General features: G+C 36.9%; 1 protein-coding gene and 1 long non-coding RNA gene across 13 annotated transcripts; one reads left to right on the top strand and one right to left on the bottom strand.

The window, feature by feature from the left end:
* Window positions 1-36,987: 36,987 nt before the first annotated feature.
* On the bottom strand, window positions 36,988-41,231 carry LOC145101849 (zinc ion-binding protein). 3 transcript variants are annotated; one of them, XM_079039129.1, is made up of 3 exons: window positions 41,017-41,231; window positions 40,310-40,546; window positions 36,988-37,620 (listed from the first exon to the last, which is right to left on the bottom strand). In XM_079039129.1, exons 1-3 carry the CDS (start codon window positions 41,151-41,153, stop codon window positions 37,584-37,586), a joined length of 411 nt encoding a protein of 136 aa, XP_078895255.1. In that variant the 5' UTR covers window positions 41,154-41,231; the 3' UTR covers window positions 36,988-37,583. The 3 variants fall into 3 exon arrangements, with proteins under 3 accessions (XP_078895255.1, XP_078895257.1, XP_078895258.1); XM_079039131.1 differs by having other exon boundaries at window positions 37,009-37,620; window positions 41,056-41,231; XM_079039132.1 differs by lacking the exon at window positions 36,988-37,620 and having other exon boundaries at window positions 40,213-40,546; window positions 41,056-41,231.
* Window positions 41,232-68,078: 26,847 nt separating this feature from the next.
* LOC145101847 (uncharacterized) lies at window positions 68,079-70,561 on the top strand. Of its 10 annotated transcripts, XR_013705894.1 has the most exons (5): window positions 68,079-68,365; window positions 68,442-68,829; window positions 69,198-70,065; window positions 70,168-70,237; window positions 70,327-70,561. It is a non-coding gene; the product is annotated as an uncharacterized LOC145101847 (long non-coding RNA). The 10 variants fall into 10 exon arrangements; XR_013705892.1 differs by having other exon boundaries at window positions 70,168-70,561; XR_013705893.1 differs by having other exon boundaries at window positions 69,198-70,237.
* The last annotated feature ends 1,528 nt before the right edge of the window (window positions 70,562-72,089 follow it).

The following is a 72,089-nucleotide window of genomic DNA, read 5'->3' as shown; positions in this document are numbered from 1 at the left end:
TGGAACTTGAAGAGTTTTTTAATTAAAACTACTTTAAACTCATAAGTTATGGAATTAAATAGTTTTGAATAGTTTCAAAACTTGCCCTCAAGTTTTGGAATTTGTAAAGTTTCCCTCATGAATACTTTAATTCCAAGTTAATCCCTTAGAATTTTAAAAGTTAAAATTCATCCCTTATACTTTATAATATTACAAGTTAATAATATATATATATATATATATATATATATATATATATATATAAAAGAGCAAGTCATTCTTACCATTAGTAGGCCTCATTCCCAAAGCCGGTCTATAAGGGGGGTATAAGATTACTGCCTATAAAATGTCAGTTTAATGGGTGTCCACTCTCACCCACCGCTTCCTTGACTGGTGGAGGGTTGTTAGCCGAAAAGGTAGGACAAGGACTATAATTCTCCCTTCATTAAAAGTATTAATGAAAAATACTAAGTAACTTAACTTTTATTAATTCTCAATCTTAGTTACTTAGGAAAATGTGAATTTGGTGCTAACCCATGAAGTTACACTTTGCACTTTGCTTAAGTCAGTTAGTGGAGCGTGTGTGGTTAACCGGCACACTAGCGTGATTTAACAAGGTAGGAAAAGGGTAACTTAATGTTTATCATAGTATCGGTGGAGCATGTGTGGTTAAATGGCACATCGATTGAGGGGTAAATATTAAGGGTACCAAGTATATTTTCATGGTTATTTACACCTTGTTTTGTGATCCTCGGCATCCCAGTCACAAAACTTGAAGGGAACACTTGAGATTAAAACATTCCTTTGAAAAGTTCAATGAATCTCAAAAGAATCTAGGAGTCTGAAAAACAATTAAAACCTAATAATACATTTCGTTTATCTTGGTGGAAATTGGTGAATCGTCATTCACCTACCTTCAAATATTTTATAGCTTGGATTACGACATCCCTCTTCCAAGTTATAAAATAGTTTGCTGGGTGCTAGCCTTAATATTTCATACTGGGTGTTATATTAAGAACTTTAAATCAACTATCTTGAATATCTCCCAAAAGATGTCTAACTCAGACATCTATGATCTTCCCAAATCTCTTGGAACTTCACACTTCCTCCACCTCCTCCAATTATTCTCCCTAACCCACAAGTTCAAGGTCACTCAAGCCCTATTGGCAAGGCAAGGTCTAGGTGTGATCACATCTTGGAGATAAAGTCACATATTGACAAGCCGGGAGAGTTGGGTGTCAAAGTCTTGAGAAAGTTGGTGGCTCAATTACTTTCTAAGTCACATAGTGAGTTCCTTTGGGACTCCTATGAAACAGACTATGACAAGACCTTTAATAATCTTATCTATTTGCTAAGATCAACTTCCTAAAACTTTATGGACATTGACAATGATGACACTGGAATAGAAAAAGCATTCTCTTCCCAATGGAAAGGGATCGGCCATAGTCAACTCGGTTGACCAAATGGTAAAGAGAAAAACTAAGTATGTGATAGTCCCGCGTAGCATTACCAAAGGGTCCATATGTTTATATTGCCCAAAGAAGGGGCATTAGTTGCGAAGCTGCCAATTTTACCTAAGGATGTTAAAGTCAATAAGTTTGACTCTACTTCAGGTAAACTCCACCATCTAACTCTGTTAAGTTTCTATTCTGAGATTCTTGTTACATGATGTGACTGGGTCACATTGTGACAACCCGAAATTTCCATTCTGAACAAACCATATCAAGCCATTAGATGTAGATCAGTTACAATGTAAAACTCAGATTTCGAGTATAAGTTTGGCAGTTTTTAGGATTTTACACTTAAGGAGATATTAGGAGAGTGGATGCACTAAGGTTTTGTGCAACACTGTTATTCCAAGACTCTAGGACATTAGAGTTCGTTCCAGGAATAAAAGTATTTTCTGCCAAAAATATTTCAGGACTAAAAATAGATTTTTGAACTAAATTCATTCATTATTCATAATTCCAACTACAGAAAAGCCGTTTTCTCTCTCACGGATCTGTGGGTTTTCATCCCAAATCGTGAGTTCACTTCTCTAGTTGTGTTATAATGCTTGTTTTTTGCTTATTAACATAGATTATATGTCAAATATATGAGATCCGGGAGTTTACCGCCCAAGAACATTCTTGGGGAGTAAACTCCAAAATGAAGCTTAAAGGCCATCTAGTCCCATTTCCTTGTTAGGCAACTATTTTAGGATAATATGTATGATCATTAGAGGCTAGAAAACAACCAAGAACACCCCTTAAAGGGAGTTTACGGCCAAGGAAATGCTCTTGGGCCGTAAACACTAAGTAAGGGCACCAAAGTGTGCCTAGGGTCCTCCATAGCCTTAAACAAATGCCTAGAAAGTATTCTACTTGTTTTAGGGACATGAAATCAACCTAGAAACACCCAAGTTTGGGAGTTCACGACCCAAGAATATCTTAGGCCATAAACTCCCTTGAACATGCCAAGAATGCTTTGAAACACCTCCTTAAGCTTAGACTTCAATTAGGACAAGTACCCTAAAGTGTTTAAAGCCAAGAAAACATCAGGAATTACATGGAAAAAGGAGTTTATGGCCAAGATAAACTCTTGGGACGTAAACACCTATAAAGGGGTCAAATGACACCCTAAACCCCTCCTTAAGCCAAGAGACAATTTGGGCATGTACCTAAATGAGTTATGGACTAGTTAAAACACTTAGAACCCCATGAGTGAGGGAGTTTACGACCCAAAAGGTTCCAGGGCCGTAAACTCCATAAAATGGTGCCAAATGTGCCATAAACTCTTCTAAAGCCAAGTAACAAAACCTAGATTTGTTCCTAGTTAATTTAGAGGTTAGAAAGAACCATATAAACCCTCCCAAGGGAGTTTACGGCCGTAAACTCCAAGGGAATATAGTCTATGGGTCGTAAACTCCCCAAAGGAGTTCATATGGTACTTGTATAGCCTTGAAACAATTCCCCACTAGAGTTGTGATAATTCTAAGCACCATTTAGAGCCTTGCTTGAGAGTTTACAGCCAGGAGTTTACTCCCCTGGGCCGTAAACTCCAATGAATATGGTCATTTGACCTTAAACTTCCATTAGGGGCACTGCACTCCATTGCTGCAACCCATTAGCCTCCTAGCACTTGACCAAAACTGTTTTCCTCGCGCTTAAATGTTATTACTTGTATAATTAGTGTTTTAATCACTAATTATTTATACACATATGTTTTCATATGTAATTAGGATCATTGTGTGTGTCTAAGTTTTCACTTGACACCAAGCACTTGTCCAATCCTTCCGTACGATAACAATCCGTTCAATTCCAGTCACTTACTGCAGGTGAGTTCATACCCCTTAACTAATGTTTTAAACTATTATTAAATGTTTTATGGGGGGGGGGGGATACAAGTAGAAACATGCTTGTTATTATATCAATGACATGTGATTAATAAGTAGAATTATGCTAGTTATTACATCAATCACATGTGATTAATATACAGCATTCAAATGATTTGGCTACTCATTAGCCGTTTTACCAAACAGTTTCCTTCAAATGATTTTTATAAACATTTTATATGTTTTAAACTCCTTATTACACTGTACATCCTACTCCGTACATTACCTTTCAAACTTATTTACAACTGTGTTTCAAACAAATGTTCCTTATACTTAAACTGTTTTATCAAACTTATGCCTTCAAATTGTTTTATAGATTGACATCAAGTCGATCTTTTCTTAAAATAATATTTATGTTTCAAATGTCTTACAAAACTTATTTATGCTTTTATATTATAAATTGCATGCCTCTATATGTATAGTTATATAAGAAATGTTTAAAAGACTTAGGAAGGCTATCCACCCTATTTCCTTTTCGCGCTTGAGATGTGGTCTGGTGGGATATCGGGTACTCGTCCGAAAGTCGTTTAAATATTAGTTATATATCATGTGTACCTATATAGTCATAAAAGGTCCTTCCAGTTCATCTCATGCCCTTGGGTAGCAAGGGTATATATCCATGTCCATACGTACCAGTTAGACTGCTAGTAAACTACCATATGGGTAGTTTAGGAAGATACTAGAACTATTACTAGAACACGATATCATACAAATGAGTCAGTTCATTCATGAGTCAATACCTTCTAGAACATTACAGTACATTACTATACTTGCTAGATAGAGAGAACACACATTACAGCTAGCACACGTAGAACATTATATACAACTATACTAGGAAGAGAACATATACAACTATACAAGGAAGAGAACATATACAACTATACTAGGAAGAGAACATATACAACTATACTAGAACGATTACATTACTATACTTGCTAGGTAGAGAGCACGTACATTACATCTAGAACAGTTCATTACATTACAGCTAGAACAGTTCATTATAGTACATATACAAGAATACGTTAATTATTGTGATTTAAATCGGAGCATGACTTAAATGTCATGGCTCGAGTTGTAGCCAGAATTCTCTTGGAGGGAGAGTGTGAGTTTGCGTATAGATCTATACTGGATTGACAATCCTACACCTTGCTGCTAGCTACAGCTGGACCTGCAGGTCTGCGGGTGCCAAACGTCATTCCGTTATTACGACCATTCATTATGTCGTTGTTACTAGTCGATAGTATGGTGCAATTTATCACATAATGCCTTAATATAAATCCGGTTTAAGGTAGTTAGTACGGCAGTAGTTCTTATAGCACTACACCATAGTACTATTTCATTTTCCCATTACATTCACTTCGTGAACATTCACATGACGCACAGTAATGTAGAGACTATATTTTTGGATAATGATAGTTATACTTGGGAAAATACATACTCTTACAAGAGACACACATTCAGAGTAGTTAAGTCTTGGTAGAAGATTACATTCAGAACAATTAGGTCTTGGTAGAAGACACCTTCATATTCTAGTAGGAATCATAAGGATTTCTAGGGTTTTTCAAACACTTACAGTTCATATACACTTTCGATACTTAAAATACATATACTTACGAATTCTTACATACAAATACTTACATACAAATTAAGAAACTAAATAATTATGATCTCACCAGCTTCAAAGCTGATACTCGCTTTCAAAATTACTTGTATCCTCAGGTCATCATAGACAGGTACCGATGCAAGGAGAAAGGAAGATGGAGCTTGTTCAAGACTTATCTTTCATTTTGATTTATGCTTTAGTGTTTATCAAAATTTGACAGAACGCATTTGTATAATAATTATATTATTAATGCAATGAATGATGTTGTTTCTTGTTTACTACTTTACATTGTTGTTGATATTATACATGACGTCCTCCGCTCCAGAACGTTTCCGCCGTTCTTGGTTTTGGGGTGTGACAGATTGGTATCAGAGCATTGTTTATAGTGAATTAAGTATATCAACCCATAAAAGATATACTAACTATAAATACATAAGGGATTAAAAATACTCTGACCAAGAGTTTATACATTAAATAGTAAAGTATTTAAGTAAGTATACATGCCTGCATTCATACTAAAATCAGTGTCACTAGGACAGTACAAAAGAATTACGATTGTTGGGCAACACAAGTGGGCTTAGAGACATATGGTCAAAACTGGGAAGATACAGCCTGATCACCTATATTATCCGAGGGTTGACTAGCATGTGCCTAAGTTTATGTGTGTGGTTGCAACAATGCTAAAATCTTACCAACCCTACCGCAATGAGAACAATAGAACATAACATTAAAATTAAAATACTATAGGAGTATTTGGTGTTACTATAAGTACTTTATACTTGGGAACTAAAACGGGATCTTCATTACTAAGTTGATAGTTGCTAAGTGGATACACTAAGGCTATATGTAATTAGGATGTTATAGACTTAGAATCTGTGATAATTTTGCCTTACCCCTATTCTGTGTGAATTTGGAATTAAGGTCACTTATTCGAAGGTCTATCCTGTTTAGATTACACATAGCTGGTATGCACTTCACAAATAGCAATGTAACTAATGAAGGTTTTCTAAATAATTATCTAGATAGTTCGTCTAATAATTATTCTCTTACCCTAAATTCTCGCATAGAAAACATAATTGGACTCCATCCCCTCGACAAACCAGTATCTTCTGAATGAAGTCATAGCTGGTTGGGTTGGAGAAGAACCAGATAATGATCATCCTATCCCCTTGAATTATCACCATGACGAAGACTTTTCGTATGATGCTAACTCTAAAACAGAGGTTGAAAACCTACCCCGAGGAGCTCCCTTTCCAATTCCTAACCCTCGTCCGGCTTTTTCGTGGCCCGACCCTGAGTGAGTGGAATGCTTGGAAACATGGTGCCAAGGACAAGATCATTTTATGCCATTTGATGGCGACCGAAGCTTTTATGACTTGAGCAATGGGGGCTCAGCAGATAGAGTCTTGCCAATCTTGGTCCGCAGAGCGGCCCGAAATGAGATTCAAGGCAGGACAGCCCTACATCAGATTACAGAAGTAGTCGCCTATGCTAGAATGCATACCCTCCACACCATTCATCTAGAAGATGCACACGAGAGATCAGAGAGAAACCATGAAACCCTACTGCAAGCACTGGCCGAATCATGAGCCGAAGTCATAGAGCTCCGAGTACGCCAGATGGTGTGTGAAAGACACCTACTTGACATGGAACGTCAATTGGTTGAACTAAGAGTTCACCAGAGGAATGACCGTCGCCAGTAGTAGACGCTTTACTTTATTTCCCTTATAAAAAGGAATCGTGTTTTTCTGTCTATGCCTGATGTGGCATTTGCTATGAAATTATCTTGTTCCGTAAGTACTTTAGCTAGGTCTTTATGCTGTCAGGAACTATCTTCTGTGGATATGATGTAAGACCTTTACAAGGTCATTTTCCAGAATCTTTACATCGTGAATATCAAAGATATTGACAGCCGGCTAACTTCTGTGTCATTCTTCATTCAAGTACTCTTATCATTCTTTCATTAGAGTCTATCTGAATCATGCTTTAGTCAAGTCATTGGACTATAGCAACTTAGATCCGGAGACATTTCCAAGTCTCTATCAGTGGTTGGATCTTGTTATTCACCAACCCACGATGCCTCAGCTCGAACGACGAACATTTTGAGAGCATTCTACGAACTTACTTCCACCCGTTACTAGGACTGCACCATAGGGATGTAGGTCAAACCTTCGCGAACATACTTTCATTATGTACTAGGATTGCATCATAGGGATGTAGGTCAAACTTTCGAAAACATTCTCTTACTCTTTACATGAATAATCTAAGTACATCAGGGTCAACCAGAATCGCTCACAAAAATCCTTATCTTTTGTGTTACAGAATCATGTCATCATCCGGAAGCAATCAGTCGAACAGGGAAACCTCCGCTTTTCCTATGGATGTCGCTACCTTTCAAACAGCAGTTAAAGTTGCTGTGGTGGCTGCCGTAACCGCGGTCCTTGCACACCGTAGCACTATCAGCACAGTCAATGCTACTGATGGAAATGAAGTTTCCAATCGGGGTATCCGTCCAGGAGGTCGCCAAACAGTAACAGTCACCGGCTCGCAAAGCCGAAAAACAGAAAATAAGAAACGAAAGCGTCAAGCCCGAAAAGAACGCAAGAGATCCCAAAAGCTGGCTATACAACAACAGCAAGTGGAAACCCCTGCCGTCCCCGTACAGAGCAGGCCATACGAGGGAAAACTCCCGAAGTGTGATAGGTGTAGTTTCCATCATCATGGGGCTTGCCATGAGATGCAGTGTTGCAATTGCCTAAACATAGGGCACCATGCTCATGACTGTGGAGCACCGGCGCGACCCATCACTCAAGTCCCTTTCATCGGGACTAACCCTGCACACAAGATTAGTTATAATGCCGAACGATATAAGAAGAAATTTTCAAAGTGGAGTAACGAGGAAGGCACTCGTGTCCACATAACATTGGCTAAACACTGAAATCCCGTCACCAGAGCTAGTACTAGCCAGTCATGCCACCAATGCGGTGAGATAGGGCACTTCAAGAAAGATTGTCGGATAGCAAAGAACTCTGGCGCAGACGGGAAGATTCTTAGGATCACAGCTGCAGGAGAGCCTGCCCCGGAACCACGTTAATGTAATTAAGGCGTTGCGTTGTAACAGACTTATAAACTATCTAGAACTAGTGCAACTAGAGTCTTACCTTTTGCGAGATCCTGTCTGTATAGGGAGTCTCGTGCTGCGTATACTTGTCTTTTGTAGTATATCTTATTCGCAGCAATCATCTTGTGGTAGATCTAAAGTACTGTAACTCTTGTTCATGGTTGCACGGTTTTGTTTTGTCTGTAAACGTCTTATGTTCAAATCTAATGTCTTTAAGATTCAGTATGATTCCGACATTATCATACGACTCGATTCAATTTGATCCTCACAAAAATAGCTTCATGCGTACATCTCTTTCTTCTAGATCACTTTTCCAGCGAAGCCGTCATATCAGAACACCGAAGTACCACTCGTGCAGTACGTCAAGTTTAATCCAAGGATTCATGCGATTGATCTATCACTGAGGAATGGTATACATAAGAGTGATATATAATCAAGCTTCTACAGGTTTAGAATTGATGATTCCGCTTTAATTTCTTCTTCCCCGATGGGATGTGAGCTCAAAGAAGAATCAGTTATTCGACTACCTTTTCAACCTTAATTATATGCGACTCGTATACCCGAAATTGTGATTGTGAAACCATGTATGAATTCTAATATGAACTTCAGGACGGAGAACTACTTAAGCCTACGAGTAATCACATCGCCATGTGAACAAACTTAGAACCCAGTACGACTCCCATAAACAGATCGCCCTATAGTTTAAACACCCACGGAGATACCAGAACAGTACAAACAACTTAGCGAACTACACAGAAATAGAATTAGAAGACTAGGTTTCTCACCCTAGAGAACCCCGGTCATATTCTCGCATAGATCGACGGATTGCATCGTATGTGCCTCGGATATCGAGGACTCTGTCAAGATTTTCATAGAAATCGTTATCTCTGCCTCGCATAGACAAAATGGTTGAGCAAATGCAAGGAAAGAAACTACTTCCAGGAATGGATCTGAAATCCGAATATCACCAGTTCGAGTGTTAGGGAAGGATGTCCGGAAGACTATCTCCTGAACTCGATGCGGACACTTCGAGTCCGTAGTGATACCCTTCGGATAGGACCAATACGCCCATAGTTTTCATGATCTAAATGAATAGGGTTACGTCTTTATTACTTGGATCAGTTCGTCATTTCTCCATGTAATGACTTACTTATCTAACCTCTTAGTAAGAAGAAAACCCAGGGAAACATTTCCTTCAGAGGAACTTTTAGCGATGTTCTCAAAGCACGAGTTTTGAAATTGAAGAGTCAAATTTCTAAGACACACTATTAGTAATGTGGGAAATTTTGAGTACTCTTTCAATTTGTCAAAGCCGTTGAGCATTTATCGACACCAGAGACACCGACAGTCATTCGCCAAATTCTAGGTCTTACCGACCTACCTCCTTAGTTCATTCAGAACTCCTCGCAAGCTATAGAAACTCGTACGACTTTGACCCAGCAAGGGGTAGCCTCTGACTGGGAAGTTACGCAAGAAAAGGAACCTTTGAGATTCCAAGTGAGTGACCAAGTTCTTTAGGATAACTCACTCTGGGAATGGCTTAATACGCTTCGTAAAGTGTGGAAAGCTAAATCCAAGATAGACAGGACCTCCGAGATTCTTATCAGAATCGGTCTTGTGCCTCGCACAAACTAGACCTACTCCGTGAACTCAGTAACGTACTTTCTACTCTTCGCATCTCGATCGTGAAACCATACCTTTCCGTTAGGACTCTTGCAAGTCCACTCATCGAGATCCTCGCCTTCATATTAGAACCGTAGTGACCCTCGACCGAGAGGTCAAGCGGACGAAGCAACGTCGTCGCCAGTTAGTGAAGGTTCGTTGGAATGCCAACCAAGAGCCCGATTTCACTTAAGTGCGCTAGAACCAACCGATTAGGAAGTTTCCTCCTCACGACTCGATCATTCGTGCATACTTCCTTGCCTAAATTCTAATTTCGGGACGAAATTCCCTTTAACAGGGGGATGATGTGACAACCCGAAATTTCCATTCTGAACAAACCATATCAAGCCATTAGATGTAGATCAGTTACAGTGTAAAACTCAGATTTCGAGTATAAGTTTGACAGTTTTCAGGATTTTACACTTAAGGAGATATTAGGAGAGTGGATGCACTAGGGTTTTGTGCAACACTGTTATTCCAAGACTCTAGGACATTAGAGTTCGTTCCAGGAATAAAAATATTTTCTGCCAAAAATATTTCAGGACTATAAATAGATTTCTGAACTAAATTCATTCATTATTCACAATTCCAACTAGAGAAAAGTCGTTTTCTATCTCACGGATCTTCGGGTTTTCATCCCAAATCGTGAGTTCACTTCTCTAGGTTTGTTATAATGCTTGTTTTATGCTTATTAACATAGATTATATGTCAAATATATGAGATCCGGGAGTTACCGCCCAAGAACGTTCTTGGGGAGTAAACTCCAAAATGAAGCTTAAAGGCCATCTAGTCCCATTTCCTTGTTAGGCAACTATTTTAGGATAATATGTATGATCATTAGAGGCTAGAAAACAACCAAGAACACCCCTTAAAGGGAGTTTACGGCCAAGGAAATGCTCTTGGGCCGTAAACACTAAGTAAAGGCACCAAAGTGTGCCTAGGGTCCTCCATAGCCTTAAACAAATGCCTAGAAAGTATTCTACTTGTTTTAGGGACATGAAATCAACCTAGAAACACCCAAGTTTGGGAGTTCACGGCCCAAGAATATCTTAGGCCGTAATCTCCCTTAAACATGCCAAGAATGCTTTAAAACACCTCCTTAAGCTTAGACTTCAATTAGGACAAGTACCCTAAAGTGTTTAAAGCCAAGAAAACATAAAGATTCACATGGAAAAAGGAGTTTACGGCCAAGATAAACTCTTGAGCCGTAAACACCTATAAAGGGGTCAAATGACACCCTAAACCCTTCCTTAAGCAAGAGACAACTTGGGCATGTACCTAAATGAGTTATGGACTACTTAAAACACTTAGAACCCCATGAGTGAGGGAGTTTACGGCCCAAAAGGTTCCAGGGCCGTAAACTCCATAAAATGATGCCAAATGTGCCATAAACTCTTCTAAAGCCAAGTACCAAAACCTAGATTTATTCCTAGTTAATTTAGAGGTTAGAAAGCACCATATAAACCCTCCCAAGGGAGTTTACGGCCGTAAACTCCAAGGGAATATGGTCTATGGGCCGTAAACTCCCCAAATGAGTTCATATGGTACCCAAACACCTGTATGGCCTTGAAACAATTCCCCACTGGAGTTGTGATAATTCTAAGCACCATTTAGAGCCTTGCTTGAGAGTTTACGGCCAGGAGTTTACTCCCCTGGGCCGTAAACTCCAATGAATATGGTCATTTGACCTTAAACTTCCATTAGGGGCATTGCACTCCTTTGTTGCAACCCATTAGCCTCCTAGCACTTGACCAAAAGTGTTTTCCTCGCGCTTAAATGTTATTACTTGTATAATTAGTGTTTTAATCACTAATTATTTATACACATATGTTTTCATATGTAATTAGGATCATTGTGTGTGTCTAAGTTTTCACTTGACACCAAGCACTTGTCCGATCCTTCCGTACGATAACAGTCCGTTCAATACCAGTCACTTACTGCAGGTGAGTTCATACCCCTTAACTAATGTTTTAAACTATTATTAAATGTTTTATGGGGGGGATACAAGTAGAAACATGCTTGTTATTATATCAATGACATGTGATTAATAAGTAGAATTATGCTAGTTATTACATCAATCACATGTGATTAATATACAGCATTCAAATGATTTGGCTACTCATTAGCCGTTTTTCCAAACAGTTTCCTTCAAATGATTTTTATAAACATTTTATATGTTTTAAACTCCTTATTACACTGTACATCCTACTCCGTACATTACCTTTCAAACTTATTTACAACTGTGTTTCAAACAAATGTTCCTTATACTTAAACTGTTTTATCAAACTTATGCCTTCAAATTGTTTTATAGATTGACATCAAGTCGATCTTTTCTTAAAATAATATTTATGTTTCAAATGTCTTACAAAACTTATTTATGCTTTTATATTATAAATTGCATGCCTCTATATGTATAGTTATATAAGAAATGTTTAAAAGACTTAGGAAGGCTATCTACCCTATTTCCTTTTCGCGCTTGAGATGTGGTCTGGTGGGATATCGGGTACTCGTCCGAAAGTCGTTTAAATATTAGTTATATATCATGTGTACCTATATAGTCATAAAAGGTCCTTCCAGTTCATCTCATGCCCTTGGGTAGCAAGGGTATATATCCATGTCCATACGTACCAGTTAGACTGCTAGTAAACTACCATATGGGTAGTTTAGGAAGATACTAGAACTATTACTAGAACACGATATCATACAAATGAGTCAGTTCATTCATGAGTCAATACCTTCTAGAACATTACAGTACATTACTATACTTGCTAGATAGAGAGAACACGCATTACAGCTAGCACACGTAGAACATTACATATACAACTATACTAGGAAGAGAACATATTCAACTATACAAGGAAGAGAACATATACAACTATACTAGGAAGAGAACATATACAACTATACTAGAACGATTACATTACTATACTTGCTAGGTAGAGAGCACGTACATTACATCTAGAACAGTTCATTACATTATAGCTAGAACAGTTCATTACATTACAGCTAGAACAGTTCATTACAGTACATACACAAGAATACGTTAATTATTGTGATTTAAATCGGAGCATGACTTAAATGTCATGGCTCGAGTTGTAGCCAGAATTCTCTTGGAGGGAGAGCGTGATTTTGCGTATAGATCTATACTGGATTGACAATCCTACACCTTGTTGCTAGCTACAGCCGGACCTGCAGGTCTGCGGGTGTCGAACGTCATTCCGTTATTTCGACCATTCATTATGTCGTTGTTACTAGTCGATAGTATGGTGCAATTTATCACATAATGCCTTAATATAAATCCGGTTTAAGGTAGTTAGTACGGCAGTAGTTCTTATAGCACTACACCATAGTACTATTTTATTTTCCCATTACATTCACTTCGTGAACATTCACACGACGCACAGTAATGTAGAGACTATATTTTTGGATAATGATAGTTATACTTGGGAAAATACATACTCTTACAAGAGACACACATTCAGAGCAGTTAAGTCTTGGTAGAAGACTACATTCAGAACAGTTAGGTCTTGGTAGAAGCCACCTTCATATTCTAGTAGGAATCATAGGGATTTCTAGGGTTTTTCAAACACTTACAGTTCATATACACTTTCGATACTTACAATACATATACTTACAAATTCTTACATACAAATTAAGACACTAAATACTTATGATCTCACCAGCTTCAAAGCTGATACTCGCTTTCAAAATTACTTGTATCCTCAGGTCATCATAGACAGGTACCGATGCAAGGAGAAAGGAAGATGGAGCTTGTTCAAGACTTATCTTTCATTTTGATTTATGCTTTAGTGTTTATCAAAATTTGACAGAACACATTTGTATAATAATTATATTATTAATGCAATGGATGATGTTGTTGCTTGTTTACTACTTTACATTGTTGTTGATATTATACATGACGTCCTCCGCCCCAGAACGTTTCCACCGTTCTTGGTTTTGGGGTGTGACACACATGTTGATGTTTTAAGAATCAAAGAAAAGGGAAGAAACTTAAAGAAAGAGTATGTTGAATCTGATCACATAGATGGATTTCTATCGCATAGTTTGAAGATCGGATTCTTGAGCTAGTTCTTAGGAGTTATGATATATTGCTTAGGAATAGATAACAACAAAGTTTTCATGTGCATTTTCACTGTAAGGATAGTTTTTTACGCAAAGTTTTTAAAATAAAGGGAAAAAAATTTGATTTTATTTATTTTAAAATATCCTTACAATGGCATTTGTGGAAAAAATTGTTACTTATTTGATTCCATTAATTGCAAGAGTGGAAATGTGAATTTGATTCTTTCATTTGTGGTAGTGTCAAAATTTACCAAATAAGGAAAGATTCTCATCACCCAAGTTTCAATTGGACCAAAACTTGGAATCATACAAGGTGTTTAGTGTGATGTATGAGAATTTTCAACTTTGGAAAATTAAGATTAGTCCCATGTTCACATGTATATGTGACTCAAGAAAAGGACTAAGGGATCAGGTACACATTCTTGTGCACTAGCCAAATTTCACCACAAAAGATGGATAAGACTATTCGTCATGATTTACTAAGGTTTAGTAAGTATGATTATACTTACAAGCTTAAGTATAATTCTGAAACATTGGAAAAGTTTCAATGTATAACATAACGAATAAGAAGAATCAAATTAGGCAGAAGGATAAAAAGTTTCTCAAATCTGAAAAGATGGGAGAGTACTTTAGTATCATGTTTTAAGATCATCTTAATGATTTTGAGACCTTATCACAATTCATCCTCTAAGTGCATTCTGATAGTTAAGAAGAGGAGTTATGAATTTTTGAAGTGGTTAAGTCAAGAAGATGATTCATACTTCGTTCCAAAACCAATTCTTAGAGTTATACTCTAAGATTGTAACTTGAGTGACATGTCTTAAAGAAGGTTTAAAACACTTGTCAAATGTAAGAGTAAAAGTTTTCTACTCTTGTACATTTGAAATTGGTAATTTGTGACGTTTTGGATAAAACAAAGACCAACTAAGGCCAATTGTGTTAAGTGTCTGTCTTGATTAGAATCCATACTATCTCTTGAATATTTGGCAAGAAAGTCTTATAGGTCAAGGAGACAATGGGAGTCTAAAAGATCCTGAAAGGGTTTCAAGAAGTAATCAAGAATAAAACATGTATTTCATCACTAACACACAACTAGAGGTTTATAGCGTATCATGCTGCCATTTCTATGCCCATTCCAGTTAAGTTGGCTATACATTTGAATTAGGAGTTAACATTTCACAAGTTCAATCCATATGAGTTAGGATTTGTCACTAACCTAGTCATGTGATTATGGTTTGACAAATTCACATGGATAAGAACAGATACACCATAAAATCTAAGTGTCATAAGGTTTCTCTCCGATTCATGAAAATGATGGTGGGGAAATTCTTTCAATAGGTAGATTTTAAGTAGATAGAAATTGTGATATTTGTAGTTCTCAAAGTCGTTAGTGGAGCGTGCGTGGTTAACCAGCACACTAATATTGACTTATGAGAAATGGAAAAAAGTCAAACAAGTGACACTATGATTATGGCATCTTTTTTTATAGTTATGAAACTATTTAGACACACCTATGAGCTATCTAAGATAAGGTGTATGATTTTGATAAATTCTTATCAAAGTAATCTAGTATCAGAAATCTGAACTTTGGTAAGAATATTAATAAACTGCTGACTTCTAGTGGTCTAACTGTTTTCTGGATACATGTCAAAGCTAGTAGGAGCATAAGTGTTATGCTAATAATCATCATGTTAGTGGGATCATGATAATTATGATAAATATTTCAAGTTAGCAATGTTAATTATAGAAAACAAAATTTTCAATTCATGACGTTGCAGGAGTTGAAAAGGTTGTTTTGCTATAATTAAGGGAGAGGAAATTATACTTCATTTCAATTCTAAAAAGCTTAGATTGAGTTTATAATCATTCTAAAGAGCTTATATTGAGATTTTAATCACCTTTAGTCAAGAATATATATGAATTTCATGTTGGATTGGTTCAACTTAAGAAAATTCTATATATTGCGTTCTCAAAATTCGATTATGATTACGGCATCCCTTTTCATAGGCAAGTTTTGAAAATATGGCAAACAAAAATTATTATGGAAAAAGATTGGTCTAGAACCATGTCTTTATGTGAAACATCATGAATCGTGTCCCATTTACTTTGGGTACAAGATCGATTACATGTGCTATAATATTTATCATTTCTGAATTTTCCAAATGCCGTGGGGCATTAAGGGGAACAATGTCTAGAATTGGATATGACTAAAGTGATTAAGCAATTGTCGAGGACAATCTAAGGTTTACCAAAGATTGGTTGCTCAAGGATAGTTGGAAGTATACTGTTAATATTGGAAGGACCATATTGACATAATCTGAAAAGAGGCAACTCTTGTTCAGAAGTGGTAGTCAAAATGGGTATAGAGAGTTGTCTTCATAGGTGGAAGCAATCTGTGTAAGGTTAAAGAAACTTAATGCAAGAAGCATGTTCAAACCAATGCGCTTTGAATTTGATACATCGTTTCCATGGAATTGCTCTCCATTGAAATACTATGTAATGATTGTTGCCAAGTCTTTGTGGCTTTGTGCATAATCATTATAAGAGGAACAATGCATATAAGTTTAAAATCTAAACAGATTTCGATAAATGTTAGGAATTCTTACATTTACGACAAGGATTTGGAAGTGTGAAAAGAGAATCATTGAAATTGTGTTCAATCGATCTAGTTCGCAAAGTAAGGATCATAGATAAACATAGAGTGCATACTTAGTGTATGGCAAAGCTATTGTTTAGAAAACATAGTGTACATGCTTGGAGCATGGGACAACTAGTGTTTTTAATTCAAGTATAAAGTTGATAAAACGGAAACAATGAATAATGAGTAATCAGTATGGTGATAAATAAAAGTGGTCTATTTATATTCATAGGGTTTGATACCATATTTGATTAATTTATTATTGTGTTTCACTTTGTATGTTTTTACTTCCATAATAACTAGGTTATTCTTCCGGAATGACTAAGTTATTCAAACCATCCACAGTCGGTCATATGTTGGAAGTAGATATGAATCAAGACTGTCATAGGTTGGCTTGTAGAGGTCCAAGTTGGTGGACAAAGTGGTGCTACAACACTCATGAGTACTCATAAGTTATGAGTATTAGATTTAACCCGCTCTCATTAGCATCACTTCATGGATTTTATCACGAGTGATCATGAGATGATAATATCCTATATTCTTCAAACCTAGAGATATGAGTTGTTACTATGAGTTGGTTGTACATTGATTGCACGAAAACGCATTGGTAACTCGATGCTATAAAACGTGCCTTTGTATATGATTCAACAAGTAGTAGAACAAATCATATGAGTCGAAATTTATCCATTCCTTTTACCTTCGGGATAAAAGCGATATATGTGGGCCCCTAGATGATTTAATGATGACACATGTGAGTGCTTGGCCAAGCCATGACTGATTTGATTTGTTCAATCAGTCAGTCATCATGAATCGGAAATCAGGAAACAACATATGGACAGAGAGAATGATTTATAATCCATGTCGTAGTCCATATGATATCTAGAATGGAGGAATATATGATCCCTTATCTAATGGACAAGTCATTGACAAAGGTCAGAGATCATTAGCAAGGTTAGAGTTCGACGGAAGTTTTTGAGAGCTACGATTGCCAGTCGATTCTTGAAGTCATACGCAATAATAGTTTTAGACTTATCTAAAGTGGGAGACTATTGGATTAATGTCTAAGTCCATAACTGTAATTTGTAAGACTTCACCCGACCCAACATGGTCCATTTGGGTTGCATGACATCTTGCATTTGGATAGACTATAATGAGAGAAATAACACTTAAGGTTGGTTAATATATTATAAGTTCTAATATATTAATAAGATTATTTAATTAGTATTGATCAAGAATTAATCTAGAATTAATTAAGTGATCAAAAGAAGACTAATTAAATATATGGGTTGATTGTGTAAATCATCTATACTTGTATAGTGGGCTAATGCTCCATGGATTATCATGTTGGGTTAAAACCTATATGATGCCCCATGGATGCTCCATGGTGTTTTTGTACCCATGGATCATGGAAATGGAAAGCCATGACGATTAGGGTTTACCCTAATTGTCACTAACTATATAAGCATCTTATTGTTGACAAAATCGGCACTATGTGTGATAGAAAGGGCTAGCCGATTTTCATGAAGTGTATTTTTCTCTCAAGTCATTCCATGTGTATTTGATGTTGTGTGAACCATTTGAGGTGTCACACTTGGGGCACTAGGCACTCAAGCTTTATGAAGACATTCTACATCAAAGAGGTATGTAATTCTAACTTAATATATTCATATGAATCAATGTTATTATGCTAGTTAGCATGAATACCTTGGAAAATTCATAATTGCATGTATAATATAGAAAACATAGATCCAAGGTATTTAGGGTTGCATGTACACTTAGGAGTATTAGAATGCTCAAAACCCAAGAGATTTGACTTATTTGCTTATTGTTGCTGAATCAGCGATGATTTGGCGCACTGGTCAAGCAAATCTGTCTGGTAAATCAATGTCTCAAACTACCATGGACATTGACAATGGCAACATTGGAAGTACAGAAAGGTTTTATCTACGCAAGAGAAAGGCTGAGTCTGAGAAGTCCCGTGTACCATTCCAAAAAAGTCCATTTTGTTATACTGCCAAGAGAACGGGCATTAGTTACGAAGCTGCCCTGACTACCTGAGAGATCTAAGAGATGGGAGAGTCAAAGTGTCTGACTCTACTTCAGGTAAAATCCATTATCTAACTCTATTAGTTTTTCTATTTTGTAGATTCTTAATACATGATGTGGTAAGATTGCATTTTGATGTTTTATATGATCGAAGAAAAGAGAGGAAGCTTAAAAGTAAAGTGAGCTAAGTCTGATCGCGAAAAAATGGATGTCGATTGCATGATTCAATGATCGGATTTTTGAGCTGCTACTTAGAGTTATGATAGATTGCTTAGGAATATGTAATAGCATAGTTTTCATTTGAATATGCGTTGTAAGGACTAGTTTTCCACACCTTTTTATAAATAAATTTTTTTTGAGTTTTGTCTTATTTATATATCCTTGCAATATCATTTGTGAAAATTGACGTTAGTGTGTTTGTATTATAAGCAATATTAAGTGGATGTGATTCTTAGTTACGTTATTTATGGTAGTGTCATAATTTTCTAAGTAAGTAAAGATTCCCATCGCCCAAGTTTCAATTGGATAGAAGCTTGGAATCATATGATTTGAGTCATGTGATGTATGGAAATCGTGGTACTTAGGAAATTAAGACTAATTCCTTGTTCACATATGTATGTGAGTCAAGTGAATGACTAGGAGATCTGGTACGTAATGTTGTGCATTGGTCAAGTCCACCACAAATAACAATAAGATTAGTCGTCATGATTTACTAAAAGTCTAGTAAATGTGCTTATGCTTACAAGATTAAGTGTAATTATGAATCATTAAAAAGTTTCAATGAATGGCAGAACAACCAAGAAGAATCAATTGGGCAGAAAGATAAAAGTTTATCCAATCTAAAAAGAAGGGAGAGTACTTTTGTATCATGTTTTCTGATCATCTTAGTGATTATGAAACCGTATAACAATTGACCCTCTAAGGACACCTTAGTGCATAAGTATTACTAAGAAGAGGGATCGGGAATTGTTGAAATAGTTAAATAAAAAAAGATGATTCATACATCATTCCAAAATCAAGTCTTAGAGTAATACTCAAAGATTGTGATATTGAGTGACATGTCTTCAGTAAGTTTAAAACACTCATCAAGTGTGGAGTAGAAAAGTTCCTTACTCTTGCACATTTGAAATTGGTAAGTTGTGATGTCTTGGATAAGACAAAGACTAACTAGGACCAATTGTGCGAAGTGTTTATCTTGAATATTTGTTTGACAAGAAATGTTCTTGACAAAAGAATCTTATATGTCAAGAGGTCAGTGGGAGTCTTAAAGATCTTGAAAAGTTTTAAGAACTAATCAAGAATGAACCTATTGTTAATCACTAGTTGACATAATTTTGTTTCTATTCCATTCCAGTAAAGTTACTTATGCATATGAGTTCTATGAGTTCTCAATTGATTACCTTGTTCAATGAAAGTACATTGACAAGTATAGGTGAGCTGCTAAATGACTTGGAAGTAATGGTGGGACCCTTGATGGCAATAAATTAAGAATGAACAAGTTTAGTCCATATGAGTTTGGATTTGTCTTAAACCTTGTCTTATGATTATGGTTATGACAAATTCACATGGATAGAAACACATACACCATAAAATCTAAGTGATAAGGTTTCTCTCCGCTTCGTGAAAATGATTGTGAGGAAACACTTTCACTAAGAGAGATTTTAAGGAGATAGTAATTGTAGTATTTGCGTTCTCAAATTCGATTATGATTAAATCATCCCTCTTCATAGTTCGAATTGTGAGAAATGGCAATTAGTCCGAACACTCTAGACTTACTGTTGTAGGTTCTGAAATAGTTTAGACACACATGTGACTATGTGAGCTATCTAAGGAAAGGTGTATGAGTTTGAGAATCTTAGATAAAGGCTTATCAAAGCACGTCCTCATATTGTTTTCTAGAAGTTTAGCTGATTTCTGAATATGTGTCAAAGCTAGTGGGAGCATAAATGTTATGCTGGTATGAATATAATTATCATGTTAGTGGGAGCATGATTATTATTTGAAGTGTTACAAGTTAGCAATATTAAAACAAAAGTTTTATTTTGCAAAGTTGCAGGGGTTGAAAAGTTGTTTTGCTATAATTAAGGAAGAGGAACTTATACTTCATTTCAAATCTAAAAGCTTAGATCGAGAAATTTTAATCAAATTTAGTCAAAAGATATATATGGATGTTATGTTGAAAAGGTTCAACTTAAAAGAATTCTATATATGGCAATATTATAACAAGAAACTGGTAAAGTATCACGTTTTTCATGAATCGTGTCCCATACGCTTCTGGTATATGACCGATTGCATATGTTGTAATATTCGATTATTCTACATTTTCCAAATGCCTAGGGCATTAAGAGTGAAAAGAACGAGAACCGGATATGACTAAAATAATTAAACAACTGTCAAGTACAATCTAAGGTTTGCTAAGGATTGGCTACTTGTGGGCAGTTGGAAGTATAGTAATGGATGGACCATATTGACATTATTATGAATAGATAGGACTCTATTTAGAATGAGTTGTCATATGGAAAATATGGAAATGTTTCCTTAAATGGGAGTTGGATATCAAGAATCTATGTCTAGATTAGAAACTTTTATGCAAGAAGGATGTTCAAAGGAATGTACTTTGAATGTGAGACTTAAATCTATGGAATTGCCTTGTAACAATTTCCAATAGAGCAATTTGTAATATCATTAGCAAAGTCTTGGTGGCTTTGGTGTTGTGACATTACGAAAGCATCGTTGCATAAAATGTTAGAATCTAATATATTCTGATAGTGGCAAGAATTTAGTATTCTTACACTTATGATAAGGAATATGAATTGTGAAATGAGCATCATTGGAAATATGTTCATTTGATCTATTTCACATTGTAAGGGCCATAGGTAAACATAGTGTGCATGCTTGGAGCATGGGACAACTACTTTTTTCAATTCAAGTATTAAATTGATTATCCGAAACATTATACAATGAATAATGTGTAATCGCTATGGTGACTAAATAAAAGGTGTTTTATTTATACTCAAAAGTTTGAGACTATATTGGATTTGATTATTCTTGTGTTTCACTTTGCATGTTTTGACTTCCTGAATAATAAGATTATTCAAACCATCCACAACCAGTAAATACTTTGGAAGTAGATATTGAAGCTAGATTGTCATGAATCCGACTGTAGATTGTCTAAAGCGTTTTAGACATAGCAAAATTATTTGTAGTGTTCATGAGTTCCTAAAATAAGATTTGAGTGTTGGATTAAACCCACACTCACTTGAATCACTTCATGGATTTTATCACGGGTGATTAGTGAGACGATAATATCTTATATATTCTTGAAACTGAGACATGTGATTTGTAATTTACAAGTCGGTTGCACATTGATAATATGTAAACGCGCCAGTAAATTGGTGTTATAAAACATATTGGTGTGTGTGATTTGATGGGTAGGTACAAGCGAGCATTTTAGTCGAAGTTTATCCATTCCTTTGGATAAAAGCGATATCTGTGGGCCCCTCGATGATTTAGTGATGACACCCCTAAGCGCTTAGCCAAGCCTGGACTAAGTTGATGTGTTCAGTTGTAGTCTGTTGTCAGTTGTCATAAATCAGAAATCAGGAAACAACACATGAACAAAGAGTATGATTAAAATCCATGTCTGAGTTTATACGATATCTAGAATAGAGGAATATATGATCCCTTATCTAAAGGACATGTTGCTGATAAGATCAGAGTTTGACTGCAACTTTTGAAAACTACGATTGCTAATCAGGTTTTGAAGTCGTATTTGCAAAATAGTTATTAGACTTATCCAATTGGGAGACTGTTGGATTAGGTGTCTAAGCCCATAACTATTGTAACATCCCGTTTTAAATAGAATAATTAAAATAATAAACCCGGGACCCCAAGAAGTAATTTTATTATTGTATTAAATTATTATAGCCCAAAATTAAATAATAATTATTGGGGTGTTGGTTCCGGAAAGCCAAACGACAAGAATTGAATCTCTGGGAGTTAAAGTGTAATTTTAGGACTTAATTTGTAAAGATTTTCATAAGTCAAGGGGCGTTTGGTATCAGTTGAACTTAATATGAATGGTTTTTGAATGGCTGGGGAAAAAAGGGTAAATTATGTACCTAAGCTGAAATGAATTTGTCATGGAGGGGTCAAATGGTAAATTTAGGATTTATATTGAAAGAAAATAAGGAAAGATGGACTAAGAGTGTCATTATGGACCAAAGTTTGGGATGTAGTTGGTATTTAATGTAGTGACCATCGAACCCTAACCCTAAAGGCTCTAACCATCCAGCCACCACCTCCTTCGTCTAGCCGCCTCTCCCATCAGCTTCTTCCTATTCCGAGCAACCAAAGTTTGCCGAGACCCTGGTTGTCGGCGACAAAGACCATCGGTATCCGTCTTGCTGTGCAACTGTTACTTATCCCCATTCCATTTCGACGTGACGTCCATGCTACTACCTTACCTGAACCGTCACTTCCGTTGTAGAGGTCGTAAACCAACCACCATTTCCGCCACAAGAGCTGCTAATGAAGACGAGGACCACCAGTAGGCCCGCTCCTTAAGTGTTGTTGCTATTATTCGAAGCAGCCTTTGACGTGGGGGAAGTTCTGTCGTCACTAGCAACTGCTAGCCACCGCCTATCGCCACAGAGTGGTTGTGTAGGGTGCGTAGTTAGGTTTAGATCGATGTTTGGGTGTGTGCTTCGGTATCGGGATGTTTTTATGTGGGATGCTCGCTGGAGATCGAGGAAAGGAACCACCACGGCCGCCAGCCATGGTGGCCGCCGCATGCTGTAATGTTTCCGTCACCACTAGCCACCATGGAAGTTAGCTGTGTGTGTGTGTGATTTCTGTATTCATTAGGTGGGTGTATTTTAGTGTGTGTGTTGCAGTGTGTGGGTGTGAAACCTTTGGCCGGAAACTGGAAAAGAAGCCACCACCACCACCGTGATGTGGTGGCTGCCACCATAAACCACCACCGGCCACCACAAGGGTGGTTGCGTGTGTTTATTATTTTATGAGTGTGTGTGTGTGTGTGTTCTTTAGATATTATTGTAAATTGTATTGTAATTCGTATAGGATCAATGAAAGAAAAGTCTAAACCACCGTCATAGGGTGGTGGCTGTCGCCATCGGTCGTCGTGTCGTGTGGCGGTGTGTTGTGATTGCGTTGGACCTCATTTGGGATGATTGGATAGAATGGACCCAATGAAACCCTAGTGGGCACAATAGAACCCTAATGGGCCCAATGAAGCCCAATTGACCTAAAAGCCCAACCATTTGATTAATGGGCTAGTATTGGGTTGGAAAACCCAAATGCCATAAACCCTAATTTGGGATTTACTGGGACCACATCAGAATTAATTAATAAACTTACAATATTAAATTAATATCATTGGCAAATTAACCTAAGGCAATAATGGACTTAATGGATTATGTCCATAATTGGTTAAGTAGGAACACTTAACCCTAGTCGTCATTTCATGTGGAAACCCTAATTTCACTTGAGCCTTGAGTTGGGCCTTTCTATTGGGCTTTGATGATTGGTCTATTAATAGGCTTTCCAAGAATAAGTAAATAGACTAAATAATTGTATGGGTTTTAGGGTAAGGCCCATGTGAGAGTCTTAGGCCCAATTTGGAAATTTGGTCCATAGATGGGCCATAACTGAAACTTTATGATTATGTGATATTGGGCCATGGGAATACCAAGAGTTTGAACTAGAATAATTAAGTAGGCCTTAAGGAAAGACCATGTAGAGGTTTGGGCCTAATTTGGAAAATTAGGCCATATGTTGGGCTTTGGCCCATTACTTGACTTTTGGGTATTTGGAGTTTGAGTTGTACACTGAGCTCGGAACCCAATTATTAATTGGGTATTGTTTGATGTTGATAGTTCAGGAATCTGTCAACCAGCAGGTAGAGTTTTATCTGCGGGACTTCAGTAGTGCGAGGTGAGTTTTCCTCATTATACTCAAGGGTCTAAGGCACCAAGGCCGACCCTTTTGGATTGCTATCCTGTTATGTTGTATATTTGAGTATTGTATGAAATGATATGTTAGATCAATATCCTGGCAGAAGGAATGTTATATGTTTTTATGATTCGTTAGATCAGTATCCTAGTAGATAGGATGATGTTATGCTGTTATGATCCGTTAGATCAGTATCCTGGTAGATAGGATGTTCCTATGCTGTTATGATCCGTTAGATCAGTATCCTGGTAGATAGGATGTTGCTATGCTGTTATGATCTGTTAGATCAGTATCCTGGTAGATAGGATGTTGTTATGCTGTTATTATTCATTAGATCAATATTTTGGTAGATAGGATGTTATATGTTGCTATGATCTGTTAGATAAGTATCTTGGTAGATAGGATGTTGCTACGCTGTTATGATCTAGTAGATTTGTTTTCGGTCTATAGACTATTATGTGATTATCTGCTATATGTGCACATGTTTGATTGGTGGTTGAGGCTTTTCTGCTTTGTGCAAAAGCCAATAGACCTGGGCATTCCAACCTATTGGTTGTGGGCCGTGAGTATTCCATCCCGAGGATGATTGGACTGGTAGTATTTGGGCATTCCAACCTGTTGGCTGTGGGCTTGGGGTATTCCATCCCGAGGATGATTGGACCCATAGTATGTTAGCATTCCAATCGGATGGTTGAGGGCCTGGGGTATTCCAACCTGAGGGTTGACTGGACCCATAGTATGTTGTTTATGTTGATATGTGTATTGTTGTGTGTATGGGTATTTTAGGGGAACTCTCTAAGCATTGTGCATACGGTTTCAATTTATTGTTTCAGGTGCTTCAGATGACTTGTCAAGGAGAAGGCGTGACCATACACATCCTTGGGTTTTGGACTTATGGTTTCTGGGATACTCTGATATTATACTATTTTGAAAACATTTTGTAATAACTAATGGCTTTTGGATGTTTGAAATTTTTTAAATTGGCTTGATTTTTACGGGTGTTACAACTATTTTGGTATGTACTTGACCCGATTATGAGCATGGTCCTTTTGGGTTGCCTACACTCATGCAACTTGATAGGATGACAAGAGGAGAGAGAGTAGAATTTATTATATGAATAATAAATTGGTACTCGAAAATGGTCTTATTAATATATTACAAGTTTAATCTATTATTTGGAAATCATGTTATTTAATTAGTATTGATCAGAAATTAATTTGGTGATCAAAAAAGACTGATTAAATAAAGGGGACTGATATTGCAATTAACTTTTAGTTGTTAGTTGGGCTGATGGACTCCATAGAGTGGAGTGGACGAAATTTATGGGGAAGCCCATAAGATTTCGTCCAAGGGCTCTAAGGAACACTTTACATAGGATTTTCGGCCCCCATGAGTTTTATGAGAAACCCTAGCCGAAATCCTTCCCTCTCCAGGTCATCTTGTTGCATTGAGTGTTTGTGATTCCATTAGAGGTGCAACATTTAAGGCAGTAGGCTTTCAGAAGTCAAGATAAAGAAGGATTGTGATTGTTATTGCTACATAACAATCAAGGTAAACTTTCTAACCCTAATTATATGTGATTTTCATATTTGTATGCTAGTTAATTAGGGTTTGTTGCTTTGGTATTCAATTTTGTATGTTTACTTAGAAAAACCTATATCAAAGCAATTAGGGTTGCATGAACACCACAGGAATGATGTTATGCTTATAATCCATGATATAATTATGTTTGTTGTATCAGTTATGAAATCCCGGTTTTTTAATAAATCAATGAAAAACATCCATTCGGGAATATTTATGGGACAAATTACGCATTTGTAAATTAAAATTATGATTTTAAAATAACCATAAATTGGTCTTTTGGCTGCGAAAATGTGGATGTCATAATCACCGAAGCTATTGGCCTATGGAGAGAACCGAACCCAACTGTGGTAGCGGAAGTGTGGCGGTTTTCAATGGAGGTTCATGAATTTTCAAGCCAAGGCAAAGGGTATCGACTATGAGAAGAAGAGGAAACACCCTGTTGGGGTTCACTTTTATCGTTGGTGCTTACGATGATATGAATTTGAGCATGAGCTCTGGCGCTTGCGATGATATGAGGTTAGTAAACTATTCTGATAGGGGAGTTTTGATGGCTATCAAGAAATTCAATCTAAAACACTTCAAATCAATAGTGTTTCTCAACTATCAAACACCAGTCAACACCTCAAATCCAAACGAATGTGATGTCACATGGAGATTTCAGAAACGGATAGAGAAATCATGGAGAAGCTACCGAGATTTCAGAAGGTTCAAGATCGGATTCACCAATTCCTGCACTTACAAAGTAATTAGAGCAAAAGGATGGCATTTCGGTATCAATGCATGTCGTCCCCATCGAACCCCATTTAGAAAAGGTGGAGGTTTGTCGGGGGATTGACCAGTGTCAATGACTGCCTGAGCAACTGCCATCGACGAATCAAGCCCATAACTACAGCCGTCTTCAACCTACTCCCCGGAAGTTGCAACCCGATGGCGTTGTAACACATGTTATAGGAATTGCTTAATGGATGCAAGTTTTTAGGGTTTTGGTGTCGGGACTCGGCGAGTTGGAAGCCCCAACTCGGCGAGTAGAGTCATTTAAAGGATCGTGGGATTTCGACCCTACTCGACGAGTCGGAAGGCCCCGACTCGGCGAGCATGCGCTGTAGAGGAAACCCTAAATTTTAGGGATTGGTACCCTATTTAAAGGACTTATGTCTCATTTTGCAGCCTCCCTTATTTCCCCCTTTTGTCCAGCGAAAACCTAGTTTGTGCCCTCCCTCTCTTTAAGTGTGTGTGTAAGCTTGGAGAGTGATTCTTGGTGCTCTTTTGGAAGGAACTTGAAACCTGAAGAGGTTGTATTGAATGGAAGACAGTAGATCCGGGATTTCCTCCAGTCTTGCAGCTACTTTGAGGTATAAATTCGAAACCTTGGCTTTTCATTGCTTAGAATTCCTTCTATGGAAGTTTATGGCCATTATTAGCATGGTTTGGCTTCATCCTTGGATTTGAGCTTGTTATTAGCATATGGCTTTAGATCTGGATATCTCAGGGCCTTTGGGGACTTAAGGTTGCCAACTTTATCAAGTCTTGGCCCCTTCATGCTCTAAGTCCCTACTCAAGCTTTTATTAAGTGTTTCTAGCCTTGGATGCTTTACATAACACGTAAAGTTTGCAACTTTACGTCGTAACTACACCATAAGCGGTTGGATCTGTGATTTGGAGCTTTGGTTTCCACTGTAAAGGACCGAAAACAAGAAGGGCTAAAGGAAATTGTCGAGTCCTTTAATCAACTCTACGAGTCGGCCAAGGAGTTCACGGCCAAGGGGTTTTCGACTGGATGGGTTTGCGGTCAGGAGTTTGCAGTTGATTGTTTGCGGACGCAAACATTAAGGAACTCGACGAGTCACTCTAGTGACTCGGCGAGTTGATGAGTTATGCCAGGAACTCGTCAGGAGTTTGCAGTTGAGAGTTTGCGGACGCAAACATTAGGGAACTCGACGAGTCACTCTAGTGACTCGGCAAGTTGATGAGTTATGCCAGGAACTCGACGAGTGGCTAGTTGTACTCGACGAGTTGACTCAACATCGACTGTTAACCTTGACTGTTGACCTTAACCTTGACCTTGACCAGGTTTGACCTGAGGGTATTTATGGGATTGTGTCAAGTTAATCACCTGATGATTATGGGCAGTTGAGAAGGAGCAGCGTGTGGGATATATTTGACTTCAGCTTATCAGTTCAGCATTCGAGAGGTGAGTATTCTCACCATACCAATGGGTCTAAGGCACCAAGGGCGGCCCATGTATCTAGTTATGATGATTGTTGTGAATGTGCTATCGATACATTATGTATGATGTAAAGACCATGCGGGGGTCCCCATGGAAAACAGTTATATATGCAGTATGCTAGTTGATCGTGTGCTATTTGGTATGCTAGTTGTCTTTGTGATACTTGCATGGAAGACCCCGGGGGTTCCCGAGGAATTTGGACATAAGACCATGTGGGGGTTCCCATGGATTTCCAGCCTAAGACCATGTGGGGTTCCCATGGCAGTGGGCTAAGACCACATGGGGGGTTCCCGTGGCACCCATTCTAAGACCTTGGAGGGTTTCCAGATCATTCTTATACGTTTGTATGTTTAGCTCATATGTTTATATGTATAGTTTTGCATTATGTATTGTCTTGCAGGAAGACCATGTGGGGGTTACCATGGAAGTTAAGACCACATGGGGGTTCCCGCGGCACTAAGTGTAAGACCTTGGAGGGTTTCCATGGCTTCATTATATGATTTTATGCAGGGCTTATGTAGTAGAGATAACTTTTATAGCTAATATGATATGTGTTATGTGGATTGTGTGTGGGGTATGCTCTAGGGGACTCACTAAGCTTTGTTCTTACGGTTTACAGTTTTGGTTTCATGTATCATTGTTGGGTCAAAACTATGGTTTATACTTTGTTTTTCTAGGAAAATGTATTTTTCTGTCTAGGACCGTAAACAACTTAGTGTTTACGGTTATAACTGTGTTTACGGTCAGGGTGTTTACAATTTGTTGTGACCGTAAACCTGTTTACGGTCCGCCTGACCGAGACTAGCTTTACGATCTGTCTTCCTATATATATAGAGGGTTAGGGTATGAGGAAGAGGGAACATAGTAGAGTGAAAATGGAGCTTAAGTGTGTGTATTTCAAGGTGTTTTAGAGAGAGAAACAAGAGATAAGAGAGGAACTTTAGTGTGTGTTAAGTGTGTGTGAATCTTGTATCTGGATCTTCATTTTAATCAAATCATACAAGATTCATCATATTCTTCTTCTCCTTCATTTCTATTTGATCTGACATCATCCAATTGACTGAGATTCCGCATCATCAATTGGATCTGATTGATACACAAACAGATTTAGGGACTTACAATCATCGATTGGGAAAAGAAGAGCTCAGATTGATCGCAGTGCACACACCTATGATTTTCGCAATGAATGATTTTTGGATGAACTCTGATAAATGATTCAATTAATGATGATTTAAAATATTTGAAATAAATGGTATCAATGTTTTAGCTATAATAAGATGAAATTTTTACCCTCGATTTTTTGGGTCGTTACAAGTTGGTATTAGAGCCTTGCTTTAAGGGATTCAGACATACTTTCGGGCGTGTCTGAACTCAAACTGGGCATCTGTAAAGTTTTCAAAAGAAAAATGTTTTAAGTAAAGAATTTCTAAGACAAGAAAGTGTTGTGGTGTATGCAATCAACCGAGCTCAAGTAAGATTCCCCAGAATACACACACTTGTTATCTGTTATGATTTGATTATGAATCTGTGAACCGCATGCTAGTTAGGGATAGGGGAGATGGCTGTATATGTTGTATGAGTTGGTAGACTTGCATGTTAGTGATGAGTAGTCAGCAACAGGTTGGCCTAATAGGGTATGCCATGCTAGAATGATAATGATTATTGGTATTGGTAACTGCTATGTGTACGTTTTGAAAATTGTATACGGTTAGGATCTTATAGCCTTAGAATAATTGATTTGGCCTTATTTCTTGCTCCTCATACGATTGTGGTTTTAGGGTAGAGTCTATTATTCGACAGTCTGTTGGATCCTATTTTGTGTATAATTTGCATGCATAAGGCAGCTGGCAGTGTGGATGGATGGATGGATGTGGATAGCAAGGGTTGTGGTACATAGACTGAATGTTTGATGATAGCTTCGCAGGTTGGAGAGTGCCCTAGGGAGAGCCTTGGATGAGATTAGTGACAGGAGTCACCTAATTGTGAATCGGATGTATATAGAACTATTTGATTGGATTCTGATGGTTAGAATTTCAATTGTCTGAATGTTGTTTGCTTTGTGCTTTGTGTGACTCTTGGTGATGTGAGTTAGCTACTAAGTGAATATGCTAAGTCACATGGGATACATGCCTGATAATCTCATAGTGTTAGACTTGACCCTATTACGCAGCTCTAGTCTGAGTCCAGCCATTCTAGGGATGAGTCTCTTACTCGAAGGATTATCTGATCTCTATTGCATGTGGCTATATTCATGAGGTATCTAGTTGACATTGCTAGGAATCTTTCAGCAGTTGAGGACTGGGTGGGTTCGGGAACCTAGGAAAGCCTAGGATATGTTCTAGTGGGTTAGTAGTGAGTTTCAGTTAGACTAGGGTGCATAAGGTTGAGGAGGTAACTTGGAGGATTCGGGAGGATTATTGATGAAAGTATGGATAGGTTTGGAAGGTAGTATTGGGCCCATACTACTGAAAGCATAGGATCCATACTCGAATCGGTGAGGGTCTTGGAGAATCTGAGAAGCTTACGGGAAGGAGACTTCTTGGTGATGCCTTGATCGTGGGAATATTTGCTCTGCAGAATGAGGATGAGCATGCATGGGTAGGACTAAGGTTTAGTCCCAGCTCCGGTGGTGAGCCAGATAGTGGGAGGACTGCCAAGATTTCGAGTTCGCTTTTAGTCTCTTGTATCGGGCGGCAAGGGATGATTGTGCGATTTATTGTGGTTTAGGATTTGAAACTATGTCTTGGGAATAGTTTATAGCCGATTTAGAGCAGAGGTTGCTCTAGCTACTGTAGTTCAGCCGTAGGCGATTGAGCTAGTAAGTGGATCAGGGTGTGAGACCCTGAATGATATGGTTCACAGAGTCGAGGATGGAAGATTGATTAGGAGTACCTCAATAAGAGAGGTTCATGTCAGGTGGATTTATTGAAGGGTCTCAGGCGGAGACCCAAGAATTTGGAACAACATTTGAGAGGCCAGCAGGGTCGGATCTTGTGCAACGTTGCAGAAACTACACGATGAAGTTTCGTTCCAAGGGTTTGGACTATCATTGGGATCAGAATGAGGTGTTACATCATGTTCTCAGGATGGTCGAGGTATCACAAGAGGAGGTGGTCATGATTCCTTCAGATGTTGCGGATATGCTATCTGCAGCCATTTCTGGTGGATATTGGGTAATTATATCGCTTGGGTATCGTGATAAGTTGGATCTCGGGTTGGTATTTTGTCGTTGTCTGGGTTGGCAAGGGATGTCAGATGTCATTCAGCATGTCGAGGAATCTTTGAGAGATCTTCAGACGAATGTATCTCGCGAAGCAGATACCGCGTATAATGTGATTGCTCCAAGTCGTTGTCAGAATCTGTTCATTGATCTGAGTTGCTACAGGTGTAGCAGGTTTGGTCACATTTTCGGGGATTGCTCATAGGGGGCAAGCCCGTTATATTTGTTGCGATCAGAAGGGTGACATGGAGGTCAACCGTTTTAGAATCAGAGAGGAGTGGTGAGTGCATCCGCTCCGGCTGTTTTAAGGTTTACCATTGGACGAGAGGGTAGAGCCGGAGCCCAGCGGGGAGGGCCCCTACTTTTCAGGGTTAGACTGGGGAGATCGGAACTCCTACAGGCAAGGGTGCGAGGTATGTACCGTTTTGCCTCCCCACCAACGTTGCTTGTATTTAGTAGCGGTTATTTTTCATCAGCATGGGAAGGCGTATCGTTGGTTGATATCTCTGGTGGTGGTTGAGTTACACACACCTTCAAGTAGAGTTATATGCCATCTACATATCATGAATTTGGGTGGAGTAGTACGGGGTCATCTCCTGATATATCACAGATTTTCCAGCATTTGAGTGTCATTTTAAGTATGGTCGGGGTTGGTTCAAGGGTTCGTACAAGGGGATTTTGGCTAGGTTTTAGTAACATTAGCAATTATGTTAGGAAAGCCCCTCGGAGTTGCCGAGAGAGAGAGAGAGAGAGAGAGAGAAAGGAAAGGAGAGAGAGAGCGAGAGAGAGAGAGAGAGAAAGAGAAGGTGTCGTTGTAGTATTGTAGGAGTATCTGACCTTTGGACTCCGAGATCTGAATGTGATATCAATGTGAATAGCTAGAGTCGTAGGCATTGTTAGGACACAAGATGTGTTAGTTGGTTTTCGGGAATCATGTTGTTTTGGAAGGGTTATTCATGGTGTTCAAGCTTTAGTAAGCACCGGTCGTCAACAAGGTGAAAATTGGAATGTAATGAGGATTGGGAATCCTTCAGTTTTTGGGTGCCGAGCGGACTTAGTTAAATCTAAGTGGGGGAGAACCATCCATGTATCCAGGACATAAGCAAGGGTGAAAGTGTTGTAAGGCTACAGGGGAGCTGTAGCATTCACTAATGTTCAGTTGAGGTGAAAGTGATGTAAGACTACGAGGGAGCCGTAGCATTTACTAATGGTCAGTTATGGTTTAGTGTTGTAAGACTACGGGGGAGTCATAGCATTCACAACAGTAGATAGTGTTGTAAGACTGCGGGGTGTGTCATAGCATTCACAGACTCCTTCAGGTGATTTGGACTAGGGTAGGCTAGTTCACAGGGTTATGGGGGGAGCCACAACTTAGTTAGGATCAGCACCAGAGGTGAGTGACCAATCAGTTATCCAGGGGCGAGTCGGGTGATTATGGGAATTCAGGTTGGAACCAGTAGAGACTGATGAGCTAAGGGTTTAGCCTTATGATATAGGATCTTGTGGTCGAGTAGTGCATGTTTCTGTAGGGCTACGACTAGGTAGCCCTGTTATAGGATCTCATAAGAACCTGGTGGTTGGATCGGGTGCAAGACTGAAAGGATGACGGAAGGTCATGGGGCATTATGCAAATACCGATTTGAGGATCTCTAGATAGGAGCGGAGTAACAATTCGGATTTAGATAGAAAACTGAATCAGAATTAGTGTAGGATTTTGTTTTAGTGAGATGGGATGTGGGGCATCCATATGCCAAGGGAATCGAGGGCAAATTTCCAGGGTGGCGAACAGGTTGGTTTGATGGTAGTTTAAGACATTGTGATATGTATCGAGTGGCTCTATCTGTAATAGAGCCACGACATGTCAGAATCAGGAAGCGATAGGTCGGAGGAGACCGGGTATGATGTAAGACTACAACTATTCTGGTAGTGTTCGCCTTTTTACGTCAGATTCAGTGGCAACAGGTTGTCATCCTATCCCGATCGGATGAATCAATCGGCTGGAAGGAGATAGGGCAGTTATGGTTAGACAAGGTATCCTTTTGAGGTCGCATGGGACTGCTGAGTGTTTTTTGGCTTAGCAATCGGGTAGGTGTATGGTGTTCCGGTCAGTTGGCAGACAAGTTGGGACCAGGGGGTCCCCGATTGTTCTTCAGGAAAGCAGTCATGTGGCAGCAAGAGGAGTAGGAGCGACTTCAGTGATTTGGGGTTTGTGTGTGGATTTGATTGTTATTCGTTAGCTGCATTTGATCGATGAATTTGTTCTTTAGAAAGCCTCAAGGTATTGTGAGTGGGAAGTATTCTATTTAGACTGGTTTTATTGTGGAACCAGTCCGATGATTCTTCAATGTGGGCAGTCTGTCAGGGAGACAGACCACCTCGAGACTTCAGATATCAGATGGAGCTGATGTGATCAGGTTGAAAGGAATTCATTCATTTTCGGATTTCGTGATTGCTGAAGGTGTCGCCCTGAAAAGGGATTATCAGGTTTCGGAAGAAGGGCAAGTCGGGGTCTCGGTATATAGGCTCATTCAGGATCTCGGCCCGGGTGGGCAAGGTGGCATATCGCTTGGATCTGCCAGAGGAGCTTAGCCATATTCACAACACCTTCCACGTGCCTCAGCTTCAGAAGTGTGTCACAGACGAGCCCGCAGTCATTTCGTTGGACAACATTCAGATGGATGAGAGTCCGAACTATATCGTGAAGCCAGTTGCGATTCTTGATAGGAAGACCAAGGGTCTTCGGAATGAGGAGATAAGATTGGTAAAGGTGCAATGGCAGCACCGAAGGGGCTCCGAATGGACTTGGGAGCCAGAAAAGGAGATGCGGGAGCATTACCCAGACTTTTACGATGCAGACTTCGAGGACGAAATCTAGTTCAAGTGGGGGAGACTTGTAACACTTGTTCCAAAAATTGCTTAATGGATGCAAGTTTTTAGGGTTTTGGTGCCGGGACTCGGCGAAGCCCCAACCTGGCAAGTAGAGTCATTTAAAGGATCGCAGGATTTCGACCCTACTAGACGAGTCGAAAGGCCCCGAATCGACGAGTAGGCGCTGTAGAGGAAACCCTAAATTTTAAGGATTGGTACCCTATTTAAAAGACTTATGTCTAATTTGCAGTCTCCCTTATTTCCCCCTATGTCTAAAGAAAACCTACTTCATTCCCTCCCTCTCTTTAAGTGTGTGTGTGTGTGTGTGCTTGGAGAGTGATTCTTGGTACTCTTTTGGAAGGAACTTGAAGCTTGAAGAGGTTGTATTGAATGGAAGACAGTAGATCTGGGATTTCTTCCAGTCTTGCAGCTACTTTGAGGTATGAAGTCGAAACCTTGGCTTTTGATTTCTTAGATTTCCTTATATGGAAGTTTATGGCCATTATTAGCATGGTTTGGGTTCATCCTTGGATTTGAGCTTGTTATGAGCATATGGCTTTAGATCTGGATATCTTAGGGCCTTTGGGGACTTCAAGTTGCCAACTTTATGAAGTCTTGGCCCCCCTTCATGCTCTAAGTCCCTTGTCAAGCTTTTATTAAGTGTTTCTAGCCTTGGATGCTTTGCATAACACGTAAAGTTTGCAACTTCATGTGGTAGATACACCATAAGCGGTTGGATTTGTGATTTGGAGCTTTGGTTTCCACTGTAAAGGACCGGAAACGAGAAGGACTAAAGGAAATCGTCGAGTCCTTTAATCAACTCGACGAGTCGGCCAAGGAGTTTTCGACTGGATGGGTTTGCGGTCAGGACACAAAGATTAAGGAACTTGACGAGTCACTCTAGTGACACGGCGAGTTGATGACTTATGCCAGGAACTCGACGAGTGGCTGGTTGTACTCTACGAGTTGAGGTCAACATGGACTGTTGATCTTGACTATTGACCTTGACCTTGACCTTGACCTTGACCTTGACCTTGACCAAGGTTGACCTAAGGGTATTTATGGGATTGTGTCAAGTTAATCACCCGATGATTATGGGCAGTTGAGAAGGAGCAGCGTGTGGGATATATCTGACATCAACTTATTAGTTCAACATTCGAGAGGTAAGTCTTCTCACCATACCAATGGGTCTAAGGCACTAAGGCCAGCCCATGTATCTAGTTGTGATGATTGTTGCGAATGTGCTATCGATACATTATATATGATGTGACGACCATGCGGAGTCCCCATGGCAAACAGTTATATATGCAGTATGCTAGTTGTCTTTGTGATACTTACGTGGAAGACCCCGGGGGGTTCCCGAGGTAGTTGGACATAAGACCATGTGGGGGTTTCCATGGCTTTCTAGGCTAAGACCACGTGGGGGTTTCCGTGGCACCCGATGTAAGACCTTGGAGGGTTCCCATGTCATCCTTATATGTTTGTATGTTTAGCTCATATGTTTATATGTATAGTTTTTCATTATGTATTGTTTGGCAGGAAGACCATGTGGGGCTTCCCATGGCAGATAAGACCACGTGGGGGTTCCCGTGGCACTAGGTGTAAGACCTTCGAGGGTTTCCAAGGGTTCCTTATATGATTCTATGCAGGGCTTATGTAGTAGAAATAGCTTTTATAGCTAATATGATATGTGTTATGTGGATTGTGTGTGGGGTATGCTATGGGGGACTGATTAAGCTTTGTGCTCGGATTGATCGCAGTGCACACACCTATGATTTCTGCAATGAATGATTTTGGGATAAACTCTGATAAATGATTCAATTAACGATGATTTAAAATGTTTGAAATAAATGGTATCAATGTTTTAGCTATAATAAAATGAAATTTTTACCCTCAATTTTTGGGTCGTTACAGGCGTCACATGATTCACCTTGTTCTGCCACATCGGAGATGTCGCAGGGGACATCGGTGGAGTTGAACCGAGCGCCAATGGGCTCATCAAACGCATTTCCATTAAATTAAAAACTACAGATCCTGATTTTGGAGAAGCAAGAGTTGATCTGATAGAAGTGTACACTGGATGGAGCTCCTCCACCTCGTGAGCGAAATTGAAACCCTTAACGAAACCCTTATCATGCGTTGCACTTTATGGGCTTTGTACCTATAAATTTTCTCAGCGTGGATGAAGAAAGGGTCAAAGAGATGTGGATGGTTGACCCTATTCCTGCAAGTGTATCATCGAGTCGACCCATTAGTGAGTCTGTGCTGACTCACCAAGTTATATGTATTCACTAACTAGCTTACTTGGCAGGTGACTAGGCAGGAATACCTGATTAAATGTGTAAAAGGGCATTTTCAAACGGTAAAACACAAGTACGTGCCCTTCAAATGCAAAAAATAGTCATAAAGACCATTTAAACCACTATACGAAAGTTTGTGAGCTACATAGATAACAACCCCTATATTATAACAAAACAACTTCAAGTAGGACGTGCATGTATATATATATATATATATATATATATATATATATATATATATATATATATATAGAGAGAGAGAGAGAGAGAGAGAGAGAGAGAGCTAGGTTTAGGTATTAAAAGTAATTATTGTGTTATTGTATGCATTAATATGGGCCAATAATTTCAAAACTTAAATAAGGATATGTAATCTAACCTATTAATTAATTTTGTTAACTAAATAAAAAATTAATTAATCCCTAAAATACTGGATTGCTTTCCTATAAATCCCTTCAAATTCGTTCAAGACGCAAACCCTAAAATCCTTTGAAGGCTCCTGCTTCACTCACCTGCCCATCCAACCGACGACTTAGCACTACTGTCGTACCACTGGAAGTTGTTGTCGCTCCTTCACGATGTCGCACACCATTTGTCGACCATTCTTGCATCTCAATTTGACCCTATTCTCCTCATCGCTGCTCCTGCTTCACACCCCATCCCACCCAAATATAGTAACATATCGCCACCCTCGCAACATCAGAAGCTGCCTTCTCTCCTCCTCAGCGGTATTGGGACCATCGTTTGGGTTCGGAGGTAGAATGGTTCGTGGTAGCCGGGTAAGATCCTGGGCCCCGATGAGCTTTCTACTTCTCCTCTCATGTCTCCCGATTTGGAACTCTTGTCAAACTTCGTGGGAGGGAATATGTCATTGTGTAAGTCCTCTAATTCACTTCCTCGATTTCATTCTTATGCTTTTTGTATCTCGTGTATATTTGCTTGAATGCTGAAAGAACAAAGACAATTGGTGTGGTTTTCATTTGTTGAGGAAGTAAAAAAGAATGATTGGGTTAAGAAATCTTAAAGAACACAAAAATAATTCTATGAGAATATTGCACATCAGGTGTTTGTAGAAATGTCTGAAAGAGAACTTGATGTTCAAATTTTTGAATAACACAAAAATAATTTATGAGTTCGTTAGTTGTGTTACTTGATTTTAACATGTAGTATGAGTTATCTAAGAATTACTAAAATTTATTTTATTTTTTTCGTATAAAAGCATTCTCACATAGTTTTATTCTTACATAATTTAATTTAATGACATTTATTCAAGCCCTATTATCTTCACTTGTTTTACAAACATAAAATATTCATTTAAATAACAGTAAGGTGTATTCGGGATTTTGCATTTTCAAAATAGATTATGAGTTTTGATTTGCAACTATAATAATAACCAATAAGCATTCTTCATAAGGCCTAATTGTCAAATTAGATACATTGTTATTTTATTATTTAAAACAAATATATTTTCATTCTTATGCTTTTTGTATCTCGTGTATATTTGCTGGAATGCTGAAAGAACAAAGACAATTGGTGTGGTTTTCATTTGTTGAGGAAGTAAAAAAGAATGATTGGGTTAAGAAATCTTAAAGAACACAAAAGTAATTCTAAGAGAATATTGCACACCAGGTGTTTGTAGAAATGTCTGAAAGAGAACTTGATGTTCACTCTTGAAGAACACAAAAATAATTTATGAGTTCGTTAGTTGTGTTACTTGATTTTAACATGTAGTATGTGTTCTCTAAGAATTACTAAAATTTGTTTTATTTTTGTCGTATAAAAGCATTCTCACATAGTTTTATTCTTACATAATTCAATTTAATGACATTTATTCAAGCCCTATTATCTTCACTTGTTTTACAAACATAAAATATTCATTTAAATTACAGTAAGGTGTATTCGAGATGTTGCATTTTCAAAATAGATTATGAGTTTTGATTTGCAACTATAATAAGCATTCTTCATAAAGCCTAATTGTCAAATTAGATACGTTGCTATTTTATTATTTAAAACAAATATATTCATCATTTTGGAAGTTTTTACTTGTAATTTATGAATTTGGATTTAAGGATTGTCATACGATTTCATGGTAGTTATTTTTATAAAATGCTCAATTTCGTAGCAGTTATTCTCATAGAATGCGTGAAAGAGACATGTTGATCAAGGGCATGAACGTTGGATGACGGCGCATGAGATGAAGATGAATAATACTCAATGGTCTTCACAAAAGCAAGCATTATTTATCGTTATATTCTGGCAGAATAGTTCATAATAAAATGATCATGTGCATTCATTCAAGAATTCTATATTTAAGAATTTTATGCTTTTTAAAATCTTTATTTATTTTTTATGACATTCTGTTAGAATATGTGTAATTGTATTAAAATATACAACACTATTACTCTATAAGAATATGTATGAATCTATATTTACATTCAATGTCTATGAATATATAAAAGAATCATGTTATTTTTAAACCGATGGTTTAAAACTATTGTTTGTCTTCAAAATATTCATTCATTCAAAACATTTATTTTGTCAGAATAGATAATCTGACATTCTCATTCTAACAGAATTATCTTAGAATTATAATCTAATTAGTTAAAAAAAATCAAAAATCAAAATTAAAAAAATCAAATATCTTTGAAAATTCGAAACTTTTTATTAATTAAAATTGTGTTTCCTAATTAGTAAATTTTTGGTAAATTAAGAAAGTGAATGTTACTTATTTATTAAATGGAAAGCTTTTTCTTTTTCTTTTTTAATTTCTTTAACCACAATAATCGCTTTCTTAATTATCAAAAATGATTGGCTACATTTATATATATAATAACATAATAATTATTTTGAATAGAATAATCGAAATATATATATATATATATATATATATATATATATATATATATATATATATATATATATATATATTCAAAGACATACTTTTGCGTGGTATAATTATTTCATGTTCGTAATACATAATTAATGTCAAATATTCATTTAAACAGCATTAATCATTCAAATATATAGCAATCTAATTAACAAGTATTGGATTCATGAAAAATAATATATAGTTTTGAATATAAACTAATTAGATGAAATTTACAAAACAAGACCAAATATTATCCATATCCAACTCTGGAAGAAAATGATATATATATATATATATATATATATATATATATATATATATATATATATATATATATATGGTTAGGTTATTTTGTTTTCACTATCTATTGTATGCATTTATGACTGATTCTAGACCAATCATTTTAGTTATCTTAAGAAGGTAATTAATACATATTACATGTTGAAGATATAATAGATATTAATTACATATTCAGAATTTAATAAGCATTAATTAGTTTCTTAAAATAACTAAAATAATTGGTTCAGAATCAGTCTTACAGGCATACAATAGATAGTGAAACATTTGAACCTAACTATATATATATATATATATATATATATATATATATATATATATATATATATATATATATATATATATATATATATATATATATATATATATTATTGTTTATTTATTTGTCATTTTTCGCTTATCGATTTACACATATATATTAATTACCTTTCTTTATTCCTAACACATGACATCTTTAAGAAGCTTGTACCTTCGTGTACCCGTCCTCGGAGAAGGAGCTCCAGTAGTGGGCGACTTCCCTTTCTCCGACCCTTCTTCACGATCTTGTTGTTTGATCTTGTCACCGGAATATTCCGACCGGCCGCTGCTGATTGCCGCGGGTTTCTTCGAAGAACCGCCATGTTTTGAGCTTCGAATCTCGTCGATTTGGCACCAATCACAGAGCTCCGGCGGATCAGATGATTCGTTGTAGTAGTTACTACAGTACCTAACACATATATTTTGTGAAAAGAAAATGAATTTGAATAATCTAATAATGAAATTAAATTTAATAAGTGCGATGCCCACTTGCTTAATAAAGAGTTTTAAGGATTCTTTCAAGGATTGCCGGAATTAAACATTGAATTCATGATAATATTAGTGGTCAAAAGTCAACATTACCACTAACAACGATTTCTAGTCAACATAAAAATAATAAATATTAAAGCTTATTTAATGGTTGTGATAGGGCGATGACCGGAGAACATAAAGATAAGAGCTCGTTTAATCGGAAAAGTTTGGAAAGCAGATTATCCTTTTTGTTTTATAAAAAGTTAAAGCGCATCCAAGAGAGAGAGAGAGAGAGAGAGAGAGAGAGAGAGAGAGAGAGAGAGAGAGAGAGAGAGAGAGAGAGAGAGAGAGAGAGAGAGAGAGAGAGAGAGAGAGAGAGAGAGAGATGATGGCAGTTGTGGCCAGTACAGAAAAATTATTATTGATCGGAGAAATTTGACGACATACGAGTGTTGAAAACGGTTGTGGCAGTTGGTGCATCGGAAAATTTTGTCAGGGAAACCAACGTCACCGCACATACAACACACTCTTTCAACATCCACCATTTCTTTTTCGTTTCTTTAACACAAACCCCCTTTTCACTCTTTTTTAGGGAGATAAGCAAAAGACTTTCACACACACGTTCACACACACAAATATATATATATATATATATATATATATATATATATATATATATATATATATATATATATATATATATATATATATATAAACCTCAGAAAAACCCAACGTATTTTCATCAAATGTTTAAAAAAATCACTATATTATTTTTTTTAGTGCACTAAAACCCTTATATTTTCCAAAATTCTTATTTAAGGTTTTCTGATCTCAGAAAAACCTAATATATTTTCATGAAAGGATTAAAAAAACCATTATATTATATTTTTAGTGCATTTAAACCCTTATATTTTTTTAATTTTTTTACTCTAATGAATTGTAACAATCAAAACGGTTAGAATTGATTACCTATCATTTTCGGCTATCTAGGATATATCGAGCTCGATGTCATAAATGATACATTTTAAAAAATATAAGGGCCTTAACATACAAATAAATAATATAGTGGTTTTTTTAGGATTGTTTTCCAAATTCCTTGGGCTCCATGGGTTTTAACCTCCATAGAGTATCCATGGGTCACCACATGGATTTAGTCCAACATAAAGAAGTATGGATAATAAGCTCACTTTATAAGAATGAATGCTTTATACAATCAATCCCCATATATTTAATTAGTCTCTTTTGATCATAAAATTAATTCCAAATGCATAGTAATGTTATATCCCCTAGATCTTCGGATGTAGTTTTTAAAAGAATTAACTTTACCATTCAAAAAGGCGTAGCGGCACAGCTTGTTGCCCATTTTCCATCTCACTCATTGTACGATGACAATTAAAAATAATTAAAATTGTCACAAAATAATTTTATCAAAAAAAAAATTCCAAATTAAGTTTTGATCAATACTAATTAAATAATATGATTTCATATTAATATATTAGAACTTATAACATATTAATAAATCATAAATATCCTTTTCGCTAAAGTCCATCCTTACAAATTGTTCTGGTGCCATGCAACTCAGATGGACCATGCTACTTTTGGGTTAAGTGCATACTAATTATAGTTATGGGCTTAGACACTAAATCCAACAGTCTCCCACTTGGATAAGTCTAATAACTATAACTATAAGTACGACTTAAAACACCGACTAGGAATCGTAGCTCTTAATAGCCTCTGTCGAACTGAGAGGCTCCATTTTAGATTAGTGATCATATAATCCTCTGTTCTCAAGATATCAGCCGGACAAATACATGGAACAACGTCATACTTATTGTCCAGCAGTTTGTTTCTCGATCTCCGATTTGTTTGACATAGAACTTAATCGAACACATCAATTTAGTTCTGACCGGGCCTCACACATAAGTCAAAACAAAATCATTGAGGGGCCCAAGATATCGCTTTTAATCCTCCAAGGACCAAAAGGAACAAATAAACTTTGACTCATATGCTTGTACTAACTACTCCTCAAATTGTACACAACAACACGTTTTATAACATCAAGTTACTGAAGCGGTTTTGTACTATCAATGCACAACCAACTCATAGTCAACAACTCATATCTCTTGGTTTGAAGACTTAAATGATATTATCGTCTCACGATCACTCGAGATAAATTCCATGAAGTGATACAAGTGAGCATGGGTTTAATCCAATACTCAGACCTTATGAGCACTCATGAATGTTGCAGCAAACTTTGCTATGTCTAATACAATTCAGACAAATCTACAAGCCAAATTCATGACAGTCTTGATTCAATACCTACTTCCAACGTATGATCGACTATGGATAGTTTGAATAATATAATTATTCTGGAAGTCAAAACATGCAAAGTGAAACAATAGTAAATGATTGACATAAGATAGTACCATACTAGAAAATAAAAAGCACCTTTTTATTTAAGCATCAAATGTCAATTACATTTCAAGTATTACAAGTTTAGAAAGTAATCTAATCATTAAAACTAATATCGTCCTTTAGCCCGATGCGCCTCTCATGTTGTAGATGCTTAACCCTACTCAGTCCCTTCGTGAGGGGATATGCTTGGTTCTTATCGGACGATACCCTCTTTGCCACGAGAAGTCCTTCTATTCGAAGTATAATGAAGTGGTATTTTCTTTCGATGTGCTTGGATCTGCCTTATCCCTTGGTTCCTTGTCTAAGGCAACTGCACTCTCGCTGTCACTGGAAAATCTCCATAGGCTCTTTTATAGCTGGTACAACTCCAAAGTCTCCTATGAAGTTCTTCAACAATATTGCCTCCTTCGCCGCCTCGCTTGCTGCTATGTACTCTGATTCAAAAGTGAATCGGCTACTATATCCTGCTTGGAACTTTTCCAAGTTATCGCTCCTCCATTCAGGGTAAAGACCCAGCCCGAATGAGAGCGGAAATTATCTGTGTCGGTTTGAAAGCTGGCATCACTATACCCTACCACTCTCAAGTCATCACTCCTACCGAGGTTAAGGACCCAGTCCTTAGTCCTCCGCAGGTACATGATCTCTCTCTCGCAAAAGACGCATCTCCTCGCAACAAAGACAACATTGTCACTCGGTCTATAGAAGAGATAACCAAAGGATTTCTGTGGGTAATCGATGAAAATACACCGCTCACTCCGAGGTTCGAGCTTGTCAAGAGTATCGCGTCTCACGAAAGCCTCGCAGCCCTAAACCTTGATGTGGTCTAATGTGGGAACCTTCCCAGTCCACATCTTGTGAGGCGTTTGGCAACCTTTTTGGTAGGGACTAGATTAAGGATATGGGTGGCAGTCTCCAAGGCATACCCCCAGAATGAGATGGGTGACGAAGCTCGACTCATCATGGAACGAACCATGTCCAACAAGGTTCGGTTGCGCCTCTCAGGCACACCATTAAGTTTTGGTGTCCTAGGTGGCGCCAACTGTGAAACAATTCCACATTCCTTAAGATAGTAAAGGAACTCGATATTAAGATACTCACCACCCTGATCGGATCGGAGCATCTTTATCTTCCTGCCCAGATGATTCTCCACTTCCTGTTTAAACTCTTTGAATTTCTCAAAGGTTTCTGACTTATGCTTGATTAAGTAGATATAGCCATATCTGCTGTAATCATCAGTAAAAGTCACATAGAAGCGGTTAGCATCCCTTGTGGCGGTTTTGAAGGGCCCACACACATCGTTGTGTATGAGATCTAATAAACCTTCACCCCTTTCACAAGTACTAGGGAATGGTGATTTAGTCATCTTTCCAAGCAAACAAGATTCGCAAGTGTCATCCGACATTAAGTCGAATGACTCCAAAACTCCATCCTTTTGGAGTTGGCCTATGCGTTTCTTGTTGACATGTCCAATATGACAATGCCACAACCATGCTTTATCTAATTCATTGGAAGAATCGATATGCATCACATTATGTAAGTCCCTAATTTGCCTGTGTATCAATCAGATCTGTTTGATGGTGCGGAATCCCAATCAAAGGGATGATGTCAGATCAAATAGAAGAGAAGGAGAAGAAGAAGAATATGAATCTTGTTTGAATTGATTAGAATGAAGTTCCCTTACAAGATTCACACACAACACACACTTGTTCTTCTCTCTACCGTACACTCTCTATTGTTCATCATTCTCTACTCCTCACCCTAACACCTATATATATACAAGGGGAACATGGGCCGGAGAACATCCATAAACCTGTTTACAACCGTAAACACGCATACGGCCGTAAACACCAAGTTGTTTACGGTCCAAGACATAAAAATACATTTTTCTAGAAAAGTAAAGTGTATACCATATTTTTGACCCAACAATCTCCCCCTTGGTTTATAACTTTCTTTTCTTAATTGACCCAACAAGCTCCCCCTAAAAAGTAGCTGCCTTTTCTTGTTAATCTTCAGTTGGAGATTGGCTTCAGCGTTTATCTTCGATGACTTCACAGCTTCAAGATGAACTTGATGAATCGTCAATGAATGACTTTATCTTAAGTACTTGAGCTTTTCGGCAGAATTTGACATTGAAAGCCCATTGGGTGAGGAGGCTTGACGTACTGATTCTTGAAAGATAGCGCTTTCAGCTTGAGAATCTTCAGAGAGAAATAATTTTCTGGATCACTTCAGCAGGTTTAAGATAGCAGCAGACTAATTGAGGAGGCTTCAATGCAATCTGTCACATAATCTTCAACTTCAGCTTCACCTTGCTTCTGGGGTTGAAAGATTGAATTTGAAAGAATAATCTTCATTTCTTGTTCCTTCGAATGAGAATTCTTCGATGCTTACAGATGAAGCATTGGCTCAGAAATCTTCGACACAAACTCCATGAGTTTCATCTTCACCTGAATTCACTTTTCAAGACAAAACAAAACTATAAGAAAATTTAGCACACAATATTATTGGGTTTTTAGTTTTCTGATTTTTGTGTGATTTATTTTTTTTATTTTTTATTTTTAAATTCTCCCCCTAAATTTGTGCATAGAGGAAAACTATGAACAAATTTAACAAAAACAAAAATATTTGGGATCAAAGTTGTGAGACAGTTTTAACTTTGTTTATCAGTACCTTCACCTTCATGAATAGATCTGGTCAATTGTTGGTATTGTGGTCCACTTAAACACAAAGGATGTTGACAAACTTTTGCTAAATAAACCATTTAGCTGACGATGACCACGGGTATTGTTGTTCACTTAAATTAAGCAGCGAGATCTACAGACAACCTCTAAATGGTTCAATTTTAGTTGCACTAGAACGTGTTCCCCACTTCCCGATATACCCTGGTTATCAAAAACTTCCAAAGAACTCCTTACTTTAGGTGAGTAAACAATTATTAAGGAGGGAGACAGATTTAGAGATAGATGCATATTTTGTGTCCCAGGTCGGATCTATTTCAATCACGCAGAGGGGAGAACATATGGCTAACTAGGATAGAGGGATTGAGAGGTAGAATGTTGCATATGTTGTGTCCTAGGTTAGATCTTCCGATCACGCAGAAGAGACAACATACGACTAACAGATAGAGATAGTTTCATAGATAAGAAGATGTGTAGAAATAGAGTTGCATATGTTGCAATCCAGGTCGGATCTTCCGATCACGTAGAAGAAGCCACATATGACTGACAGATAGAAAGCAAGAAAAGAATTTCCTACAGACCTACTTTATCAGAACCCCCCAGTCGCCCTATCGGAAACAGAATTAAGGACATAAGTCCATACATCAAGGAAAAGTCAAACCACTATTCTTGATGCGTATTAATTTAGTGTATCCTGCAGGTTCCTGTGTTTATCTCACTGCCCAATCTACCTGAGCGTCATATGGTCAGTCCAAACAATCCTATCTAAATCCACGCTTTCAAAATCCTACGTGCCTACCAGCACATTAAACACAGAGTCTAGACAATTCAAATTTAGTCCTTTACGCATGTTTTAGACTGCCCGTTATCACTTTTTTGATATCACTTCCCAATAATAACTACTAACGAAATACTATTAAGAAAATGAAAAATTGTCTTTAAAACAAATCAGATTAAGATCAACTCAGGAGTATAGAGAAGAAAACGCAAACCGTAATTCACCGATTGAATTTGCATCCAGAAGGTCTGAGAACAGCACGCATAATCTCAGAAAAGATCCGAAAATTCTTCATGTCATTAAGCACTAACCCCATGAGCGATCTCTTCCTTTCCTCCTTTCCCGTAAAAGACACATATTCTCAAACAAAAGTCTGAATGTTGTACAGTTGAGAGATGTCCCCTATCATGTGCCTGGAACAGCCACTACCAACAAACCGAAGTCTGATGATATGCCTCCATAGCTGCTCCAACACAGAGTGGGATTAATTGGTCTTTGGAACCCAGTTCATTTTGAAACTGGGTCGACCTTTGTCATCAGTACACGATACTCTCTCCCATGACATATCCTGTTTATCACAAACAGAAGATGTAGAAATATTAGAATCATTAATTGATTTGGGAGATTGAACCTTTGGTAACCATTTGTAGTCGGGTTTAACCAATTTCTTGTTGGATCGGATGGGTGCCTCGGCACTTACTTTTGATCTGGATGTCGGCCGTTGAGATGACTTTGACACAACCGGTCTTTGTTTCACCGAAGCATCTCTTGGATTGGGCTTCTTGGCCGACATTTCCTTCTTGCCCTTGGGATTCAGATTCTTTGCCTTGTGGGTTTGATTCTTGGCATTTTGCACGTTCCAGTCACCATTTTCTGAACGTGACCTGGAAGGGTTTCTTTTGAAGTATCTCCCACTTGGCGCGTTTTGCCATCCTTGTGCGTAGTAGGGAATGTACGCACGATTAGGACAATTTCTGGCAATGTGTCCAGGTGTTCCACAGTGAAAACATGTCCTTTTCTTCACTGTAAAGTTATTTCTTCCTGCCCTTGGTGGTGTATCCTTGCCTTGTCTCTTGTTGTTCCCACAAGCACAATTACAGCAGGAACTCTGTTTCACTGGAATGGGTGGCCTATATTTCTCAAAAACAGGTTAATCAGAAGCTGCTGAGTTCGAAGCAACAGATTCAGAGCTCAAGGAGATGTTGGTTTGTTCAATGATTTTCTCCTTGTTCTCATCTTCTGCTACTTTACTATCAGACACACTCTCTTCAGCTGCTTGCTTGAATTGATTTAAGGATTGATGTGCAGGGGAAGTAGAAACGTTAGTATTTTCAACATTAATAAATCCTCCTGAAACAAAACCAGATGGCTTGCCATAAACCATGAATGGTTCGTTGTCAATCTCCTGTTTAGACAAAGGTTGATATTGATATGTATGATTAAAAGGAGGAGGTACATTATCGTATCCTAAACCCTTTGACTGATTATGTTTAAATTGCATGCAATGATCTATCATGTTGGCAACTACTTCGCTTGATACATCAAACTTTTTAAAATCAAAATTTGCAGTTTCAAATTGCCCTTTTAATGTATCAAGCTCAGTAATTAACTCAACATTCTGTCTCTTGATATAATCATAATGTTCACATTTTTCACTGTAGTCTTGTTGAATTCTCTTAAAGTCCTTTAATTTTGTTTCTAATTCAACCTTCAAGGGTTTCTGTCCTTTCCGGAGTTGATATCCTTCATATCTCAGGTCCTCAACTTCTCTTTTTAATAAATCAATTTGTTCCCGAAGAAATTTAATCGTATCTTCACTAGATAGTGTACATGAAACTTTACATGATTGAGAACATGAAACTTCATTGACCGGAAGGTTTACAAAAATCATTGTATTTCCACACCTCAAAGCGTCAATGTCTTCAATTACATCAGCAATACTAAGACGATTGAGATCTTTTGTCTTCTTGATGACAGCTACGTTCATATCCCACGATTTTGGAAGTGAATTCAATAGCTTTTTGTTTATCTCAGATTTGGACAAGAAGATCCCAACTATATTCATCTCAGTAGTAAGTGTAGTAAATCGCTGCAACTGAGTTTCGAGGGTTTCTCCAGGGATATAATCGAAAATGTTGAAATTTTGTCTTAACATATCCTGACGATTCTCTTTCATGTCTTCAATTCCCTTGTTGACCTCAAAAGCCATTAAAAGCACAACTCGAAGCTAAAATAAAACTTAAACGACAAACGAAAATTTAAAAAAAAAGCCTTTTGACTATAAACCTCAAAAGTCAAATTTAAAAAGTCAAACTCGAAAAGTCAAACTTAAAAGTCAAACCAAAAAGCTAAATTTGAAATTTTAAAAGTTAAACGAAAAAGTCAAAGTTTAAAGTCAAAGGTCAAAGTCAAAATTTTAAATAAAAAGTCAAAAATTAAATAAAATTATTATTATTTTATTACTATTATTATTTATTTATTTATTTATTTATTTTTTATTATATTTTGGATGAAAAAAGAATTTAAAAATAAAAGAAATTTAATTTTTGGGCTAAAAGTGTAAAAAATGCGAAATTTAATCGAAATAAAGACGCCTTAAGATTTAAAAGGGGAAGGAATGAAACAGCTCATAAGTAGCGCTGCTTGGTGAACCAGAGGTCCTAAGTTCGAATCCTGACACCTCTGCTTCTGCTTCCTATTTTTTTATATGCGAAGATTGGTTGCTGCTGTGAAGCGAGGGCGAGGACCGAGGTGCAAGGCGAGGACCTTGTGCGAGGTGCGAAGATCGGCCGCAAACTCGGACCGCAAACCGAGGCCGTGAACCTCAGACCGTGAACTCCGAAACCCTAGCCGCCGGCCGCAAACTCCGCCACACCGTCGCAGGTTACGACCAAAAACATTGATTTTTCGACTTTGAAGCTCCAAAACTCGATCAAAAACCTTTTTTTATGAAAAAGACGAAGAACAAACCCCCCTTATTTTTCAGAGATCTATCCAAAACCACAAAAATCTTTCGAAAATAAGATCAAATAATGCTCCAAATCTGACAAAATTGACTGATACAACCTTGCTCTGATACCAATTGTAAGTCCCTAGTTTGCCTGTGTATCAATCAAATCCGTTTGATGGTGCAGAATCCCAATCAAACGCATGATGTCAGATCAAATAGAAGAGAAGGAGAAGAAGAATAATATGAATCTTGTTTGAATTGATTAGAATGAATTTCCCTTACAAGATTCACACACAACACACACTTTTTCTTCTCTCTACCGTACACTCTCTACTGTTCATCAATCTCTACTCCTCACCCTAACACCTATATATATATATATATATATATATATATATATATATATATATATATATATATACAAGGGGAACATGGGCCGAAGAACATCCGTAAACCTGTTTACGGCCGTAAACACCAAGTTGTTTACGGTCCAAGACACAAAAATACATTTTTCTAGAAAAGTAAAGTATAAACCATATTTTTGACCCAACACATTATTTCCTAAGTTGTCTACAACATTCACATTATCATATACACCATTACAAGGTAATGCTTTAAAATAAAAAACACCATTATAATAAGCATTTATAGCACCAATTTCATTATCAAATGAAAAACTATAGCCTTGTTTGTACAAACCATGAAATGAAATAATATTTCTCGCCATATCAGACGAGTAGCAACAATTATTCAAATCTATTTCTAACCCACTACTAAACAATAAAGAGTAAACTCCAATTTTGGTGATAGGTGAAACCTTCCTATTCCCCATGATTAAGTTTATCTTCCCGTGCTCCACATCCTTACTTCTTTTTAGGCCCTGCACATCAAAACAAATGTGAAATCCACAACTTGTATCAAGAACCCAAGAGTTAGAATGTGATGAGATTTTAGATAGAATAGTATAAATACTTGCATGGGTGGGTTTAACCTTCCCATCCTTGACATCCTGCAAGTATTTGTGGTAGCTTCGCTTTCAGTGCCCTTTGCCGTGACAGTAGAAACACTCTGCTTCCTTAGGAATGGAAGAGGGAGCAGCAGAACCAACCTTGGTCCCACTTGAAGAGGATCCATCAAGAGACTTTCCCTTGCGACTCTTTGAGGGAGCCTTCCTCTTCTTCCATTTCCCTTTTCCAATTGCCAGAACATGGGAAGTTGCGGTAGGAGTAGAAACAACAATTTTACCTTTGAGACCCGTTTCAGCAGTCCTCAAAATCCATTGAAGTTTGCTAAGTGTGACCTCCTCCTTTTTAATTTGATAGGTCATGCAGAACTAATCATAACATGGAGGTAAGGGGTGTAGAATGATATCTATAGCCAGCTCCTTAGGAAAGTTCACATTCAACTTTAGCAACCGATCCACAAACCTTTCCATTTTCTGCAAGTGGCCCGTGATGGGTTCACCATCCTTCATCCTGGTATGGAAGAGATGATTTCATACCTCTCTTGACGAGCAATCTGATGGTATCTTTCCATCAGGTCCTAGTGCATCTCAAAATGGTAGAAGTCCTCATAGGACTTTTGGAGTTTAGCCAACATAGTGGAAAGCATGATACAAGCTACCTTGGTGGCATGCTTCTCACTTGCCCTAAACTCAGCAATCTCCTCAGGAGTAGCAGAAGACTCATCGATTTCCTTAAGCTCCTTGTCTAGGACATATTCCTTATCCTCATAGCGAGTGACCATCCTGATGTTCCTAATCCAATCGTTGAAGTTGGAACCATCAAAGATGACTCTCCCACAAAGGTTCATGAGAGAGAAGGAGCCAATAGGGTTTGAGCCAGAAGCAGTGTTGGAAGACATCTGAAAAGAAAGAAAGATAAATTTTATATTAGATAAAGAGTCCTTAATATAACACCCAAGATGAAATATTAAGGCTAGGTCCCAACACAATATTTTACAAATTGGAAGAGGGATGTCGTAATCCAACTTGCAAAATATTTGAAGGTAGGTAAATGACGATTTACCAATTTCCACCATGAAAAACGAAATTGTTATTAAGTGTTAATTGGATTGAGATTCCTATATCCTTTGAGATTCATTGAACAATTCAATGACATGTTTAAATCTCGATTATTCCCTTCAAGTTTGTGACTGGGATACCGAGGATCACAAACAAGGTGTGAATAACCATGCAAAATGTGGTTGGTACTCCCACTGTCATTTATCACCAAATCAATGTGTCGGTTAACCACACACACTCCATTGATCTTATGATAAACATCAAGTCACCCTTTTCCACCGTTACTAGTCCAAGTTAATGTGTCGGTTAACCACACACGCTCCATCAACGACTTGGTAAGGTGCAAAGTTCAATTTTCATGGATTAGCATCAATTTCACATTTTCCTAAAGTAACTAAGATTGGGAATTTATAAAAGGTTTAGTTACTTTATTACTATCATTATACTTAATGAGAATTATAGTCGTATCGTACCCGTTCGGCTAACGACCCTCCACCAATCAAGGAAGCGGTGGGTGAGAATGGACACCCATTAAACTTTTATTTTATAGGCAGTAATCTTATACCCCCCCCCCCCCTTATAGATCGACTTCATGAATGAGGCCTACTAACGGTAAGACTGACTTGATCTTATACACACACACACACACACATATATATATATATATATAAAATTTATAATACTATAAAGTATTAAACTTTTAAAATTCTAGGGTTTGGAATTAAAGTATTCTTAAGTGACTTTACAAATTCCAAAACTTGAGGGCAAGTTTTGAAACATGTCAAAACTTTTCATTTCCATAACATATGAGTTTAATGATCTCTTGAAAGAAAAACCTTTCATTTTCCATAACTTGAGGACAAGTTATAGAGTCCATAAAAAGCATTTAACCAATTGTTTTAATTAACACAATAATCAAATAAATCATACATGATTCAATTAAATTCATATGAACAAGATAATTCATATAAAAAAAAATTCATGAAATTAGCCTAATCATATAAAGTAATACAAAACATGAAAGTTTGACAATTATATTTGAACTTGGATAAGCGCAATCATTACCACATCAAAAAATAGGTTTATTTGTTCAAAAATAGTTTAGGGTAATGACTCTAGTTCAATTCTGGCTTTAAAACTCGAAATTCTGCATTCTGGAGCACCAACTCGTCGAGTGCATGAACTGACTCAACGATTTGGTAAGTTTTTAGGGTGGACTCGGTGAGTCTGTCAGTTGACTCGGCGAGTTCACTGTCCAGAAAGCAGAAAATCAATTTTTCCAAGCTTTGAAAACAATTAGTATCAAGTATAATTGAAAACAACCCTAGGTTCTAATAACAATGAAGGGTTTTGAGCATTCAAACACTCATATGGTGTACATGCAACCCTAGATGCCTTGGATCTATGTTTTCTCTATTATACATGCAAACTTTCAATTTTCCAAGGCATCATCCTAACTAGCATACTATGGAGTATATACATTACAAAAATCTAGTTAGATGACTTACCTTTGTTGTAGCTTTGAAACCTTAAGCCTTGAAGAGCCTACCACCGCAAGTGTGATGCCTCAAATGCTTTACACAACACCACCAACAATAGAGGACTTGAGAAGGGATTGTCTTGCACACACAAAAATTGGCTAGCCCTCTTGTATCTCACTTAAGTACCGATTTTGGTTGCCATGAGGTTGTTGGATTAATGCCTAAGTCCATAACTATATTTGGTATGTACTTGACCCGACCCAGCATGGTCCATTTGGGTTGCACTTCACCAACAAAATTTATATGGATAGTCTTTTGAGAATAGTATATTTATGATTTATATTAATATATTATAAGTTATAATATATTAATATGGAATCATATTATTTAATTAGTATCGATCAAGACTTAATTTATAATTAATTAAGTCATCAAAATGAACTAATAAAATATAGACTCTTATATATATGGAATGGGACAAGTTCATTTAGGTTGGGCTAAGCTTTCATGGATAGTCCATGGAGTGTTTAACCTGTGGATTATATGAAATGAAAGGTCATGGGTTTAACCCTAGTCTCCACACTATATAAAGATATCCTTGGTTTGTGAAATTGGCACTAATGTGGGTACACTAAGAGGGCTAGCCGATTTCACTAGAGAGAACCAAAGTATTCTTATTCTCAAAGTCTTCCAAGGTGTTTTGGTGATTTGTGATTCCACTTGAGACTTCCACACTATTGAGGCTAAGCTCTTAAAGCTTAAAGACCTCAAGCTACACCGAAAGGTATGTCATCTAACTAGTCTTTGTAGTATTGTTGCCTCATAGTATGCTAGTTAGGATTAAAGCCTTGGAAAGTTCTTATTTGCATGTATAATAGAGAAAACATAGATCCAAGGTTTATAGGGTTGCATGTACACCATAGGAGTGTTAGAATGCTCAAAACCCAACAGTGGTATCAGAGCCTAGGCTTGTTTTATTGTTATTCTTGCAAAATTGGCTGAAAATTCGAGTTTTATGTTGTCTGCTCAGCAGACTCGCCGAGTCCAAGACAAAATGCATCCAACTCGCCGAGTTGGTTCGTGCACTCGACGAGTTGGACCCCCAGATAACATATATTCGATTGTTTTGGCTAGAAATGGACTAGGAACATTACCCTAAGTTGTTCTTGTACTTATAAACTTGTTTTTGGTGTGGTAATGTTCATACTAACCCAATTTCAAAGATAATTGTCAATAGATTCATGTTTTGTATTAGTTTAAAGTTTAGACTAATTACATGAAAAAGTTTAATTTGAATTATCTTGTTCTTATGAGTTGCTTTGATTAATAGAAAAGTTAATTGATTATGTGTTTTCAATCCATTTTAATCTAAAAGTTGATTCTAAAATGTGTCTGTGTAACTTGTCCTCAAGTTACATGAAAAGTCACATTTAAGTTTCTTAAAACTCATAAAAATTGTCATAGGTTACAAAATGAAGATTCTTGTTCTCATTAAATGGTTTTATGACTCCATAACTTGTCCTCAAGTTGTGGAGGTTCAAGAGTCTCTTCATTAAATAAAATATGTGTAACCTTAGTTAATCTCATAAAGCTTCCATAAGTTATGAATTATGAAGAGTCACTTTGTTAATTAGTTTAAAGTCTTCCATAACTTGTACACAAGTTATGGAAATTGAAGAGTTTTTAATCAAAACCACTTTAAACACATAAGTTATGGAATAGAAAAGTTTTGAAAGTTACAAAACTTGCCCTTAAGTTTTGGAATTTAAAAAGTTTTCTCTTATGAGTACTTTAATTCCAAGTTTAGCCCTTAGAATTTTAAAAGTTAAAATTCAACCCTTATACTTTATAATATTATAAGTTAATAATATATATGTATAAGAGCAAGTCAGTCTTACCATTAGTAGGCCTCATTCACGAAGCCGATCTATAAGGGGGGTATAAAGTTACTGCCTATAAAATGGCAGTTTAATGGGTGTCCACTCTCACCCACCGCTTCCTTGACTGGTGGAGGGTCGTTAGCCGAACGGGTAGGACAAAGACTATAAATTATCCCTTCATTAAAAGTATTAATGATAAATACTAAGTAACTAAACCTTTTATAAATACCTAATCTTAGTTACTTAGGAAAATGTGAATAAGGTGCTAATCCATGAAATTACACTTTGCACTTTATTTAAGTCGGTTAATGGAGCGTGTGTGGTTAACTGGCACACTAACTCGTATTTAAGAAGGTAGGCAAAGGGTAACTTAATGTTTATCATAGTATCGATGGAGCGTGTGTGGTTAACCGGCACATCGATTGAGGGGTAAACACTTAAGGGTACCAAGTAATTTGCATGGTTACTTCACACCTTGTTTTGTGATCCTCGGCATCCCAGTCCCAAAACCTGAAGGGCACACTCGAGATTGAAACATGCCATTGAACGTTGTAGTATACGTTAAACCGGGAACATCCATACAAAGAATGCCCAAATCTGACTTCGTATGAGGAAGTTATGATTTTTCTAAGATTCGGCTTAGCAGTGCATGAATCGAAACACGAATTTTAGTTCGAGCGGTTTTTGGCTTACGTGACCTAAATGAGAGTTGAAGATCTCATTAATAGGAACTCAACGGTAAAAAGACAAACGAAAAAGGAGTCTGTATGAAGGAGTTACGAATTCTTCGCGGTTATTTAATAGTCTAAATTCCTCTTACTGTTAAATTTAAGATCGATCAAGAATTAGCCAAAAGAGTCTAAATGAAAGTTGTATATCTTGTTTTTACCTACGTGTGGATATAAAGAACGTCGAAAACGGAGTTCATATACGAAAGTTATGAATTTTTGAAAATCGGTTGATTTCCACCATGTGTGTGATGCCACGTGTCAGCACCAGGCTGTGTCTGGCTGTACTCACGACATGAATGACCCTCCAGCCTCCTATAAATAAGAGGTGAAGCCCTCTTCATTCCTCACACCTCCCCTCACTTCCCTTTCTCTCTAGAACTTCTCTCTAGCCCTGGAACTCCCCGAAAAGCCTAGGGAACCTCCCTAGGACGAGGCGGAAGCCCCGGAGTGCCCGACCGGAAATTTGGAGATGTAGTCATCTACCAGAGTATAGATAGCGACCACAGACTATCATAGACAACCCCGTGGAAACAGCAGTTGGCTTATAACCTGTAGGTGATGAATTACGAGTTCAGGCAATGTTGTAACTACCTATTCATGTGATGATGCGCTAACCCTTGTTGGGCACGTATTGAGGGAGTAATCCCTGAATCAATACTATCTATGCGATGTAGGCGATGATCCTTAGGGAGAGTCCTTAGGAACAAACATATAAGGAAATGCGATGTAAGGAGATGAGAGGTAAATATGATGTAGGAGATGACCCTTAAGATAAATCCTTAGGGAAGGTACTTAGGAATAAAGAAGATAATGGGGATGGGTAATTAGGTTAATTGTTTGATGATTAAACATAATAATTATATTATTGTGGGTTGAAAACCCTATGTACTCACCAGGTTTCCCAACCTGACCCACTCAGTTACTTGTATCACAGGTGACAATGTGAAGTTACATTACACTAAGAGATTAAGAAGATATAGATCACTAGTGTAAATGAATGTAAGTTCTGTTTATGCTTATGTTTTTGTATTGACGATGACATCCCAAATGTTTTAAAATGAATAAAAATACATTTCTTCGGAAATGCTTTGATAATGAAATTATCATGTTTTTCTGGGAACAAATTCCGCAACGTTTTTATTAAAAGATACTCTGATTTTTATAAAGCATAAACAAAATCGGTCTTTCTGGCTGTGAAAATGGGGATGTCATAATATATATATATATATATATATATATATATATATATATATATATATATATATGCCGTTGAATTGTGCGTGTGTATGAGTAAGACATTATTTTCGGTTTCTTTTTTCTATGATTTCCTGGCTAATATTATCGAGGGTCGTCATATGCCATTTTTCATAATGAGATCCTTGCATAGATGTTATCCAACTGAGCCGGTATAGGACTTCGATGTGGGAAACATCAAGCAGCGACAAGGCAATACATGAGTGGAGGAAGACCGAGTGTTCTGCTTGGAGAGCTAGCATTCAATTTTATATTTAATGGTTCAACAAGACGTCTAAGGAAGCTACATCAGGATCATGTCAGATTTAAACGCATGCTCAATGAGGTCATCCGTGATTGCAATGCAAGGCATGATAGAACAATACATGAGGGTAAGGTCGGAAATTGTCAAATTCATACCTTCAGGGTGACTGATTGTAGGTTCGCGTAGGAATCGTTCCATAGTAAGAAGGTTGTGGGATTGGTTGCCTTCATGTTTGGATAGAGGATCATCCGTTCCTTATCATCTGTTAAGGTTACTCGAAGATGTTGGAAGAAATATCAGTGGAAGGTTATTGGAGATATCAAGCTTTCTTGAAATGTTCGGGTGTGTTTCATCCGGTTTTGGGTTGTGTGTATGCTAGGTGTTCTAGTAATGAAAGTTCAGTTCTTGTAAGCTCAGATTGGTGGCAGCCTCATGTAGTGAAATTAGAAATGGCTTGGGATTTCGATCTGTTGCAAGGTAGAGAGTGTGTAGACGATTCCAAGTAGGGGAGAAGCACTTAGGATTAATGTGAATACCTACAAGTGTAAGTCAACTTGATGTTCCCTATCCAGGTTCAAGTGGATAGTCACTTTTGAATGTGGTTTAAGCCAATAATTATGGAAGGTGATAATGTCAATGGTTAGTTTTAATAAGGGAAGCAAAGGTTGAAGATTTCAAATTATATTGTTGAGGACAAGAAGTAACGACTGACATGCATCAGTAGTGGCACATGGTGTATATGTAATTAGGTTCAGGTTGAGGGTTATGTTAGAGCATCTCTGCCTGTTCTTGTTTTATTAAGGCCTTGGGGTTCGAAGCATGACCCGAACACCTGATTGAGGTATAGTTGGTTGAGGTTTCGACTCATGATTGATCATAGTATGGTAGATGAATGGAAAGGCCATGGGTTGGGTTCATGGTTGTTGTGGACGTGTTGTAAGACTATGAGGTAGTCGTAGCATTCACCAGGTTAATAGGTTGTTATGGAAGTGTTGTAAGAGTACGGGGTAGCCATAACATTCACTAAGTTGATAGGTTGTCATGGGAGTGTTGTAAGACTACGGGTATGTGTAGAATTCACCTGGTTGATAGGCTTTTGTGGAAGTGTTGTAAGACTACGGGGTACCCATAGCGTTCACCAAGTTGATAGTCTGTTGTAGGAGTGTTATAAGGCTACAGGGTCATCGTAGCATTCACTAGGTTTTTAGGTAGTGGTAGTAGTGATGTAAGATTGTGGGGTGACCTGTAGCATTCACCTAGTCAATGAGTAGATTGTGAGGATTTAGTGAATCATCGGTTTGGCTTGTAATTTCCTAAAGGTAAGATTAGAAAGTGACAGGATAGGTTGAGAGACTGTGGAAGGAAAACATCATTCAGGGGATCGCAGGAGGATGTTGCCCAATTTAGGGCCGATCGTGATATGATACTACAACTAGGTCGCTAGCATTCACCTGGAACGCAGTGGACTAGCTTTTGTTTGTATGGAGGTCGGTTACGTCGTCTATTGAGGACTTTTGAAGAAATGTTGGCGAACAAACTAAGGTGACTTTCGTCAGATAGACTCTTAGGTGGAGTCTTGATGCACAACCATGCATGAGGTTGTCAGTCTCAGTAGACGGTTAAGGATTTTGCATCATAATTTTGTAGATGGTCAACATGGAATCAAGAGATACAGGTAGATCAAATATGCAAATCCTTGGTTATCAAAATGTTTGTTATGTATTGTTCTGGCACCTAAGGGTGAAACTTGCATTGGGGAGTCACCTTGTTTTCAAATGAAATGTTTCAGCCGCGTTGAAAAGATAGGAATTGCGTTGGGCGTACTCAGTCTATGTTGGCTTCCTTTGGACTTTTTGACTTTGACCAGGAACATGACTATGTTTGTCATAAGGACATTTTGGATAATTTGAATAGTAGTTGAGATTTGGTTCCCTGTTAATTGTATAGGTAATTTGTAGAGATAGCTTTTGGAGCAGTGATCGATGCAACTATTCTTTTAAACTATGAGGTGAGTCTCCTCACTGTATTTGTGTGTCGAAGGCACTAATTCCGATCCACTGGCTTATGTTGTAGGATAGTAGTGGTCTTTGTGATACTTACTAATATTCATGTATGTGCTTGCTATCTTTGTGAGTCTTGCTAGTATGACTGTATGCTTAGCTGTAGGGGTGAAATAGCCTGATGGGTTTTGAGCATTACAACATTCCTATGGCGCACATGCAACCCTAATTGCTTTGGATCTAGGTTTTTCTCAAGTTATACATCCAAATCAATTTTCCAAAGTAAGAGCCCTAAACTAGCATACATTTTTCAGATTCAATAAACAAACTAGGGTTAGAAGAATACCATTATTTTTAACTACTAGTAGCAAGTAATCCTTTCCTTGATCTTGACCCTCAAGAGCTTAGTGCCTCAAGTGCTGCACCTCTATTGGAGTCACAAACACGACAAGAAAAGAATGATGAGAAGGAGAGGTAGAAATCAGTTAGGGTTTCTTCTAGGGAAGCAGTGGTCGATTTCATGAAGCTAGGGGGTTCCTTTTATAGTTGAGGCTGCTAGGGTTTTCAACTGGAAACCCTAATTTCCCTTGCTTAGGCCCTAAGCAACTTATGGATCCCCACATGGTAAGCCTTAGACGAAAACTCTATCGGCTTCCCATAGATTTTCGTCCACCCTATACCAATAGGATCCATTAGCCCGAACTATAACTATTATCGATTTACATAATCAGTCCCCGTACTTTTAATCAGTCTCTTTTGATTACTAAATTAATTCCAAATTAATTTATGATCAATACTAATTAAATAATATGAGTTCTCAATTAATATATTATTCATATAATATATTAATAAACCATTTAAGTAACCTCTTTCTCCAAAACTCATTATGTTGAGTTGTTATGGTGAAGGCAGCCCAAAAGAACCATGCTACTATTGGGTCAAGTACATACCAGTTATAGTTATGGGCTTAGACACCTAATTCAAAAGTCTCCCAGTTGGATAAGTCTAATAACTATAACTTCAAGTAAGACTTCAAAATCTAATTAGCTATCGTAGCTCTCAAAAGCCGTTGTCGAACTCTGACCTAATCAATGACGCGTCCTTAAGATAAGGGATCATATAATCCTTCGTTCTGCAAGATATCGTGTGGACAAAGACATGGAACATAATCATTCTCTATGTCCAACGGTTTATTTCCCAACTTCTGATTTGTTTAACATAGAAGTTAATTGAACACATCAATTCAGTCCTGACCGGGCCCGGCACATAAGTCAATACAAAATCATCGAGGAGCCCAGGATATCGCTTTTACCCTCCTAGGATAAAAGGAATAGATAAATTTGACTTATATGCTTGTACTATTTACTCATGAAATAGTACACAACACCACGTTTTATTACATCAAGTTACTGATTCGTTTACGCATTATCAATGCACAACTGACTTGTAAACAACAACTCATATATATTGGTTTAAATATTATACGATATTATCGTCTCACAATCACCGTGATAAATTCCATGAATTGATTCAAATGAGCGTGGGTTTAATCCAATACTCAAATCTTATTTCAGAAGTACTCATAAACGTTGCATCAAACTTTTGTTATGTCTAAGCACTTAGACAATCTACAAACCACTTCATGACTGTCTAACCTCATAAATTACTCCCAAAGTATGATTGACCGTGGATAATTTGAACAATCTAATTATTCTAGAAGTAAAACATGCAAAATTGAAACAATAGTAAATAATTGACATAAGATAGTAAACTTTACTTATAAATAAATCTCCATTACTTAATCATCAAATGTCAATTACATTTATCTATTACAAGTTTCTAAACATCTATCTAATCACTAAAACTAATATTGTCCTTCAGACCAATGCTCCTCGCATATTGTAAGTGCTTAACCCTGCTCAAACCCTTTGTGAAAGGATCTGTTGGGTTCTCCTCTGACGATACCCTCTTGACTACGAGGAGTCCATCTTCTACCCGATGTCTGATTAAGTGATATTTTATGTCGATGTGTCGGAATCTACCATGATCCCTTGGTTCCTTAGTTGAGGAAACCGCGCCTTCGTTATCATAGAAAATTTGCATAGGCTACTTTATGGCTGGTATAACTCCAAGGTCTCCAATTAAGTTCTTCAACCATATTGCCTCCTTCGACGCTTCTTTCGCTTCTATGTACTCTAATTTGCATGTTGAATACCACGGTATCCTGCTTGGAACTTTTCCAAGTAACTGCTCCTCCATTTAGGGTAAATACCCAACCTGACTGAGAATGTAAGTTATCTCTGTTGGTTTGAAAGTTGGTGCCTCTTTACCCTATCACTCTCATGTCATCACTCCCACCAAGTGTAAGGACCCAGTCCTTAGTCCTTCGTAGGTACTTAAGAATGTTCTTAACTGCTGTCTAATGAGCTGTACCCGGGTTCCCTTGATATTGGCTAACCATGCTCAACGCAAAATCCACATCAAGGCGAGCACATTTCATAGCGTACATGATCGAGCCAACGGCGGAAGCATATGGCACTTGACTCATTTCTTCTATCTTAGCATCGGTACTCGGAATCTGAGTCTTACTCAGCATGGTATTGCTTTGGATAGACAGTTCCCTTTTCTTGGAATTCTCCATGCTAAAATGTTTCAACACCTTGTCCAAGTAAGTACTTTGACTAAGTCCTATTAGTTTCCTACAATTTCTCAAAATCCTTATCCCAAGAATGTAAGCAAGTTCTCCTAGATCCTTCATACCAAAATACTTCCCAAGCCAAGACTTAACCTCCTACAAGGTCAGAATGTTGTTTCCTATTTTCAATATGTTATCAACATACAAAATTATAAAGCTAAATATACTCCCACTATCCTTGACATACACAAAGGACTCATCCTCGCTTCTCGAAAATCTAAACTCTTTGATTTTCTCATCAAAACAAAGATTCCATCTGCGAGATGCTTTCTTTAATCCATAGATGGACTTCTCAAGCTTGCACACTCTATTATAGTACTTTGCGTTTACAAAACCCTCTGGCTGACACATGTAAATATCTTCAGCCAACTTCCTATAAAGCAGTTTTGACATCAATCTACCATATTTCATAATCATGAAATGGAGCTATGGCCAGCATAACCCTTATAGACTTGACCTTGGCCACTGGTGAGAAGGTCTCATCATAGTCAACTGCTGGGGTTTGAGTAAAGCCCTTCGCAACCAACCGTTCCTTGAACATATGCACCTTCCCATCCATGTCGGTCTTCTTCTTGAAGATCTACTTGGACCCGACCGTCTTACAACCTGGTACATTGTAAACCAAGTTCCAAACTTGATTGTCATACATGGACTGAATCTCGCTGTCCATTGCCTCTTTCCATTTTGCAGACTTCGGGCCCGTAATGGCTTCCTTGTGGTTGTTAGGTCCATCCAAATTTATCAGTGTACTATCACTGATAAACATATCACCTTCAATAGTCATATGGAAACCATACAACATAGGTGGAACACTAACTCTACTATAACGCCTTAGAGGTAAGGACCCGTGAACTGGTTCAACATGAATCTCTTCCTCAAGGTTAGCGGTAGTGTTAGAGGTTCCTTCATCTCTTGACTCTTGAAGCTCTTCAAGATCAATTTGCCTCCCACTGTCATCTTGGCATATGAGTTCTCTCTCGCAGAAAACCCCTCTCCATGCTACGAAAACCACATTGTCACTTGGTCTGTAGAAAAGATATCCAAAAGACTTCTATAGGTAGCCGATGAAAATACACCGCTCACTACGAGGTTTAAGCTTGTTGTGAGTCTTTTGTCTTATGAAAGCCTCGCAACCCCAAACCTTGATAGGTGCCAATAATGGAACATTCCCTATCCACATCTCGTGAGGTGTTTTGGCAACCATCTTAGTTGGGAATACATTAAGGATATGGGCAGTAGTCTCTAAGGCATACCCCCAAAATGAGATAGGTAACAAAGTTCGACTCATCATGGAACAAACCATGTCCAACAAGGTTGGATTGCGCCTCTCAGCCACACCATTGAGCTGTAGTGTCCTAGGCAGCGTCAGTTGTGAAACAATTCCACATTCCTTAAGATTGTCGTGGAACTTGATACTAAGATACTCACCACCCCTATCAGATCTGAGCATCTCTATCTTCCTGCCCAATTAATTCTCCACTTCTTTCTTAAACTCTTTGAACTTTTCAAAGGTTTTCGACTTGTGCTTGATTAAGTAGATATACCCATATCTGCTATAATCGTCGGTAAAAGTTACATAGAAACAGTTAGCATCCCATGTGGTGGATCTGAAGGGCTCACACACATCTATGTGTATGACAATGGCACGTCCAAGATGACAATGGCACAAACATGCCTTGTATAAACCATTAGACCAATCGACATGAAACACATTATTTCCTAAGTTGTCTACAACCATCATAGTTTCATATACACCATTACAAGGCAATGCTTCAAAATATAAAGTACCATTATAGAAAGCATTAATAGAACCAACTTTATTATTAAATGCAAATTTAAAACCTTGTCTATACAAACAATGAAAAGAAATAATATTCGTCGTCATCTCTGACGAGTAGCAACAATCATTCAACTCTAGTCTTAACCCACTACTAAGCACTAAAGAGTAAATTCCGATATGGGTGACATGCGAGGATTTCCTATTCCCCATTATCAGGTTCATCTTCCCATGCTTCACATCCCTACTTCTTCTTAGCCCCTTCAAATCAAAAAAAGTGTGAAAACCACATCCTGTATCAATGACTCAAGAACTAGCATGTGATGAGTTATTAGATTGAATAGGATAAACACCTGTGAAGGAGGGCTTTATCTTCCCATCTTATATATCCTACAAGTATTTCGGGCAACTTCATTTCCAATGCCCCTTGTCGTTACAGTAGAAGCACGTTGATTCTTTAGGATTAGATGAAGGAGTGGCAGAACTGGCTTTTTCTTTGGATGCATTTGAAGAGGATCCATCATGGGACTTTCGCTTGTGGCTCTTAGAGGGAGCCTTCCTCTTCTTCCCTTTTCCATGTCCTATAGTGAGGACATGGGCGACAGCAGTAGGGGTGGACTCGATAGCGTTGCCTTTTAGTCCACTTTCAGCAGTTCTTAACAAACCTTGAAGTTTGCTCAAGGTGACTTCCTCCTTGTTCATATGATAAGTCATCTTGAACTGATCATAACAAGGAGGTAAAGAGTGGAGAATGATATCAATCGCCAACTCTTTGTCAAAGTTGACATTCAACTTGAGCAACCAATCCACATACCTTTACATCCTTTGCAAGTGGCACATGATGGACAGTCCATCTTTCATCTTGGTTGTTATTAACGATGCGACAATATCTTACATTTCCTGATGCGCACCTTGATTGTAGTTTTCCATCAAATTTTGGCACATGTGATAAGGCTAGTAGTCCTCGTTGAACCACTGCAGCTCAGGAGTCATAATGGCTACCATTATACACGACACTTTTGTCGTGTCTTTTTCGTGAGCCCTATACTCAGCTATTTGTTCAACAGAAGCTTTGATTTCCTCTATCTCTTGAGCTCTTTGTCGAGGATGTATTATTTCTCCTCATATCACAGGGCCATACGAATGTTGTGACTCCAATCATTGAAATTGGATCCATCAAAGGTGACCCTGCCACAAATGTTCAATAGAGAAAAGGAGCTTGAGGAGTTGGAGTTCGAGCCAGAAGCATTGTTTGAGCTAGACATATGAAAAAGAAAAAGAACAAAGTTTTGATTAGATAAAGAATCCTTAATATAACACCCAAATGAAATATTAAGACTAGGACCCAACACAATAATTTACAACTTGGAAGAGGGATGTCGTAATCCAATTGCAAATTATTTGAAGGTAGGTAAATGATGATTTACCAATTCCACCACGAAAAACGAAATGAAAAATTAGGTTAAAAATGAAATGAAATTCCTAGAATCTTTTAAGATTCTTTTAAATGTCATGTTTAATCTAGATTATGCCCTTCAAGTTTGTGACTGGGATACTAATGATCATAAACAAGGTGTGAATAACCATGCAAATTAGGTTGGCACTCTAGATGTCATTTACCACTTAATCAATATGTTGGTTAACCACACACGCTCCATTGATCTATGGTAATTCTCGAGCTACCTTTTGCTAACCTTGTTAGTCCAAGTTAGTGTGTCGGTTAACTACACACACTCCACTAACGACTTGGCAAGGTGCAAAGTGCAATTTCATGGAATAACATCATTTTCACATTTTTCCTAAAGTAAGTAACATTGGGAATTTATAAAATCATTTAGTTACTTTTTAATATTGATTATACTTATTAATGAGGAATTAATGTCCTATCCTACACGTTCGGGTAACGACCCTCCACTAGTCAAGAGTGTGGTGGGTAAGATTGGATACCCAATGGCGGTCATTTTACAGGTCGCTTTCTTAAATGCCCCTTATAAACCAGCATTGTGAATGAGGCCTACTAACGGTAAGACTGACTCGTCTTATACACATATATTTACGTATTAATCATTTAATATTATAATAGTATACAAGTTGTATTTTAAACTTTTAAAACACTAGGGTTTTAGAATTTAATACTTCAAAATTAAAAATTTTAATCAAATTTTAAATTCCCAAACTTGAGGGCAAGTTTTGAAACTTTTCAAAACTTCTAAATCAAATTTTAAATAATTAAACTAATCACAGAATTTTGGACATTATCTTAAAATTTGACCATTATCTTTTAATTAGATGAGGATATTCATTACTATAACAGAAAATTCGAATTTTAACAGTTATAACAATTTAAGGTAATTATCCTTATCTAATTTATGTTTGAAATCCGAAAAATCTGCCATATGACGAACCAACTCGTCGAATCAGGGCTTGGACTCATCGAGTTGGTCCAACTTGTCGAGTCCATCTTAGGGCTCGTCGAGCTCACTAGGCGGAGACCAAAATCGATTTTTATTCCAAATTTAGAAAACAAAATAGCATAAAAAATAACAGAAAAACACCCTAAGCTCTGATATCAATGATGAGTTTTGAGCATTACAACATTCCTATGGTGCACATGCAACACTAATTGCTTTGGAACTAGGTTTTTCTCAAGTTATACATGCAAATCAGTTTTCCAAAGCAAGAACCCTAAACTAGCCTACAATTTTCGAATTCAATAAACAAACTAGGGTTAAAATAATACCTTTCTTGTTAACTAGTAGTAGCATCTTGACCTTCAAGAGCTTAGTGCCTCAAACGTTGCACCTCTAATGGAGTCACAAACACCACAAGAAAATAATGAGGAGAAGGAGAGGTAGAAATCGGCTAGGGCTTCTTCTAGGGAAGCAGTGGTTGATTTCATGAGGCTAGGGGGTTCTTTTTATAGTTAAGGCTGCTAGGGTTATCAACTGGAAACCCTAATTTCCCTTGCTTAGGCCCTAAGCAACATATGGACCGCCACATGGTAAGCCTTGGATGAAAACTCTATGGGCTTCCCATAGATTTTCGTCCACCCTATACCAATAGGATCCATTAGCCTAAACTATAACTATTACCGAGTTACATAATCAGTCCTCGTACTTTTAATCAGTCACTTTTGATCACAAAATTAATTCCAAATTAATTTTTGATCATTACTAATTAAATAATATGATTTCTCAATTAATATATTATTCCTATAATATATTAATAGACCATTTAAATAACCTCTTTCTCCAAAATTAATTATGTCTAGTTACTATGGTGAAGGCAACCCAACAAGACCATGCTACTATCGGGTCAAGTACATACCAATTATAGTTATGGGCTTAGACACCTAATCCAACATAGCCCCTACAGAAGGAGTCAGAAGGGACTCAGAGAGTTGGAAGAGACTTAATGAGTCGGAAGGAACTCAGGGGTGAGGTAGACATGTTATATGTTTTAGTATGATATGTATGTATGGTATGTGGTCTAAGTTTTGTGCTTACGATTTATGTTTAAAATGTTTTCATGTACTTAGGTTTTCAAAAGGAAGGGTGTGACTTGATCAATATTCCTTGAAGAATTAATTTGCATTGACTATTTATGATTTTACTCTGATGTTTGAGAATACTTTTATTATGATCATTTTTTTATAATGAATGAATGGTTTTAACTTATTTAAATAAAAATTTACTCGATATTTTTGGGACATTATATATATATATATATATATATATATATATATATATATATATATATATATATATATATATATATATATATATATATATATAGGGCTAAGTTATAATGTGGATGGACAACTATTGTGTGGACGTGCGGATAATACTATTTAACGAAAATTACTAAACGAATATGTTGTTTAGTAATGTGAATACGTTCAGTCTCACATAACTATTGTTATTTTAATGGATTCTCACCAATTCTAATTCATTTTTGTTCTCGTGCATTGTTTTTTTTATTTTAATTCTTACAGACTATGACTCAATAAACATCTTGATAACATTCTGATAGAATTAGAATAATTAAAAAAAGTGTAAAATAACGTTATAGACGATTTAATTAGTGAAAATGCTTAATAATTACAAAAATTATATATGATTGAACCCATTCATATTATCAAACAACATATTTTCTTTGTCATTATATATATATATATATATATATATATATATATATATATATATATATATAATGACAACAATATTATATATAATAATTAGACGATTTAATTAGTGATAATGATATATATATATATATATATATATATATATATATATATATATATATATATATATATATATATATATATATATATATATAAATTCATCACCTATTCTAGATTTTGAAGAAAGTGGTGGCCGAAGGGCTTTAAGAATTAAGGAGTATTTTTGGTAGAATTTTAATGGATTTGTTTGGAATTTTTAGGGATTTTAGAAGTTCCACATCATCGCTTAAACTTTCACCGTGGAGACCACGCATACAAGTTTTCTAGGCGCTTAAAGTTTTGTTCTGCCATTTTAAGAACAGCGCGTGCATTTAATTATGTATCGTTCCGTGTTATGTATTGGTGCATGTCTTACACCGCTTCTATCAACGTGTATTCTTCTGCACACCACCGCAACTCACGACCACTCATAAATAGCTTATGTTTGGTTGTCTTCCATCACCGATCTCCTTAATTTATCAATCTCTACTTTATTTTATTTTTCTTTCTCATTTTTTTTTAACCACGTCTCTCTCTCTCTCTCTCGAAGAGCGTTCATCTAGGGTTAGTTTATAGACTCTTTAGGATTTCAAATCTTGGATTCAAACATCACACCGATTAGAAAGGTATGGTTAGTTTCTCTATTTTTATGATGATATTTCATTTCTTTATGCATCATGTAATGGTATCTTTTGATTTCAGTTTAGATTCTTTGGGATTGTTGCTACTCTCTTTCTTCTCCTCAGACGTTTCCATTTGAAATCAAATATCTTCATGAATACGTGTTAGAGCTTTTGGAGTTCATGAGGAAAAGGATTCATGAAGAGAAGTTGGGGAAACATTAGCCAGATTGATCGGCAACGATAGGGTTAAGATTGTGTATTTGAGCATACATGACCGGATTCTATACCGTAAGGTTCCCAGGACATACAAGCTTTCTGTGGCCTTTCAGATCTTCTTGATTTGGCTTGAAACTTCTAAAACTCTGTTATCCTTATCTTAGTTTGAGTTTTCCGAGACATGTATGTGTAATTACATCTTCAGTTCTTCACCATCGACTAGTGCTCTCATGATTGGTGAACCAAATTAGGTATACTCTCCAAGTCATTTCAATCTTAATTTATTTTTTTCATAATTAGATTTAATAGTTTTGGTAAGATAAACTTATTTGGATTGTGGTCGACACACACACAAATAGGTGCAGAAACAGGAAGGCACGGGATAGATCTCCTCTCCCTCTCTCTCTCTCTCTCTCTCTCTCTCTCTCTCTATTATATCAATCAGATTTCTTGTTAAATTCATGTTTTCACGCTAATTTTGATGGAATCTGTGGCATTCTCATGTATATAAGATATTTTTGTATTTGAAATGTGCTCTTTCTTGTTTGATAAAAGATGTTCTGCCTTTAGCTGTCTTATTTTACCATCATGTAATCTGTGTAGTTTTCATGAATTTCAGAACACGGATGTATGCCTTTCTTTCCCTCTGTGACACCCAACTCCACCACCTCTTCAGAAAACGATGCATGAATCGGCACGAGCTCTCATACTCTTCTTGAATGCTCCTTTCTTTCTCCGTCTCCTTCAATTTTCCTTTCTTTCCTATTTTATAGATTCATTCTTCTGAGATTAGTTGGGTTTCAGGTGGATCTGTCTACCTCTGTTCTTCATGTAAGATTAACGCACACACAAACCCCTCTAACCGCTTCAGCCTCGTAAAAATAGTCGGCTGATACTAATATTATAAGCAATGTCACAATGTGTCTCCATTTCTCCCTCTTCCTGTTGATCAAATGTGATTTTTTTGGTTCTTATTTAGAGCAAAACCCTAGCAATGAAGAAAATACAAAGCCTAATGAAGAAATGATTTGAATCGTACATGCATGTGATCTCAAGTGACTCTGGTCTCTTCTTCCGAGTAATCTACAATGGATGGAGAAAGAAATGTGAAATAGTGATTACTTCTTAAATATAATGGCATATGATTTTATCTTCTTAAACAGTCTCTTCATCTCTTCTGATTATCCTAAAATTCACCTTCTCTACAAATCCTAGGTTTCTTCCAAGTGTTTGCTCATCATCGTTGAAGTTGAGGTGTTCAACAGAGATATATATCAATTAAAAGGTATGGAATGATTTCTTTTATAACGTTTTTGTTATTTGATTTCCAAAATTTCATGTAAGTTAATCCGAACTTGCTTGGTTTTCTTGAATAATTGGGTGCACATTAAGTATTTGATAAAGTTGCGGAATAAAATTTCTTACAAATTGGGTGCACATTAAGTATTTGATAAAGTTGCTGCATGACGAAGGAAATACTTGAACATGTATGGTTGTTGAAAGTTGTTCTATTGAGTATAAATCTATTTATATTTTCCGTGGAATGTTTTTATTTTATTTTTATTCGGTGAAACTCTAATATATGTTAGGGGCCGATTGAAAAGAACTCTACCATAGGAAAGAATTACAAGCTTCTTGAAGATGTGAACATCTTCATAGGTCAAAACCTAATTCTAGCAGAACATGCTCCACTTCTACAAGTATTTTATAGGAGGTTCTTATGATATTGTAATTGTTTAAATATATAGGTTTCGGATACATGCATTTCCGAAAGTTGAGAAGCTAGTTTTTGTTTTCATCTCTCATAATGTGATGTCAGCTAGAGCCATATAGAAAAAATACAACCTGGGAAATAGTTCATTAAGCAAGAAATTCAAAATCAAACATTATATTGCAATGACCCTATTATACTTTCATTTCACTACATTGTAACATTGTAGTTTTACTTTTTTTTAATACACAGCTATAACATTCTACATTCTATTATTTTAGTAAGAATGTTGTTTCTATTTATCATTAACCCTTCCACTTGGACCAACCATGGGTCGTGCTAAGTACGACCCTTTCACTTCCTTAGTGTATATATATATATATATATATATATATATATATATAGGTTTATGTGTTTCCTACAACCATTTTATTAATGGTCGCACCAATGAGAATTTAACAATAGTTTAATCATTAACTAAATTAACAAGGGTATAATTAGTAATATTACATATACGTATTAATTAACTAGGTTATTGCCCGTGGAAACCACAATTACAAAAGTAAATCATTTTTATAGTAAAAACTTATATATTTATAACGTAAATATGTTTAATTTTTTAAATTTGATATTATATGTGAACTAAATATGTGCATATTATGCATGAATTATATTACTCGTAAGCTAAATAGTAAAATTCAGTTGGAGGTAATTATGGTATGAACGAAAGATATAATGGTAATCTAATGCCTTATTAAATTAAAAGATTTCATATTAAAGGATTGCACATGTGACAAACATTAAATATGGAGCTTTAGGAGAATGACACGTATACAAACAAAACTATTATTTTATATATATATATATATATATATATATATATATATATATATATATATATATATATATATATATATATATATATATATATATATATAAGTAGGTTCATGCGAAAATATAACTATCTTGCGAAAACGCGAAAACAGATTTTATCTTATAAAAATCAAACACATGTACTATAAAAAAATAAATTTATTAGCAATAAATTAAAGATAGTAAGTTTACATTGAATGGTCTTACGGTAATATAGATTTAAAGACGGTTTTAATAATTATTTTTTTTCACGTCCTTAATCATTTTTAAATTCATGTTTTCATAATAAAAATGTTAAAAATCATACTTTGCTATATGAAACAATTTCTCATGTATCATTGATTATCATCATATATTTCAAAGATTGGATGAATTATTTTCCAAAATATGATGTTGAGGTGACACAATATCATAGATTTTTCTTGTTTTCGTATTTTCGCAAATTATTTGCATTTTCGCATGAACCCTCATCTCTCTATCTCTCTCTCTCTCTCTCTCTCTCTCTATATATATATATATATATATATATATATATATATATATATATATATATATATATATATATATATAGGGAAAAGTTCAATAGAAAACCATAATTATTGATTCTTCAAGAACCAAATCTTTTTTTTTTAAATTTCTAGAGCTTATTTTTTATCGAAAAAAAATCTAAAAATATCTAAATTCATATATTAACATTGTGAATGTGAAAGATATTTTTCGGATTCACCGTGTGAATCCGGATTCACGTTGTGAATTTTCAAAAATTCTCATTATGAATTTGACGTAAAAATATTCGAATTTTATATCATTGGAAAAAGAATAAAAAGTTATGAATTTATGTATTTTTAGTTTTTTTTTTTTTGATAAAAAATAAGTTTTAAAAGTTAAAAAAAGATTGGTTCCTTGGTTAATTATGATTATCTATTA

The sequence above is a fragment of the Lactuca serriola genome, chromosome 4 (assembly GCF_051521515.1).
Source record: "Lactuca serriola cultivar US96UC23 chromosome 4, Lser_US96UC23_V15, whole genome shotgun sequence".
Lineage (NCBI taxonomy): Eukaryota > Viridiplantae > Streptophyta > Magnoliopsida > Asterales > Asteraceae > Lactuca > Lactuca serriola.
Note: the sequence above shows the minus strand (reverse complement) of the source record. Positions and strands in the feature narration are given on the sequence as shown.

Excerpts from the sequence above, each read along its gene's own strand:
- LOC145101849 (XM_079039129.1), bottom strand. The coding sequence starts at position 41,153 with ATGGTGGATGTTGAAAGAGTGTGTTGTATGTGCGGTGACGTTGGTTTC. Across the intron at positions 40,547-41,016 it reads CGATCAATAATAATTTTTCT|GTACTGTAGTAACTACTACA; the intron begins GTACTGGCCACA and ends TATATGTGTTAG. Across the intron at positions 37,621-40,309 it reads CCGAGGACGGGTACACGAAG|CATTCAAGCAAATATACACG; the intron begins GTACAAGCTTCT and ends TTGTTCTTTCAG.